A 72,089-nucleotide genomic window follows, 5' to 3' on the forward strand; every position below is an offset into this window, starting at 1 on the left:
GACTAGAAACATTCTAACCTTTTAAAATATGTTTCTCATTCTCATATACCCAAGCATGGGTATTTATAATTTCCCAAACCTCCATTTTCAACTTTTTGCAAAAATTGCAAAAGTTGCAAAAGTTGCTCAAGCAACTTTTGAGCAATTTTTACTCTTTACATCTTTTGGTCAAATGGGTCCATCTAAGACTATTGTAGGACCCTAGTTAATATTACTAGGACCTATTAGGTAACCAAATACCTTAGTTTCCGATCCCTAACAATGTTTAACTTATTGAGCAAATTTTGGTTCATTGAGCAACTTTTGACCAACTTAGGAACTACTGAGCAATTTTGGCTCTTTTGCAAACACCTTGGGACTATTTTCTTATTAAACAAAAAAAACCTATATTACTATGTAAATAATCCTTCTAATAATGTTTGGATAGGAATTTGCATGGTTGGAGGCCTCTAATGGTGTTTAGGTGGCTATAGGTGCATGAAATGCATGACTAAGGAGCAACAATAGGAAGTCTATCCATTAGAGAGGGGTATTTTATGAAAGATTATGTATACATATGCCTTGGAGATGATGAATCAACCTTTAGTTGATTGAATTTGGCTTGGGAAGTCATACATTGAGAAAGCCCTAGGTTTGAGAGTTTGTAAGAAACCAATTTGGGGATTTCTTACCTACAAAGGTTGTAGCATCAAATTGATCTAATATTCCTTTGATTGGGTCCATTTGAGGAGATTTTTGATAGTCTAGAGCATTCAAAGCAAGGTTAGCAGGTAGTTGTTTTGGAAAACCACCCTATTTTATGCTTAAAAGGGTGCCTAGTTAGAGGATTTGTTTGTTGTTCCAAAACAAACTACACTGAGGTTGAGACATGTTAAAGAAGGCTGAAATGGGTATCTAAAAACATATTTTATTTGAGAATTCCTTTGGAGATTACTTAATATCTAGCTTGTTAGCGACCTAGTTGGGGACAATTAGGCGTACTAGGCAATTTTGAGGAATTTGAGTGCTTCCCATGTTGAAAACCTTCTAACCTTCCAAAATATGCTTCCCTATGCTCAAATACCTAAACATGGGTAGTTGCAACTTCCCTAACTATCATTTGCAACTTTTTGCAAAAATTACAAAAGTTGCTCAAGAAACTTTTTAAGCAACTTTGCAACTTTTAAGAAATTTTCACCCTTTACATCTTTTGATCAAATGGATCCATTTAGGACCATTATAGGACCCTATTTAGGATTTCTAGGACCTAGTAGGTAACCAAATAGCTTAGTTTCCCAACCCTAACAATATTTTACCTATTGAGCAACTTTTGGCTCATTGCGCAACTTTTGACCAACTGAGGACCTAATGAGAAATTTTGGCTTTTCTACAAACACATTTGGACTAGTTGCATTAAAAGGACTCTTGGAACTTATTAGACTCACACCTCTTAACTAACTCTTTAAAAACTTCAAAAACCAAAAATAAGGGAGGTGCCTTGGACGAAAGATTGGGAAAGTCCATTTGAAGATACCTAGTTGTGCACTTTGCATCACAAAAAGTGGGAGAGGTTTATGTTTTTGTAATTATATTCAATCTAATAAACCAAGTAGATTTGTTCTACAGTTTAATGTCTCAAGTATTTCCTTTTGGTCTAACTCACAAACCTTCCAAAGAGTCTTATTATGTAGTTTTCCACCATATTTTATCAAGTGGACATTTGATGCAATAACAAGGTTTGAATAATGAAGAATCTCGCTCTTTGTTTGGCAATCCTCAAATAACCACAAGTTAGGGTTCTTCATAGAATATAATTTAATCCATGTGTTACAACCAATGCACCTATATGGTAATCTAAACCTTCACCATCTATAATTGAGTGATCCAAAATAAATTTGGCTTGGACACAGTGATAGAAATAATAATTTGTCCCTTCTTCATTATCTTCAGGTGCAATAACAAAAAAAGCATGGCCTACAGTGATAAATGTACAAAATACAGTCATTAATTCAAAAAATACTTGGGTAAAACCTATAAAGTTACATATTGAGTTTACATTCATACATACATACATATTACCAAGTTGCACTAGATTAGACAAGCAATCAAAGTCAATGGATGAATCCATCTCTACCATTTCTAGTGCTTGTGGGGGATGATAAGTATTAGTTGAGTCCAAAACTCATATATCCCATTTGTCCAACCATTTAGTCGACTCACACTCATCCCAATTTTCCTTTGTAAATGATGGACAAAAGCATGTCATTTTTTTGTGTGTGGATACTCCATGAACTTGCATTAGAGCTTCTAAAAGAGTGCAACTCACTTGATCCTATCAATGTAAAACAATCCTCATATTATGCGGTGTTAGTATTATCTATCAACTAAAAAAATCTATGAACCATAGACTCACCTTCTTTAGCTGGACCCAATGTAGTGTTACATCACTAGACAATCAATTTTGCATCTATCAATATTTATCCATCTTTAAAATTTAATTCTTCACAAGCTAAGGATATTTTGATGCATGCACCTACACCATTGTGATCTCCCTTTCCATGACCAAACTTTGTAAAATTCCACATATATTGAATTCTAGACAACCTGTGCATCCTGGTCAACCAATAGAACATCTATGCGTTCTTCAATTGAGATGCGTAATTGTCTAACCAAATAAAGTGTTGGCAATATTGTATGCCCCTGTTAGCCAAAACTCCATAAAATAGTTGAAAATAACCTTGTACAAACTCCATAGAATGTGATCGATCATCACTGATGTAAAAGTGATACTCCCTCAATATCTTCTTGTCATCCTCTATACTTGTAGGTGAATGTATGAATGTTATGTAAAAAAATATGAAAACTTATTGAGAAGTATAATAGTTTTCTTGCACCTCATTTTTTGGTTGTAGTGTGTAGTTCTCTGTGAAGTCTACAACCAAAACAACAGTATCCAATGAAAATGTATTCTTGCACAACTTGAATTTCAAATCTAACCATTGAGATCTATGTGTATGCCTTGCATACTTGTAAATAATCTTTTCATGAAAAATCTTCATGAACTCATACACTGGAATCTTTTCAATGACTAAATCACATCTTTTACCATGTTTCCTATCTTTTAGAGCATATGTCAATGTCTTATATTTTTTGTAATCTACTATTTTATTTCCAATTGCATGTGTACTATCCATATGTTCACAAGTTGATAAAAGATGCAAAGAACCACAAAATAAATATGTACCATCCAAGCATCACTTCTTGTAAAATTGTTGACTATCCCCTATTTTACATAAAATGTTGGATATGAGTTCCCTTGAAGATCTAGGTGGCTAATTCATGTCATAATCCTGCAAAAAAAAACTTAGAATGTAAAAACACAAATATATGCCTAAAAACATCAAAATGGTTAGAAAATTCAATATGTATCCTACAATAACAAGTTGTCCATGTGTGATTTATCTAAACATAAAAAGGTTTACCCATCTCAAAAAATCTTCAACTTATTCAAATTTGAGGATACATACCAATAAATTTTGAAATATTTTTTTTTTGTTTGAGTTGAGTCCAAAAACTGTTTCACATGTGGATCACAATTTTGGCTACCAATCCTCCTTCTTACAACATCTCATTGATAAATGGAAACATGCGTGTTATTTGTCCAAAAATATTCAATCAATGATTTCAAAGCCTCACTAATTTATTTATCCTTTCACGTTAGTCTACCGCTAAATGTCCATAACTCATTTTTTGTTGGATCTTCCACTCTCTCATGTCTTACCATGGCTCTCCTTAGACTACCTATACCGATTTTCAATACTTTTCTTGTCTTTTTCATGAGTCAAAATTTCTTAACTTAGGTACTTACTATTGTTGATGTAAACATGTGCCTTGTGATATTACTATCTTTGGTGTGTGATTTAGAACCCACTTTGTCATATGCACTTATTAGATTATTTACAACACTTTTTCATTTGAATCATCCATCATTCTTAGCCCAAGAATCTTCATGATGGGCCTAAATTTCAAATTTCTCATCATCTCAACAATTAATTGGCATTGACCTATAGTATTTGATTCCTCAAAGAATAATCTCTACATATGATTAACTTTTCTTTGACAAGTACGCTTGTTAATCTTATCAGGCATTAATTTCAAAATGTTAGTATCAATATCAATCAAATATTTTGGTCTTATAAAATGAGTTCTAGAAGGTTTTATAATCTTTTCCATTTCTTCAATATTTTGAACATCAACATAAGGTTGAGTGTTTTGTGTACCTTGAACCAAAGATAATGTGCCTTGGCAATAAGATGCTAAAGATGGAATATCACCTATTTGATGTGTTGATGTTGTACCTTCAACATGGCATGATGGAGTGTATACATTGTCAGATGTAGAAATTAATGTCTCTTTAACATGAGATGATGATATGACTCCAACATTGGAAGATGGTGTAACTTCACAATTCAATTCCCTTCTTGAGCGTAACAATGTTATTTGTTCTCTTTGTCTTTCCAATTCTTCCTCTTTGTTTCTTTGTATTTGTGATTCGTGTTCATCTTTGAAAGACAATTCTTCATTATTGCATTACAATTTTCTTTGTTCATGTAGTAATTTTATTTTATCTCTTTTAATTGCCAAATCTCTATCCCCCTTGTTTGTTGTTTGAGTTTTTGGTTTCTTCCTTGGCATGATGATGATTTCTATATGTTAAATTATTCAAACATCTTAATTACTTACAATTTGTAAATAACAAATCATTTACATGTATTGCAAATTACAACTATTTTAATGAATCCACAATATATATTAAACAACTTGTCAAATTATAATGAAATTTGTCTCTATAGAAAAGAATATTTAAAAAGGATTTCACTAACCTTTTCTATAGAAAGAGTGTTCACAAAGCCTTCAAATAGTGTATCCACTAATTGAATTTGGTGTTTGCTAGCTTCCAATAGCATGAAAGAATCACTAGTACATTTGGGCTCATTTTTTGACCATTATTGGTCAAAATTTTGACCTAGATTGGTCAAAATTTGGACCAACCAACTGGTCCAAATTTTTTTGGTCCAAATTTTGACCAACTTAATGGCTGGTCAAAATTTCAACTGATACATTGGTCAAAAACTTTCAAAATTGCTGGCACAATTTCTGCCAAGCATTGGTCAAAATTTCAACCAATGTTGGTAGAAAACTATGTAGCATTAGTCAAAATTTTGACCAATGCTTGGTAGAAAATCCCTAAGTATTAGTCAAAATTTTGACCAATTCTTGGTCAATTTTTTTATAGAGAAATCTACAGTTATGAGATGATCAATCAAGAGGAAACAGTTGAGAGCTTAGAGTGACACAATTTTTAGATGATCATATGAAATGAAATGGGCATGCGAGTAGAAAGAAACTAGAAAGACATTGTGTACAGATGAAGGCATGAAATGGATGGTTTTGGAGCACTCAGCACAAACACTCAACATTCAGTACATATCATCATTCAAGATCAAATGGGTGTGTGGGATTATACGCATAGTGAACAATAAAGGAGGGAATTGAACCCTTCCTAAGGCTCACACTTGTTGAGGTCCACTTTAGCAATGGTTCTTCCTGTGAAATTGTTGTCTAAAACCTTTCTAATGAGATAATGTGTTATGAGCTCTTCATCAGTGTGGTGGAACATGAATCCACGAGGCACAACAATTATGAAGAGCTCATAACACATTATCTCACTAGAAAGGTTTTATACAACAATTTCATAGGAAGGGCCATTGCTGAAGTGGACCTCAACAAGTGTGAGCCTCAAGAAGGCTTCAATTCCCTCCTCTATTGTTCACTGTGTGTATAATCCCACACACACATTTGATCTTGAATGATGATATGTACTAAATGTTGAGTGCTCGAAAACCATCCATTTCATGCCTTTACCTATACACAATGTCTTTCTAGTTTCTTTATACTCACACTCCCATTTCATTTCATATAATCATTTAAAAATTGTGTCACTCTAAGCTCTCAACTATTTCCTCTTGATTGATCATCTCATAACTATTGATTTCTCTACATGTCACCTACTAATATAGTGATGTAAATACTATGATTTATCTCGATCCTAGTTTCAATATTGGCTATGGTATTGTTATTATTTTGAGCCATTTTGTTAAAGATTATATATCTCAAAATAGTGGCATGTACTAGATAACCTATTCATCATGTATTTGAGAGACAATAGCCTTCACATAAATATAAGTTTCTTCTTATCATATCTAGAGAAAAATATAAGACAACTTGGGACTCAAAAAAACTAAGTGTAAGCTAGAACCATACCTAGTGTTCTCATCACGAACAAAATAGATCAAGTCACCATCATCCTCCTCCAGATCTAACCTAGCATCCCTAGGTATAAATATTGCCTCAGAACCAAATCTTCTAGGTCCAAAGTCAAAAACCCCTAACACATTGCCTCCAACTTCAATCTGAACTTTCCCACCTTAGGTTTTGCTTGAAGATCAAACTTTATGAGTCCCTTGACCTTAGCTACTGAATCTAGTGTAGTACCATACACATAACACTTTTTTTTGCATGCATTTTCAATCATAAAGTAGAATTAGATATTTCCCAATCAACCTTGTATCCAAGGTAACAAGATTGACCATAAATGGAGACAAAATCAGAGATGTAGTGTTCTGTAAAGAGGGTATATATTAGTATAATCACTCAAAATTGTCTTACCTACCAATATACTTTTCATTAATCCTTAGAAAATCTATTGCAGACTCCAACAATTTCTTTTGTGAAGCCTTCCCACTCTTTAAATTGAAATGCATCTCATATCTAATCACCAAAGTAAAATAGATAATACCTGATGACTCATCCTTTATTTATGCATGGGTTAGTGAGTGAAGCACAAAAGAACTAGTTAAGTTGAATGATTCACATACAATTCATTCTGAAAATTTTTGGTAGATGTAGCAGTTTGGTAGCAAAAACCATCTCATCTGAAGATCATTTTTGGCATATCGAGGCAGTATACCAAAACGTGTTTTCACTATAGTATCATAAGAAATAATGAATTTTCCATCCTTCACCATATCCTGCAATAGTAGCAAGTAAAATTAAGCAATTTGATTTATTCTGGAGAGATGTATAGACAACCTCTATCCTATATTTTCTTTATGAAGAACAAAAAGGATCTAAAGTTCTAAGGCTTTAAATACATTATTCATACAACTGAATTATTTGAGTTTAGATAGTTTCCAATAACTTCTCCATACTCTTCAAACAAAAAGGCAATAATATAAGACTACTCTAAAATAAAAATACCTTTGGGGCAAAATAGAGAGGAAGATCGATGAAAATTGCATAGTTATCAGTTATTGCAAAGTTATGCATCATGGTAGGCTTTGAAAGCATTATGGGAATTGGATCAAGCATTATTCCCTCCTTCATGACAACTCGATAAGTAGCATAGGTAGGAGTATGCTAGTAGCCAAATGTAAACATTTCTCATACACATAATGGAAAAAGTGATCAGGCACATAAATCTATATTTTAAAGAAATCTATAGCTTTCTCAAACATCCTTTACGAGTAATTACATTAACTATAAAATTTGAACGTGTTCTACTATTGTGATTGGATCAAACTTTGGTTGTGCATTACAATTATTTGATTCTTCTTTTTTGTTCTAAAATAGCCTATAGCTTACTTGAACATTCTTAACTGCATTAAGTTTTAACTATCAAAACAAAACTTGTTCTGGTACTTGTATTTGGATCAATCTTTGGGTTTGCAGTGAATGAATGAGTTAATTTCTCATCATAATCCATCAATCTAAGAGTCTGCAAATCTCCATCTTCAAAGACTCAAAGAGCATCTACAAAGGAGAAAATAAGAAATAAGTTCAATATAGGATTACTTTTCCTTCCCTAAAACACTAAATAGTTTCTTATCTATGGTATCCTATTGTAAAATGAGAAAATATTCAATCATCTCATGAAATGAAAGCTTGAAAATATGTCAAATATTCCTAGTTCAATAGTCAAAATAGAAAAATAATAATAAAGAGATTGAAAATTAAGTCTATGTTATTTTAGATATTAAGAGGATAGTTAAGTAAAAAATTTACCTATGCCAAAAACCCTCCAATTGCTAGATCAATAATCAAACCAATTCCCGATGTAGTTGTCACCTAATAAATGAAAATTAATCCAATCAGCCAACACAATGTTTTATTATTTTATAGGAAGCAAGTTTTTTGAACAATATTTATTTGCAGAGCTTGAATCGCCAGTACTGTCAATAATTGATTGTATATTGTCTATTCAACACTTTACTTTGAATGCAAGTGCATCGTATTTTGTACCTGAATCAAAATTCAATTTGACTACAAGACAATGAATAAATGACACTAATTTGCATTCATTTCATCGATTAAGAAATCTGAAAAATAAAAATAAATTACATCAAATGAATATACCATCTTACCTTAGTTGCATAAATAATTCTTGTAGCCATCAAATCTTCATAACCACCTATAGCAGCATTGTATCCATAATTGGGATTATCATTGGAAAGGACCTATAAAAAGACAAGGATATGGCTTTCATTTTACTACCATGAAGACTAGAAAGAGCTATTCGCATCTAGTACAACATCCAGTGAAATTGAATAAGATTGTACACCCAAGCATAATGTCAATTTACTTAAATTTAATAGGCTTCATAAGGACTAGAAAGAGTTTTCTACATTTAGGCTAATTTCCAATGAAATTAAACAAGACATACCCAAGGAAAAGAACTTAAATCAATGAGATTCTATTGAATAGCTGTGAAAGAATTGAGTTTAAATATACTTGATTCTATTCAACAATTTCTCAGGAGCTGTAATAACCTTTTCAACCACAACACTTCCATTTACTCCTGGATTCTTTGTAATTAATTTCACCAGGTACCTCAAAGCTCATTTAACAATACCTTCACCAATCTGTAGACACCAAAGAACTAGCAAATTTTAGAGCTAGATGTTAAAAACACATTGTAGAGCTAAGTCTTATATGACAAAGCATTATCTACATATCCATTAAGGATTATAAAGCCACTTCCATGCCAACCATACTTGCTCATGTAGCAAACACAAAATTAAGCTACCTTTTGTTCCTCATTTTCAAGTGTATCTCTCATAGCATCAACCTTTACAAAAAGCCTCAAAAGAGCACACCCTCTACCAACAACAATGCCCTCTTCAACAACTGTTTGTTTATAGAAATTAATTAGTGAATTGCTCCAATACAATTAATATAACTTCAATTAATTTGTCATTCTACAAGGGAGGATCAAAGGATAGTAGAAAAAATAATTAGTCCTCTTTACACCATTGGAGAATAGTAGACATAACACTTTGTCATTCCATACACAAATAGCTTAATAGTTAATTTTTGCTAGCACAGGAATTGGCATGGGAGTTTTACGCATTCATATTAAATGACAAAGTCATTTACAGAAAAGACTGTCATATCTTTGTAGCATTCAAAGCATCCTCCACTCACAACCTCTTTTCCTTCAACTTTGTCTCTGTTTGGGCTCCTACCTGTCAATCATACTTCTTATCATCCATCACCTAACTTGGATCATTCTTATTTATTATCATAATGATATAGGCACAATAAAGCCTATCTTAATGAATGATATACATTGAAAAAATTTATCTATTACTCAGAGAAATATTTAATAGTGAAACACTACAAAAGACTAGACACATTTCAATAATTTCATCTATATGACTGCAACTCCCCTAGATAGTTTAGCAATCCTTTCATTCAATTTTTCTTTCTCATACTCTTGTTCAAAAAATTGGAAATAAAGAAAATATTCAATTGTCAAATACATTCTATGGGCTAGGTTGACAATAGCACAATTCTCTAATGAGTTATTCTTTGCCAATATATTGATATGCTAAAAAAAAGACAGTGTTAACCATGATGAGATACTAGGTGCAGACATAGGAGAAATAACATAAAAAATAAAACTAAAGTGCTCTAATTACAAAGCATAAAACTGATAGTCCATGTTAAGGCCCGAAGAACACACACACAAAGACAAGAAGGCATACCTCAATCATGCTCCTAATTTGATTAACTCTTCTCTCAACAACCTCCTGAGTCATTCCATCACTAACTATTGTTGTTGAATCTTTTGTTAGCACTATCTTGGCAGTAGTTCCCAAAACCTCATTCCCAATAGTGTCAAGGGCTAGCCCCACTTCATCTCTAATGGTAGTGCCTACATTAGAATACATGGTTCATATGTTTATAGTTGTCTATATTAATGAATAACATGTTAGGAGAATGAACTCTGAAATGACATAATCATAAGTTGACAACTTACATTTTGCACTCAATTTAAACTCATGTTCAAAATATTAAAAAGACTACTTCATTATGGCATATGACAGACTGACCAACATAATTAACATTGGATAGAAAAGTGCCATGATAAATGATTAAGAGATAAAAATTCAGGGTTCACTTGATAATCATACTACTAAATAATACCTCCAGTCAACATGGCAATGTCATCCAAATACTGACTTTTCCTTTCTCCAAATCTAGGAGCTTTTAAAGAAGAAATCTTTAGTGCACCTCGAAGCCTGTTGACAACAAGGGTAGCTAGGGCTTCTTGCTCAATGTCTTCAACAATTATTAAGATAGGATAACCACCATGAATTGCATCTTCCAATATGCCAATCATATCTCTTGCGTTTGTTATTTTCTTATTAACCAACAAGAGCTACAGGTTGTAAAGAAAAATAAATTCAATTGTACATAAAGTTGCTTGATTTCTAATACATGTCCAACCACTCTCTTACAATAGCTAAATGATAAGTGTTCATTTTCAAAACAGGCTAAAAATGGCAAAAATGATTTCAATCCATATATTAGTTACCTTACAATTCTCATACTTTGCTGTCATCTTCTCACTATCTATCAAAAAAATGGGGAAATATATCCACGATCGAATTGCATTCCCTCTACAACATATAAATTATTTTCTACACTTTTTCCTTCTTCAAGGGTTAGTATACCCTTCCTACCAACTTTACTCAAGGCCTCTACAATCATATTTCCAACTTCATAATTGTTCCCAACACTTACTATGAAAATACAATTAAGGAAAGATCATTACTGACTAGGCATGCAACAATTAAAAAAAAAAAAACCATTAAAAATGGGAAAATCATTTTACTTTGGCAAGTTTCAAGAATGGCAAAAAATACAACTATATCTAAGAATATATCTCACACCTGGAAATACATATCTCACTTACAACCATTGCAACCACTAATAAGCAACAAGATCAAAATTATATCTAAGCCGAATAAAAAGGAATAACTAAGGAATTTTTTCTCCCATAAATGCATAAGATAAAACATATTGGAGCACTCAAACAACTCACTCTAATTTTGATGAAATTTATAACACAATTCAATAAAATTTACAAGAAAATAAACATAGGTTTTAAATTCTAACCTTGTTCATAATATGAAGAATCTCTTCATAAATTAACATAGATGTAAATGATCATAAGTAAAGGAAGGCATGTTCTTTTACCTTAATGCCTTTCTTTGCCTTTGGCTCCTCCTCACTTTCTTCTAAGCTCTCATCCTCCTTAGAGCTGCTCCCCTCAACATTTTTTGTCGGTTGTTGCATTTTAGTGACCTAAAAATATGAAACACCATAGTGATTATCAAGATTATGAAACATACAAGAATATATATAGAGAAAAAAACACAAGCTTTACCTTTCAAATATTTTCCATGTGAGATTATAGGCTATAAATCCAATGATAAAAAATGTGAAATATGCAGTGAGGTAATTACATGTAAGATAAAATACATAGTAATTAACACAAATAACAGAAGTCCAAATACACATGAATTTATATACATAGAAGAAAAAGCTTTACCTTTCAAATTTAATCCTTATGAACTTATTGTTGGAGAAGCTAGAGCAGTTAGAAATGCATGCGGTTCAAAACAAACAACTAATATTATAAATTTCAAATCAAATTTAAAGGTGATGCCTGTGTCTCATATGATATAAATTTAAATTTTTATGATATTGAGTATGTGAGATGAAATTTCAAGAAATATCAGTTTAGTGTTCAAAAAGATTAAAAATTGTAGGCACATGAATGTAGATTTCTGAGTGAACTTGTTACACAGTGTTGTGTGTAAAATATAGAAGATCAAAATTCTAAAGAGTGTTTGTGAAATATGATGCATATGTGTCGAGTGTAAGATCAAAAAACAAAAGAAGTTTCAAAGGAAAAACACAGCAATGTTATTATGTCACTGGAATGATTGAATTGAAGGAGGGAATGATCACAAGTTTTCACAACCTTTAACATAGCTAACAACAATAGACAGGTCCAATGACATCAGTGGTATCAGTCACAATAATTCTTTCTTTGTTATGTTTTATGAAACAATTTGATAATTCTACAATCAAGTTTATTGATTATACAGTTCTTTAAATCTTCTAATTTCTCTAAAGATATGTTGCATGACTAATTAATCTTATAAAAGATAGTCATTTAATAGTGATGTTATCAAAGGATTGAGTTTGGTTTACAAGGATTAAAATATAAGTTTAAAGTAAGTTATATTTGCTGATGATTCAAAGGCAGATTTAATGATGAGATAGAAGACTTATATGAGATGGAAGTTGAGTAGTCATACCATTATATAAGATAGGTGGAATATCACTTGGTTCTAGCATTGCACTTAAAAGAGAATACATGGTATTAGCTTGGATAGATGACTCAAACTAGAGGTTGATTTTGGATACAATTGTTAATTGAATATTGTCCTTGATGTTACACAAATGTCATATTAGTCATCAGTTAGCTTTTATCGAGCTCACAAGCCTAGCAAAGGAAAGTTAGCTTCTACCAAGCTCACTTAGTCAGCAAAGGAAAGTTAGCTTCTACCGAGTTCACTCGGTTAGCAAAGGAAAGCTAGTGTCTACTGAGCTCACTCGGTCATCGAAGGAAATATGGTGGGAAGTTAACTTCCACCGAGTTCACTAGGATAGCAAAGGAAAGTCAGTGCTCACCGAGTTCACTCGGTCTCCAAAGGACTTTTGCAAGATTTTGCAGTGTTTACCGAGCTTCACTTGGTTAACACTAGAAAACATTCTGAAGTAGTGTTTACTGAGATTCACTTGGTTAACACTAGATTATCGAGCCAAGTCAGCCAGCGAAGGATTTTATTATTTTGATTGTTTCATGGAATTAATGTAGCCAACTAATGTTTTTAGTTATTGTAACTTATATTTGAGCTGACTTGATAAATCTGAAAGGTATATATATAGATATTCAAGTTGTGGAATAGAGTGTGTGAGTGTGAAAAAGTGAATGGAAGAGCGAATTTTGATGAAGGATTAGATATCCTAGAGGTGTTGCAAAGTCGTATTTGATCAGTAAGGATTTAGAAAAGAAGAACATGGATCTGTAATCAACAAAAGATACATTGTATATCATTCAAGTCATTTTATTGTTGCTTTCTTGTCATTGTAATAGTGAATTTAGAATCTCTTTACAGAGTTGGTTTAACAACCATTTTTGTAAATCCTCTAACAAGGTGACAGTTCAGTTGAATTGTTCTAAAGACCTCTAACCAAGCCACTCCTAATAGGGTGATTAAATCCTCTAACAAGGTCACACCTAACAGTGTGTATTGTAACCTTTAACAGGGTTGGCTCCTAACAGGGCTCACTTCAGAAGAGTGAAAATTGGTGACTAGTTACTTGGTGGTTTTTCCCATATTGGTTTTCCACGTTAAATTTGGTATCTCTTGTGTTTATTTAGTTAATCTTTGCATGCATATTAATAACTTTGAATGCTAGATGAACAGTAACTAGTTAACTTACCGAGTTAAAGTATTTCTGCACTATTTAGCAAGTATTAGCAGTAAATAAGCATTTTAGACATCTAAGGGATTTTTGGACTTGTTTTTGTAGTAACTGATTCACCCCTCCCCTCTCAGTTACTTCATCTATATTTCCAACAATTGTTGGTGCTTTCAGAAAAAGATTTCAAGGATCTAAGCTAAAGATCAGGATGTCTTACAAAAGGGAAATTCCTAGACTCAACAAGAACAACTTCTCTGCATGGCAAGGACTAATGAGACTTCACCTAGCATCCATTGGTGATACAAGACTAAAGTACCTTGATGAAAAATATGAAGAACCTGCTGGTACACTGTCTATCAATGATATTGCTGAAAAGAAGACTTACAACATTATGATGATAGATATAGCATCTGCTCTGAGTTATGAAGAATTTGATGACATCAAGGATTGTAAAACTACCTTTGAAATGTGGGACAAGCTGAAAGAAATCTATGGAAGAGATGATAATGTGAGAAGAGCCAAAGCAGAAAGTCTGAGAGGACAATTTGACCAAATGAAAATGAGAGAGGATGACAACATTGCCAAATATGTTGAAAGAGTTAAAGCATGTGTCAATGCAATCAAAGCTTCTAGAGGAGATATCAGTGAAGAGACAGTTATAAGTAAAGTTCACAGAACATTACTACCAATCTATGCAATTAGAGTCTCTGCAATTCAAGAAAGAAGATGTGAAGCAAATCATAAGATAAATCTAGAGGCCATAGTTGGAAGATTAACTGCATTTGAACTAGACAACTTTGACAACTATGTTCCAGCTTCCAAAAATATTGAATTTGCATTTGAAGCCAAGCTTTCACTCAAGGAGAAAATAAAAAAGAAAAAAAAATCCCAATCAAAAAGTGAAGATGAATCAGACCAAAGTTCAGATAGTGATCTTGAAGTAATTGAAGCTCTACTAGTAAGGAAATATTCTAGAGGTAGAGAAAAATATAAAGGTAAAGTTCCTCTAATTTGTTTTTCATGTGAAGAAATTGGTCATATTGCTGCTAAGTGCCCAAACAAACAGAACAAAGATGAGAAGAAAAAATACAAGTACAATGGCAAGAAAGACTTCAAATCTTTCAGAGAGAAAGGTAAGAAAATATGTTTTATGGCTAAAATTTTTAATGATTCTAATGATGAAGAAGAAGATGAAATTGTCTACATTTCTGTGAAAGATGAGTCTAATAATGATGAGGAAATGACACTCATTTCTCATATGAGAAAAAATGATACATGGATCATTGATAGTGGTTGTTCTCATCACATGACTGGTGATAAAACTAAGTTTGAATATTTTGAAGAATATGATGGTGGCAGTGTAAGATTTGGTAACAATGAACCTTATTGTATAAAAGGAAGAGGAAGAATCTCTCTAACCAAAGAAATTATATGTGATAATAGCTATTGGGTAAAAGGACTAAAGCATAATTTGTTGAGTGTGGCATAGCTACTCAATAATGGACTCAAAGTGGAATTAATGCATGGAAAAGAAAGACTACTGGATGACAAAGGAAAACTGATTGGATTAGGCACTCAAACAAAAGGTAACTTTTTTATCTTGAACTTGGTGAAGGTTCATGTTTTATTGCTCAAGATGAAGAAAGTTGGTTATGGCATAAAAGGTTGTGTCATGTCAATTTTGATAATTTGGTAAAGATAAGCAAATTCAAGAAAGTAAGAGGCATTCCTAATCTTTCAGAGAGAAAGGTAAGAAAGACTTCAAATACAAGTACAATGGCAAGAAAGACTTCAAATCTTTCAGAGAGAAAGGTAAGAAAATATGTTTTATGGCTAAAATTTTTAATGATTCTAATGATGAAGAAGAAGATGAAATTGTCTACATTTCTGTGAAAGATGAGTCTAATAATGATGAGGAAATGACACTCATTTCTCATATGAGAAAAAATGATACATGGATCATTGATAGTGGTTGTTCTCATCACATGACTGGTGATAAAACTAAGTTTGAATATTTTGAAGAATATGATGGTGGCAGTGTAAGATTTGGTAACAATGAACCTTATTGTATAAAAGGAAGAGGAAGAATCTCTCTAACCAAAGAAATTATATGTGATAATAGCTATTGGGTAAAAGGACTAAAGCATAATTTGTTGAGTGTGGCATAGCTACTCAATAATGGACTCAAAGTGGAATTAATGCATGGAAAAGAAAGACTACTGGATGACAAAGGAAAACTGATTGGATTAGGCACTCAAACAAAAGGTAACTTTTTTATCTTGAACTTGGTGAAGGTTCATGTTTTATTGCTCAAGATGAAGAAAGTTGGTTATGGCATAAAAGGTTGTGTCATGTCAATTTTGATAATTTGGTAAAGATAAGCAAATTCAAGAAAGTAAGAGGCATTCCTAATATAAATAAACCTGAGGTCGGTCTATGCAAGAATCGTCAGATTGGTAAAATGGGAAAGACTTCCTTTAAAAGTAGAAACTGTCAGTTTGAAGATATATTAGAAATTGTGCATACTGATTTATGTGGACCCATTGGAATTGAAAGCTATACTAGAGAAAAGTTCTTCATTCTTTTTGTTGATGACTACTCAAGAATGATGACTGTCATGTATCTAAGGAACAAATCAAAAGCATTTGAGAAATTCAAATGGTATTTGGCCAGAGTAGAAAAGGAAACAAGGAAAAGATTGAAATGCTTGAGGTCAAACAAAGGTGGAGAATTCATTTCACATGATTTCAATAAATTTTGTATTGAAAGAGGAATCAAAAGATAGGTGTCAGCTCCTAGAACTCCTAAGAAAAATGGAATAGCTGAAAGAAGGAACAGATCTATCATGGATTGTGCAAGAACCTTAATGATTGAAAAAGGCATTACTATCAAATACTGGAAGAAAGCTATTAGCACTACAGTTCATACCCTAAACCGAGTACAGCTAAGAAGGGACTCATTCAAAAATTCCTATGAGCTATGGTATGGCTATAAACCTAATGTAAGTTATCTAAAAGTATTTAGAAGTAAATGCTACATTTTGAAAGAATCTAGAAAAGGCAAATTTGATGTGAAAAGTGATGAAGGAATATTTTTGCGATATTCTTGCAAAAGTAAAGCATATAGATGTTTGAACTTGACTACTAACAAAGTCATAGAAAGTGCACATGTGAAAGTTGATGAGTTTGTAGAAAAGATTGAAGAAGAAAGCAAAAGAGAACCAGAAGATTATAGAAGGTTTTTTTTCATTGAACCTTGTACAGTACCAATCAATTAGGAATCTTCTACTCCCGAGTCATCAGTAACCAAGTTATAGGAAGTTCAAATTGAGCTACAACAACACGAGTTACACTTAGATGCTACCGAGCAAGTGTCTACCAAGTCTGAAGGACTCGAGCCAATACCTACCGAGCCCAAACAGCCAAAACTTGAAGTTGAAATGCAAAAGGATAAAAATGAAATTCATTCAAAAGGCAAAAAACTTGTTTTAGCAAAATATGTTAGGAGACATCATTCAATAGATCAGATCATTGGAGACAAATCTGAAGGAACCATGACAAGAAATAAGTTGAAAGGTACTTGTTTACTTGCTGATTTTGAACCTAGAAATATCAAAGATTCTTTAGAAAATGATAGTTGGATTGAGGCTATGAATGAAGAAATAGAGAAAATAGAGAAAAACAATACATGGACTCTTGTACCTAGGCCTAAAGATAAAAATATGATTGGAACTAAATGGGTATTTAGAAACAAGTTGACTAAAGATGGTAAGGTATCAAGAAACAAAGCTAGATCAGTATGCAAAGGATATGCTCAAGAAGAAGGAATAGACTATAGAGAAAATTTTGCTCCTATTGCAAGACTGGAAAGAGTCAGAACCTTACTTGCATATGCTACTCACAAAGGATTCCAAGTTTATCAGATGGATGTCAAGTCAACATTTCTCAATGGTATACTGGATGAAGAGGTTTACATTGAACAACCTGAAGGTTTTGTTGATCTAGATAAAAGAAACATGGTCTGCAAATTACACAAGGCTCTATATGGTTTGAAACAAGCCCCTAGAGCATGGTATGAAAGATTACATAACTATCTTATTCAAATTGGTTTTCAAAGAACTAATGATAATAGTAGCTTGTATATAAAGGATGGACCAGATGATAAAATTGTTTTGGTAGAAATATTTGTAGATGATACTATTTTCACAGGAAAGGATGATCTTTGCAAAGAATTTTTAGAACAAATGAACAAAGAATTTGAAATGTCTATGTTTGGTGAGATAAAATTATTTGTTGGTCTTCAAATTCAGAAGAATAAAAATGGTATCTACATCACTCAATTAAAATATATCAAGGAGATATTGAAAATTTTTGGTATGGAAGATTGTAAACCAGTTGGGACTCCTATGTGTACTAGATTAAAACTTACAAAGGAAGATGAATCAAAAGAAGTAGATCAAACACTGTATAGATCTATGATTGGAGAGTTGCAGTATGTAGTTCATACTAGGCTAGATGTTGCCCTTGCAGTTGGTATTGTAGCAAGATTTTCAGCAAAACCAAGAGAAAATCACATAATGGCAATCAAAAGAATAATGAGATATTTGAAAGGAACTGAAGATTATGGTTTATGATACAAATTTGGAGGTAATCTGGATTTGAAAGTGTTTACTGATGTTGATTGGGCAGGAAACCTTGATGAGAAAAAAAGTACAAGTGAATTAGCATTCTTTCTTGGACAAGCAAAAAGCAGAATTGCACATCCCAATCTACAACAGAGACAGAATATGTTGCTGCTACAGTAAACTATTCTAATATTGTTTGGTTTAAATAGTTGTTGGAAGGCATGAAGGTGGAAATCAAAGAACTAGTTGTTATGTTCTGTGATAATACAAGTGCAATAAACATATCTAAGAATCTAGTGATGCATTCCAAAACCAAGCATATTGCAATAAAATATCATTTTGTCAGAGAATTGGTGCAAGACAAAGAGATCAGATTGGAATATGTTCATACAAAGGAACAAATTGCTGACATATTCACAAAGCCATTACCTAAGGATGTATTCTTGTATCTAAGAGGTAAGTTAGGGGTCACTTCCCTATCCAAAGTTCACTAAAATGAAGTTTTAGTAATGCATCAACGCATACCAAGTTGAAGATCTATCAGTTGATGCAGCATAGACAGGAAACATTGCATATGAATCAGTACTAAAGGTACATTAGAATTCATGTGAATTATGTTGTCTTTGGCATGTGTTGTCAAAGAGGGAGAGTTTTACTATCATATCTTTCTGAAATTTTTTTGAAAGAAAGGTTTGCTAAGTAATTCCTTCATAGAGGGAGATTACTGAAAGAGAGAGTTTGCTAAAGAAAAGATTTGCTAGACTTTTTTTCAAATTGTATTCTGCTATGAAATGTTGTGTTGCCATCAATGCCAAAGAGGGAGATTGTTGGATACAATTGTTAATTGAATATTGTCCTTGATGTTACACAAATGTCATATTAGTCATCAGTTAGCTTCTACCGAGCTCACAAGCCTAGCAAAGGAAAGTTAGCTTCTACCGAGCTCACTCGGTCAGCAAAGGAAAGTTAGCTTCTACTAAGTTCACTCGGTTAGCAAAGGAAAGTTAGTGTCTACTGAGCTCACTCGGTCATCGAAAGAAATATGGCGGGAAGTTAACTTCCACCGAGTTCACTAGGATAAAAAAGGAAAGTCAGTGCTCACCAAGTTCACTCAGTCTCCAAAGGACTTTTGAAGGATTTTGCAGTGTTTACCGAGCTTCACTTGGTTAACACTAGAAAACATTCTAAAGCAGTGTTTACCGAGCTTCACTTATTTAACACTAGTTTACCGAGCTAAGTCAGCCAGCAAAGGATTTTATTATTTTGATTGTTTCATGGAATTAATGTAGCCGACTGATGTTTTTAGTTATTGTAACTTATATTTGAGCCGACTTGATAAATCTGAAAGGTATATATATAGATATTCAAGTTGTGGAATTGTGTGTGTGAGTGTGAAAAAGTGAATGGAAGAGAAAATTTTGATGAAGGATTAGATATCCTAGAGGTGCTGCAAAGTCATATTGATCAATAAGGATTCATAAAAGTAGAACATGGATCTGTAAGCAGCAAAAGATAAGTTGTATATCATTCAAGTCATTTCATTGTTGCTTTCTTATTATTGTAATACTGAATTTAGAATCTCTTTACAGAGTTGGTTTAACAACCATTTTTGTAAATCCTCTAACAAGGTGATAGTTCAATTGAATTGTTCCAAAGATCTCTAACCAAGCCACTCCTAACAAGGTGATTAAATCCTCGAACAAGGTCACACCTAACAGTGTGTATTGTAACCTTTAACAAATTTGGCTCCTAACAGGGCTCACTTCAAAAGAGTGAAAATTGGTGACTAGTTACTTGGTGGTTTTTGCCATATTGGGTTTCCACGTTAAATCTAGTGTCTCTTGTGTTCATTTAGTTAATCTTTGCATGCATATTAATAACTTTGAATGCTAGATGAATAGTAACTAGTTAACTTACCAAGTTAAAGCATTTCTGCACTATTTACCAAGTATTAGCAGTAAATAAGCATTTTAGACATCTAAGGGACTTTTGGACTTGTTTTTGTAGTAACTGATTCACCCCTCCCCTCTTAGTTACTTCATCTATATTTCCAACAGTTGAAACATAATTGCAAACTTAAGGGTGATACCATTTCACATCATGGGATGATTAGTTACTCTCCAAGGACACTGCCACTTGTGATATATGCAAATCAAGAGGTAGACTAAGAGTACATTGTGCTTGGTATGGTGCTTGGGAATGTAGTTTCTTCATATGATGCATTGGTCTTGGGTTGATCAATCTTAGTTAGGTGTCAATGTTGGGATTTCTCAACAAGAAGTAATGGAACTAGTTGGGATTCATTGGAGTGACCTTGCAAGATATAAGGATGAAAGTTTCAAATGTTTAGGTGTTATTCACCATTTTACTAGTCACTTTGTGTCCTTGTTTCATCTAGAGATAAATTGGGATAGGATTCTCAATAAGGATTGGAGTATTGATCAAATTGGTACACTTGAGTTTGGTGCTTGGCAATCCTTGGCAAAGGAAGGCTACTTATTGGTTAGTTGTAGACCAGCCGCACCACTCTATGGTTTTCCCTGATACTAGAGAGTTGGTAAGTTCTTCTTGGCCAAGGCAGGGAGAGTTCATAGTCTCAGACTTGTGCAGGCTTCTTCTAGCCACTTTTGAGGCAATTTGGACTGAAGCATTACTCAAAATTCATGCTAAGACTATAGGCCACTCCTATGCTTCGAATAGAGTGTTAAAATTGGTGATATCAAAATGTATTTCACAAATTCATGTTATGGACAACACTAGTCCTAGATCATTTTAGACCGACCACATGCAAAGTGTCCATTTTATGTTAGTTTGAGCTTCACTTGGTTTCAAGAATACTATAATATTCTCTACTTAACAAGGCCAACCACATGAATGTGGAAGCTCATCTAGCCTCACCCCCTTCCCCCTAACATCAATCTAAATTACCCATTATCATCTAATTACATATTTCACTCATTCATTCATCCATTTATGAACTATAACATTCAATCAATATAATCACATACCATTCATTAATATGATATAAAATTCATTAATACACAATAATAATCAAGACTTAATTAACACATAATAATATTCATTAACATAAAATAAAAATCAGTATTAATACACATCATTCATAGATAATTACTTAAAACAAAGTTCTTTCATTATCCAACAAGGTTTATCAAAGAGCATTTTTATAACATTATTTCTTCTTTTTGTTTTTCTTAGCTCTCTTAAGAAAGTGCTCATAGGAGCATCCATATCTGTGTCATTCTCCTCCTCTTTTAGCACATGTAATGTCAAATTATGATGGCTCCTTCTCATTGGAGGAGCAAGAGGCTACTACACTAAAGGGGGCTCTATTGCAAGAACAAGTAAACGAGATAAATTGGCATACTCTTTTTCTTTTTTTAACTATTACAAGTCTATAATTAAGTACTAGTACAACATAACATGCATTTTTCTTACCTAACAATGCATATCATGTACATTAACATTTTGATACGTCGCCATGCCAACATGTTGAACACTTGGAACATGCTCCACTCCTTCAGCATGATGTTCAACATGCTCTGAAATATTCAAAAAAAGGATACACATCAAATTGCAATTGAAGATGTTAAATTGTATTCATAATTGCATAATTAATTTCTAATAAAAAATTAATACCTCCACCACTATAATGCACATCATGGCCTTCATCATGAGTAGGTTCTATGGTAGGATATGAAGGTTGTAGTAAAATGTTATGCACATTGTTATGCAGTCAGTTTATGTTCAAAACTAATACCAAAAAAGAATCTTCTCAACTATTCAATTTCATTTACTTTTCATCTAACCAATTTACCTGTGAGATATCATTTGGTGCACTGTATTCTTGGGCAAGGCTTTCAGATTCTTTGCATAGGTGTGCAGTCATGACTTTGTAGCCTTCCTTCAAGGCAATTTTTCTATCTTCATCTGTGAGCTCCTCATTGAATTTTGTGCCTTGTATTTTTTTCTTACTATCATCAGTTTTCCATGTATGGTTTCATTAAAGATTTTTTTTTGCAACATTATATAAAAAAATAAATATGAAATTTCATTGCTCCTACTTACAAGTTGAGACTAGAGATTCATATAGCCACTAGAGCCAAGTTTGTGTTGGCCAAACTTTTCTAGTCTTGCTTTTGTAGCCATGGATATGTCCTGCAATCTATGAATAATTTCAAACATCTTAGATTATATATTTACAAATATCAATAATTAGCATATCATTAAAATGTACTTAATACTATCTTGACATACCTTTTTTTGGCCTATGCTGCTTCATTTACTCTATTTTCACATAACCTTTTCTCCTTTGCATCTTCTATTATTTCATTCCACTCCATTTGTGGAATCATAGTAGGATGGTCACACTTTGAGTTATCCTTAAGAGCCCTTCTATATTGATCCCTCACAATCTTTATACGCTTTGATGCTCTTTTGAGAAGTAGGCCAGTGTCAAAAATGTCTTTTTCGAATTTCTCCTCAAAAGATGCAATCAGCTTATTTTTTAATTCCACAACTTGTAAATTATACCTTTAAGAAAAAAAAATATTTTAGATCAATAACTTTAATATATCATGATAAATGGAAGAAAAGAAAAGTTATGTAGTAATGATATGCAACTACATACCTTTTACGTATGGTGGGTCCAAATAGTCTCAATGTCATATGAAAAAGATGATCAAAGAAAGCATTATTACCTACAAAAACATAAGGGTTTATCAATCCAAAATGAGCAATGCAAAAGTAAACCAAATTTACACTTTAAATAATAACAATTTTAAAGCACCTGGAAGCTTTTGTTCTTTTAACAAAAACATAGTTTTCTTGTTCAGCAACAATGTCCCTTCATATGAACTAGTACTAATCACATAGACTGCTCCAAGAAATGGATCAACTTCAGAAGTACTGCTCTCTATTGCTCTATCAACTAAAACATCATGAAAATTAAAGTAGACACCAAATGAAATGAAAGATAGAGAGATGCCACCAGTCACACTTTGTTAATATGACCAATTAATTTGCTGCCTAGAAACAAATGTAAATTATAATGCTAACCAAGTAGAATAATGTTTCAAATTGGTCATGGCCAACTTAATCTAATATGGTCAACTTTATAAAAGACTTTAATTTAGTGACATACTTGACAGTTGGATTATATATCTATAAGCTAGCAAAAGTATCTCAGTACTGGATATTCAAATTGAGTTTATTTCGAATGAACAACAATCACATTGCATCCGTAAGACTATTAGTCAACAAATTGAAACAAATGATTAGAGTGTGTTGTAGAAAAGTTGTTAAGAGAAAATATACAATAATTATAGAGTTTTTTTGAGGACAATGATTCATAGAAAGGAGAAATCTTTTATTATTTCAAAGAGGACAATAATGATTATTATTTCAAAAGGTGTGATTCATAACTAAAGAAGCATAATTAAATGTGTTTTGAGATATATTAATATGTGTTTAAGAAATAAGTGTGATTAAAGGAAAGGAGACAAAACTAAAAGGCTATGTTGATTTCAAATAGAAATTTTTCTACATGAAGACATGGAGGTATACAAGATAATTGAAAATCATTAAGAGAGGAAAATAGTGTAAGTTCTACAATATATCATCATACAAAATGGGGTAGATATAGAATAGAAGTACATGTGTGGTGTATGCAATGAGAAATATCTGAGTAAAGAGCAGACATAATGAGGGTAGGTGAAATGGAACATGTGTGTGTCATGTGTATGATAAAGATATATCATATAAACTAACAAGAGATATTATTTGTAGATTTATAATGTCTATGGCAGACTTATAAGAGGAATAAGTGCACATTTGAAAGGATAATAAGGGTAGACATTGAAGGATAAAAAATGTTGATTTGGGAAAAGGATAAATGCAAACAAGGCATATTTATATGAAGCAAATATAAAAAGGCACGTATATTAAAAGATATTATAAAAGGTAGATTTGAGAAGATCATTGAAGAAGCAAAATGAAAGAAGAAAGGCATAAGATTTAACGAGATTATAATGTCCATCATCTGCTAAAGATAGCAACATTGTCAAGGTGAAATTTCAGACTTAAGTGAAGTTGGTTCTTTGCTTTGAGGGGTTGGTGCCTACAAATTGTTGGAGTTGCTACTTCTAGTGAGTTAGCACACATACACTTAGGAGTTGGTGCTTCTAATAGGTTGGGGCCTACAAAAATTGTAAAATAACAAGATATATAGCAATTATTTGTCACAGTTGCTTGCAACAACTCTTCAAAAATTTAGATTTGGGAATGGTTATGGACTTGCCATGATGTTTTTGATGAAAATTGTAGATAGGTAGTATTAGCATTTCTAAGAGAGTTAATTACTTTATTCACATGAGAAGAATTGTAAAAAAATACTACATTATTGTGGAATTGCTGAAAAATAATAGTAGGCTCAGAGAAATTTCTTGACTATATCATGACAGCATTGTTACAATAGTATAACATGATGGTATAATAAAAGAAACAATAAATATATTACAATAGGCAATAGCAATGCATCAGCAATAACATCAATCATTATGGTGGTGACATCAAAAAACTGTAGTAAAACATAAGTAAAAATTGTGATTTAGATTCACAGTTGATGATATAACAATTAACATGACAATAATTTGGATTTATGATCTTACTTTTCAAAAAGGTTTCAGACTTCAAAATTCTTGATATCATTGGAGGCCATCATTATTCAGTTGCAAAAGAAAGTAAAGGTGCATTAGCCATACTTTAGTACAGTATGGTATTGGATGTGAAGTGCAAACAAAAAATGTCTTTTTGGAATGTGGTTGGCATGCGTGCTTCTATAGACATCATTTAAGCACTGATATGCTAGTTCATTGTTCATCAACTTGTAGAAATACTTCTCTGCCTATCTCCATGTCTCTCTATGTGTGGGTATATATGTATGTATTTATGTATGCATGTATGCATGGTGTGCGTATGCATGTGTTTATGTGTATGCAAGCTTCTGTAGACATCATTTAAGCACTGATATGCCACTTTTCTAGTCATCAACTTGTAGAAATACATTGCAAAACATAGCAAAATAGGGTTTTACCAATTCTAGTGGGCATAGATGAGGATGTTTTCATGGTCCTTGTTGCTGACAATGCACCAAGAAATATTGGACCACCAACTGAAGGAGGAGTCCACACTTCATCATGAGCTAAAGAATACAATATTGTTAGCAAAGAAATTTTCAATGGATAAAGATAAAATGGGATACTATCTAGATGCATCCACAAAAAAAAGGTAAGTGTTATAATGTTGATGAAAACAAACAAAGAAAGTGTTACTTACATGAAGGTTGTGAGCGACAACCCTCATCATGTTCACCATGTGATGTCGCAACTGGCACATATGTCTATAAAAGAACACATAAAATTAGAGATCATGATCCACAATATACTATAAAATATTAACATCTATTGAACTTCTATGATTGCTTTAGTCGAAATACTGCTTACCTTCAAAGATTGGATTCTATAGTCCAATTCTTTTCTCAGTGCCTCTTTCTCCTCACTTCTATCACCCTTGATGATAATGTTAACAAGTTCATCAGTGTATCTTTGTTTAATTTGTTAGGTAATGAGCATAGGGTCAGCATTAAGGGTTATGTCATGTAGAAATGATGCCTTTATTTCAGATCTCATTTGATCAACAATCAATTCCAGCCTTTTCCTATCATTTGTGACATCAAATATCAGTAAAATTTCATCAAAATAACTCCAAATCCATAAAGAAAAGAACATAATAATATGACATTTGTTTCTATATTAACATTAAAATTTACAATAATTAATGTTTACCTCCGCTGAAAGTGTCAAAGATGGTGCATCCATGTCGCCCTATGAAAAAAATTAGCATCTTAGAAATCAGTAGCAAAAATAAAGTAATAGACTTACCAAAAAAATATATTAATAATAAAGTAGATTGAATATGTAAATAATTTGTCTTAAGTTAGCCAAAAATTTGGTGTGACTAATGTGTATATCTAATTTTTTTTTGACATGTTCTACTTAATGTTTATATCTGCACATATGGTTTGGAAAGAAAAATTTGGTCGTACATGACCCCATTATAGTTGACATTGATCCTACCTAAAAATTTCATTGATCATCATGATCTTCATCCATGTCATCATCATCATCATTATCATCATCATCATCATCATCATCACCATCATCATACTTGTCACTTTGATCATCGTCGTCACCACCACCATCTTCATCACCATCATCATCATGGCCATCATTTCCATGATCATCACCATCTTCATCACCATGATCATGATCATCATCAACATCATCATCATCATTATCACCATTATCGTCAGCATGACCAAAATCAACACCATCTTGTTCTTCTTCATCACTAGGTAACTGTCATTCCTAATAATCATTTACTTCATCTTTTGCTTCTTCAATATCTTCTTCTTCCATCAAATTATACTTTACCATCCTTCCTCTTGGGTCATGTCTAACAACAAATGACCAACCTAGTTTGTGTGGAACACCAAAGTAAAACACTTGCTCACATTGTCTTGGAAGAACATAAGGCTCATCTTCGACTGGCTCAAATGACCTTGTATTAATCATAGTAAATCCACTATCATGTTAAATAATAGTCCTATCAAGATTATTTCGATTCAGTCATAACCTGAACTATTTAATGAAAAATAGAACTATTTTGAATTAATTAAAGTTGCACTCAAGTATATCATCCAAAATACCATAGTATTGATTTTCAGATTATTGAGGATGTATGTCAGTTCTAGATGAAATATTGGTGACTGCGAAGACATCACTTATCCCAAAATTACACGTTTTATTCATTTTGTCTAACTTTTTTGTGCAAAATTTATAGCCATGGTATTACATAGCTTTGTGGTGTTTGACTTGCAATTATTCAAACATGTCAAGATTATTTGCATCGATCTTTGAGTTGATATTAAAATTTTGTCTCATGATTAGTAATCTTATGCGTACCTTTGAATCTCTTAAGCCATAAATTAGATGAAGTACCATTGGCATAACATTGGGATCTTCATTATGATGAACTTTTTAAACCAATGCTGCAACACCATCCCATGTTAATGAGAGACCATTTTTTTGAGACTGTTCAATTTATATCATCATCTAATCAAGATTGTTTGCAATATATAAATGTAGTGCATCTCACTCACGACCAACTATAAAGAAGACAATTACGCCAATTAGAAAAAACTTATATATATTGATAATGAATAAGAATTATTAAACTAAAAAAAGAAGAAGCTTATAATTACCTCTCACCCTCCTCAATCTACCTTTCCCCTTCAAGTACTCCCCTTTGAATTTGTTTTTAGAGTTGGGATCCCAAACGTGATCTAAATAGATATTTGCTACAAACTTTGGAAGACATTCACTAATGTACACCATGGTCTGGTATACCATATATCCCTCTATCACAAAACCCTCAGGACATGCTCTTTGTCAAACCAAGCCTTTCATAAATTTCAAGTGCCTCTCGACCATCCACATTGACCTAGTTTGTACAGGTCCACACAATTCAATCTCCTCAATTTGATGTATGAGGTAGTGCTCTTAAGCATTGAAAAAGGTTGGAGGTAAACACTTTTGCATTTCACACACAACCTATGGCATTTTTCTCTTCCAATATTTTATATCTTTTTTATCAATTTCTTTAGATGATAACCACCTAAAAGAGAATCAGCACACTAAAACACATAAACAAGATTTCAAATAAAATTATACAATAGATTTCAAATAAAGAACTACAAATCTAAGAAAAAACACTTCTAAACTTATGTATTTTTCAAGATTATATATAACTTGTTTAATACTATTCTCAAACTGGTGTGGAAGGGATAGAGGTAGGATGGACTACAATCATTTCAATCTATTATTAAATAATGCAATAGGTAGTACATTCAATTTTACAAATATACTATAAATAGAGAACATGACTTACCTTGATGAAGGTATGCTAATCATGTGTTTTCAACCCTGACCCAAAATCACCTTTCTTTGATAGAAGAGTGCTTATATTTGCAACAAATCTTGTTGGAAATTTTTCTTTTTTTATGACTTCTTTTAATGCATCACTTTGTTGCTCCATTAATAACCAAGGAAGGGCACTTGTATTTATGCGGTCTCCATTGCTATTTGATTCAATGAAATATTTTAGTGCATGATTGGATTCATGAATGTCAATACAAATATTGGCAATTTTTTCTCTATCATGCCTTCCATCCAACATTTTCCATAGTGTCTCTTTTACATTCTTTCCAATATGCATAGAATCAAACAAATGCACGACTGGAAGATCCTTGTAGTACGATAACCTACTAAATTGAGTAGGATAACTTTTTATTCCTCTAAAAATTTGGTCATTAATGCCTTGGTGACCTTCACAAGCATCAATTATAGCATTAGTAAATATAAGAGAATATCAAAATACAAATTTTAAACTTTGGACAACAAATTGGATATTACCTTGATGATTTAGTCGATCATATTCTAACTTCCATAAATGAGGTGTCATTCTTCATGGCCTTGATGATATCTCTTCTTTCTCATTGAAAAGATGTTTTTTGGCAATTTGATACCTATGATTATTGTGGAGAAAGTGCCTAAACTCATTGAACACTTACTTTCCTAAACTTCTCAAATGATGAGATTTCATCTTTGGACCACAAATTGGACATGAAAACTTTCACTTTGTCTGAAGACCTAAAAGATCATGTACAATTATCATGCACAACTTAAGCATACGATAGTAATGTGTAAGCGCTATAAGAGACCAAAAATATGTGATCTTAACAATATAACATACTGCAAAAATGAGTTAGCCCAGGGGCATCATGTATTGTCTATACAAACATTGCATGAAATTGAAATTGTTAATGTCCTATCAGTCTAGAGATGTCATACATAGTGACGCCATTCTATAACATCAACAACTTGTCAATTAGGGGCTCAATATACATGTTCATATCTTTAACTTGGTATTTACCTAGTAATTAAATGAACATAAACATTACATAATTATTATGACCATATTCATACACTATTTATAAATTAATTTAGATAACTATAAAATAAAAAAATACGTGGTACAATAATTGACAACATTATGTGCTCCCTCTTTATGGACATCCAAAGAGGAATTTTATTGTTAATAACAAAAATAGGCCACACTGAGTAAACAGATCTCATATCTCCATATGGATTGACACCGTTCGCTGCCAATGAAAGCTATAGATTACAAGGTTCTTCTTTAAAGTGTGACCATGTTTCTTCTATCTCTTTAAATGTAGAACCATCTATAGGCATTCACATAATGTCATCTTGACTTCTATTGCATGCATGGTAATCTATAAATTGTGCCAAGCTAGTGCACCTAAATAATCATTGAAGACGTAGAATAATGAGAATGTACCGAAGAACCTTGTGACACACCTTTTTTTATATTTGATCTGACTAATATCTACTAATATGACAATTAGGTCATTCTATTGCAAATTCATGTTGTTTATGATATAGAATATGATCATTGGGACATGCATGTATTGTCTAATACTTCATTCCAATCTAATTCATAATGTTAGATAATTCTTAGTATGAATGAGGAAAAATGTTTGATGGTTGTAAGAAAAACTCACTAATCAACCTACAACAACAAATATGCATTGTTAATATAATGAATAGTAATTGTATGCTAACATTGAAGATGACAAAAATGACATACCTTAGCATATGTGACATTGCTACATTGGATATACCATTAATAACCTTGAAGTTCACTGACAACACTATAGCCAAGAGTAGAGTTGTTTGAGAGCCTTCATATAAGGGCTCTTGTTCCTTCTCAAGTAAAGGTATATCAAGACCATCTTCATCATCATTATCAGATTCACTAGTACCATCATTGTGAGCCTCTTCATCACCTACCCCAATATCATCTTCTTCAATCATGTCCTCTAGCACATTATCATCCTCTTCCATGGGAATGTAATCCTTAGCTTGGATATTCACACCTCCATGTTCCTCCATTAGGAAATTCACATTTAGTAATGGATGAAAATCGTGGCCCCCTTCAACGTGACCATGTTACCTACAATGACTCTGGGCTATTGTGATTAGAATTCTTCAATTCTTTAAGCCCTTACACTTTTTGAAAGGACAAGAACATTTATTAGGTTTTCTTTGGAACTGAGCCCACAATGCAGCCATTGTCTCATTATCTTGTTCTAGGTTCATATTGTCAGGTGTGGTTTTTTTTCACAAGAAGGTATATCTACAAATAAATTGGACATGTTGTAGTTAATGTTTATATTTGCACATATGAAAATTGTTGATTAATGTTTTCAAATGTAACTAAAATGATCCTATAATTTTTAGAAGACCTAGATGTTTGCAAAATGTGGATTTATATACAATGTATCTTAATTATTTGCAAAATGCCTCAAAGAGATGTCACAAGGTGAAAGTTACTTAGGTGCTATCAACAACATGCCTTGACCAATCCTGATAGCAATTACTAATGTGATTAATGCATCAACTAATGAAGATGACTAAAAGGTCAAAACATATTAATATATAGCAATATTTTTCTCGAGGAAATATATGTTCTTTAGTAACATATAAAAGGAAATATGAATTAGATGTGATCTATGTGTGCTCTAGGCAGATGGGCATTACCTTTTGAAAATCATTCAATAGGGGCAAGCGTGTTCTTAATAGGTATATTTATTCTTTATATAGCTCTACTCTCTAATTATAAATAATATACTTCTTTTCTCAAGCAATACATCAAATTTACAAGGACTGATATATTACATAATAGTAGTCAACATTGCATGGTGGTCATATTGGTGGAATACTTTTTGTAAATATTAGAAATTCAAAGCTACAATACAAAAATTGTTTGTTATTTAGTTTTAGAGTTACTCCATGCTTTATTTTAAAATAATCAAATGCTTTTCACAAAGAACCTGTGCAAGTAATCGGCCTAGTATGACTCCTACCTCTCATGTAGTAAAGGATAGAGCTTGTGCAAACTATAGAAGCTAATCCTTAGATTTTATTTGAAGGAAAAATTAGTTGGGTTTTCATAGCGGTAAAATAAAGCAAACTGTTAGACAAAATTTCTCAAAGTTCAAGTTACAAAAATTTCAATATGAAAAAACACAACATCCTATAGTGGTATCAAAGCACAAAACATCCTACTAGCCTATGTGTAGTGATTCAGTACTAGAGATGGCTAATGTGGGAATAAGTCTTTTAAACATTTAAGTGCAATAAATTTTTTAGAGACGTTAAATTTGTACCTTCAAATGAGGTTCTTAAAGTGAGTATTATTCTCTTCTATTTGGGAACCTAAACGCCCTCTACAAAAATAGCTAGTGGTTTTGATCATCCCATAGGAATAGAGGACCCAAAATGTCAGTATGCAGAAAAAGTCTGAAATAATCCCAATTGCATTGCTTTAGTTTGAAGAAAATTAAATTAGGGTTGAGAAATCTACCTAGCCCTTGTGTCAATAAGACAAAACCTTGAGAACTTTTGTGTAGCCATCCTTTGAGAGGCCTTGTGAGGACAAATACTTTTAGTTATCATTCATATGTAAGTGGTAAAATATGTGCTCCTCATAGCTGCAAGATTGAGGCCTCTTCAAAACACAATATCGACAGCCCTCCTAAAAAAAGATGCTTCAAATCATTGTGTAAGAAACACTTCTAAATCATTAAAATTTAATTTATTTTCTTGGGCATCATACTTGCATCAAAGAGACCATGTTCCTAACAATGTAGGAAGGAATTTGTAACTTACACTGAAGTCCGCTTTCAAGAGTTTGGAGATAGAGTGAAACACTGGATCACTTTAAATGAAGCTTATGCCTATGAGGCTATGGAACCATTGAAACCATGAACCACAAAGAAAAATATTCATTGATTCCTTTCACTCTTGTACTCTATAGGAACCATTGAAACCATTAAAGTTTGACAGTGAGTTATACTATTTAAACCATACTAAGCCACTATACAAGCATAAATCAATCCAAAGTCACATTCAACAAACATTATCAGTAATAAGTATTAACTCTTGGGAAGGTAAAAGCTAATTTACATAATATAGCTTCTATTTAAAAAAAAAGATAGGAGCACATTTAATGATCCCTAGAGAGGTGTAATAAAAAAGGATTAGGTTTAACTAACTCACTAAAGATAGGCACAGTTCAAGAGGTAGTTACAATATTTCTCTAGTTTGATTCTTCCTAATTTCAAATGCATTGCATGGGATGAATTTTAGAGACTTTCATTTATATGTTTCAGTTTCTTTTCTATCTAACAGCATACCTGTGTAGATTACTAGTATCAATAGGTCGAGAAATTTGGCAGGTTGTAATGATAAAATAAAGAACATATGGTAGGCTGTAACAATAAAATATATCCATCCCACAACAATTCATGTCAAATGGGATCAATTAAATCACATGTTAAGCTTTGAGTTGACTATATAATAATGTAGCACTCAAATCTGAAAGAAGAATCTCAATATTGGACTAGCCTACATCAAAACTCCACAAATCCACTACCACTATTCCTTGAACAATACAATTATACAAATATGATTCCATGAAAGTTGTGAAACTTAATTGAATAGTATCATAAGTGTACATCCACAAGCCACAACTAAGCCAAGTAGGCATATATACCTTAGATGTCTCAGCACAAGAAAATCCCCTTGTATCCCACCCACCCTTTGGTTGCACAAATTCCTCCTAAATTTTGTTTTATCCATAACCCAAAAAGATCAAAAGGATGATTCACAATCCACAATCTTAACAAAACTAAGATCTTGGGAGAAATAGCCCATATTATCTACATGAATGGCAGTTTTCTTTATCATCCCTATATCCTATGTGAACCCATAACTAACTTAATAACTACAATCTAAATCAGTCAAGGATAAACTCCATCAAGAAAACTATAAAAATTTCTTCAGTCAAAGCCATACCTTTTGATGTATCAATGGAAAAATTTCTCCAATCATCCACCTTCATTGAATTGGTTCCATAAATAGTTGTGTTCCTACATATTATTCTTTTGAAAGATTAGAGCACTCAAATATAGCAATTTAAAGCCATACATACATCACATAGACCAATTTTGATCAATCAAGGGTAACTCTCATAATCAAACACATCAAAATTTCATCAAGAGATCCTCCATCTATTTGTTCAACTCATCTTTGTCTAAGTTTCTTGACATTCACTTTATCTTGGGAGCTTAATTTCCTTTACAGGAAACCTTGCAGAGAGTGTTACATTAACCTTTAAAAAAATATGTGTAGTGTAGCCTTTATATTCCCATTTTAATCACTAAATTAATTGATATCCTAATTTATGAAAAAATAAATAATCTTCAAAGCAATGGGTTAAGGATTTTATTGATGATATTCTAAACGTAACAAAAATTAGTCTAGATTAAAAAACTTAAGTTCCATAGCAATATGGACATTACAATAGAGGATCTGACATGCTTTTCCCTCAAATCTAAAACCAATAATTATTTCATGATCACATATTTGTGTGCCATAGAGATGTGTTAAGGAGACATCATACTAAGATAGCTTTGTAGCCTATTACTCATACCCCAGTAAGCTCTCACAAACAAAAGATTAGACTTCACTGTCAGAGACTAAAATTTTATAGTAGAAAATCTGACAATTATACTTACAGTTTAATAATAGGATGAGCCACTACCACCTAAGTATCCACCACCCATGCCATGACTCGAATAGAAAGATGAGTAAGAACCTCCACCAATCTGAATACAATAGGAACTAGTTAATATTGTTACAAAATTAAACAAATCAAAACATAAAGATATTAAGTTACATACATCATCATTGCTAGATGAAAAATAGTCTAAAAACCAATAATTATCTCATAATGGAAACATTTATGCCAACTTGGTTTGTATCTCAATTACAAGAAAACCATCCAACATTCTTTCTAATGGTAGGCTTTGACAGTATCAAGGGCATAATTAAACACTTTGTAGTGATCACAAAGGAAATCTTCCAATTTTCCATATACTAGTACAAAATTAGATATATCTTGCTGATCTAACAACATCCCATCATTAAAAGTGCCAGAAAGGTAAGAATATACAAACATTTTTAGATCAGCATAAGATCCATAATACCAAAATGTACTTATAATATGCACTTGAAGATGATAAAACCTCTATCCACAAGAGCCATTGTATGAAAAATTCCTACAAAAATAACAAAGCCCCAGATACAAGCAAACAATAATGTGCTACTCATCTTGCATCCTATGCCTTCCCACACTTGAGATATTAATATCTTTAATTTATGAAACAATAAATGCTGCCACTAGAATCTCTTCAAATTCTCAAGCTACAAACTAGCAGCTTGTATAATATTTCTGTACTTTGATTCTCATTCACCCACCTCAAGCTACAAGAGCCTCTTCTCATATAAAAAGAACACCGCCTTTAAAAAATTAATTTATGCCTCTCAGAGCCTGATTCTATTCCAGCCTATGGTAGCCTCATGGTCACATATCTGTATTCCATAGAGATGTGTTAAGGAGACATCTTACTAAGACAACTTTGTAGTCTACTACTCAAACCTAGTAAGCTCTCACAAAAAAAAAATTGGACTTCACTGTTAGAGACTAAAATTTAACACTAGAAAATTTGACAATTATACTTATAGTTTAATAATAAGGATGAGCCACTACCACCTAAGTATCCACCACCCATGCCACAACTCGATACAAAGATGAGTAAGAAGCTCCACCAATTTGAATACAATAGGAACTAGTTAATATTGTTACAAAATTAAACAAAAAAAAAAAAAAAGATATCAAGTTACATACATCAGCATCGCTAGATGACAAATAGTCATTGCCAGAAACCCCTCGAGCTTGAGGGATAAAACCCAGCCACACCAAAAAATATCTCATTTATTAAATAGAAAAAGTTTAAGTACAATGTTTTCAACTGAATACATGATTATCACACATGAGTACAATGTTATCAAATAAATACATGAATACCATTTGCTTAGAAAGCTTATTTTAGAGCCAAACTATTTCCTTACCTAACAATTTGATCTTCATGTTTTCATATTTTTCCTATTCTTGGAATTATGAAGCCAATATTCCAAATACATTTGTGTTGTGAGACTCTTATGCTTGTATTTGTATGCATTCAAATTATTTGAAATGGTGTAGAATTGGCAACATTAAGCCAACTTTGTAAAAAGCATATAGAAGGATGGCAATACAGAGTCTCCCCATATTACTACATCTATTGCAACATTTGAAGGATTATATAAAGCTACTCATAAATTTAGTGTATTTTTTAGCTAGTAAACCAAAAAAACCTTACTTGTGCAATAGTTTTGGTGACAAAAAAGATATTCTAAATGATAAGCCAATAGTGAGCTATATTTTGCAGTAAAGTGTCAATGGAATCCTACACACTCCATTTAGAAACTTAGTAGATTAGTGGAAAGGTTATAATATCATATTACAAACTCAATAATTTGGTCCTTGAAGCATCAATTGATCATCTATTCCATCACTGTGCATAATATAAACTGGAAGATATTGAGAAGTGCCTCGAAAAGTATCACACGATGGGATGATGTTTCATTTTCTTGGAACTATAAAAAAAATTAGAATATCTTAAAATTATAGGCAATGTCCAATAGATCAATGGCAAGCTCCATCCAAATGAGCATAAGTCATTTTCCTTATGTTTCCAAAATATTTGCCCCTGATTTTGTTATGGACAATGATTTTTAATGTGGTCATGTGCATTGTTCCATGAAGTACTATTTCCAGGAATCCATAAGGCATATATCCTACTTTATGACAACAAATGCTTCCCTAGGTGTATCATCTCTTATGTTGCAGTTCTTCGTGTGATAATGCAAAAAAGGCATTAGCATGACTAGGCTCCAGGATCTCTTAGCTCCCCTTTAGAAGACCTCCACAAGCTTTCCCTTTCACACATACCACTTGATACTTCCTAGTATACTTCACTTTCCCTCCTACCTTGCCATCTACATGTTTGACCATGGTCAAACACATCACAACCTCTATTTTCACGCTGAGAAGATGTTGCATAGGAGATGAAAAAATAAAGGAATTAAGTCAGTATTTATCTTCATCAAGCAATAGGCATACACATGATAGTTCCTAAATTGTAAATTATATTTTCTTCAATCAGAGGTTGATGTGGATTTTGTTTATGGATGCATAAAAATCATTATGACTGCCAACAAGAGGAAAGGAGGAGCTCAAGTAGTTCATATATAGGCTTTCATAGCAAAAGTTTAGCATTAGATCCTTAGAGAGAAATATTAATTGAAAACAAATGGTAAATGATTGAGCTTTTTAAGAAAGAATCCAACTTTGAAACCAAGATCCAATCCTAGACATAACGAAGCCAAAAAAATAGGGACCAAATGAATTTGGTGCAAAAGACAACCCTTAATTATGGCAATGAAGCCAAGGGTGTGCTGCTTTCATGGTCAAAAGAAGATCAATTAAAATTTAAAAAACAAAAACACATCTTCAAAATATCAATCTCTCGAGCATGATTTTAGGGTTCAAATCCTCAAGTTAATATGGTAGCATCCTCCATGAATAAAGGTTGATTGCATCGTGTGATCAAAAGATAAGTACATTTCCAGCTAGTTCATTTTAGCTCTTACAAAATGATTATGTTGCTTTTGCTATCTATTCTAAAAACCTCACATTTTAGTTCTCTAGAGGCAATTAGATTGATCCTCCTTATTCTAAAATAGTTCACTTTCCATTTCCACTCATTGCTCTGTATCATCTTCTATTGTAATACTTTGTTTCTTGTTGAAATTATATGAATACAAGCTAGGAAAAACTGCCACATCTTCATTCTTGTAATTTTTTATTTCTTTGAAATGAGTAGCTAAGAGTTACAAGTTTCTTCACACACATTTGTTATGTTTATATTATTATTCTGCATTATTTCCTAATGAACAATACTAATCATTGGTGGATAAAAATGGGAAATATAGGTGTTTCAAGTGGATTGTTTAGTAGGATGAAATTTATGTATGCCATTTATCGGCTGTGTCATTGTAAGTCAACAAAACAAAACCAAAGGCTTAAGACCAATTGAAATATTTATTTATTATATGAATACTCACCAATCCATCTCTAAAACATTCCCCTCAACCCATACACAACTTCTATGGAAAATCCCAATGTTGTAATTTATACTTAATTATTGTACCTTTTCTCCACACATATAAAAGTCACAAGGGGAACTTGTCATGCTTGTAATTTCACAAGCCTCATCATAGCATATGAATATTTCTATCTACTTTATTCTCTGATTTAATTGCAAAAGCACTATGACCAACGTATCACAATGTTTACCTACTTTGGGCTTGCAAAGTTTGTGATGTCCCCATACTTAAACCAATAATACTATTTAGCAATTGTGCACTTTGTGATCAAGGGGTGGTAGTCCTTGAACAATAATAGCAGTAGAAGTTAGAATAATTCAAAGTATATGCACATATATGTTAGTAGAAAAATAAGATGTGGAAAGCCGTGAAGTCTTAAAAATTAGAAGGTTTCCCTAATTGCATTAGGAAGAACAAGGGTTAGTTCCATTTGATCATCCCCTTCAGGAAGAATGGTGAACATTCTATACATCTTCATTTTCATCAGTATCAAACACTCTATGTTGTATGGGTAAACCATTGAAAAGGATAGTCAACATGACATCTTCAAACTAGTCATCATGTAAACTATAAAGCAATAACCATCACAAGATTATCCATGATCAAATGGCGAAGGATCCTTAGCCTAACATCTAGTATTGAGTAATCATTCCTAGATGAAGGAAAGTACTCATATTAGAGAATCACAACTATGGATAAATCGTCATTTAGAACTATTTTCACTAGTAGCTAATTTATCAATCTACATCATACATGGAAGAAGTTGAAGAGCAGTCAATACACATCAACATCATGAGAAGAAGTGATTTGGTTAATGAACCAATTACTAAATTAGTATGAAGTGATAAAGAATAGCAAATGAGGAATCTGTAATGGGTATTCTAGTTCCCAAGTGCTGATAACTATAATAGCTACTATGAAGAGCAAAAACCAAGTGATAATTGATCAATGATCATATGTATATCCAATGATGGTCCATGATTACTATGTAACAAGATGATAAAAAAATTAGGAGAAGCTATATCAATAAACATAAATAATCAAGAGGACATCAATCAACATATGACTGAGAAATAATAAGCATACAACACTCATAACCGATACCGATATGGAGGAACAATAATTATGTTATGATAATGATTAAGTGAAAAAATGACAAAATTTAAGATCTATTGAACCAATGAACCATATTATTATACTAGTTCATGCACACTGGCTAGTGAGATTATTACTATTAGCACCCAATAAGGAGAATATTATACTCAATAACTAAAGGCTGATTAATTATTGAATGAAAGGATGCAAATCTAACAAGGAAAAGGTGTGTCTAGAAATGATCATGAAGGGATACAATCTTCATTATTAAAAAATGTTATACTAACTGATCTTATTGTTAGAAGACTTGTAATGGAAATGTGTGATTAGCAAAGGAAATGAAGGCACACGAGACATGTCCCATATAATGGCACTCCTCACTCAGGGATGCAGCTATGAGAAAGCTTTTCCATTGATCATTCAAAAATGCAATACAAATTAGACAAAACACAAAAATTTAACATAAATGTCTTATATTCATTTAAAAGAGGTTCTTCTAAATCTATTTCTTCTTTTAGTCATTTTATCTTTATTATTCCTAGCTAAAAGATATGAATATTTCTAAGTTTTGAATCTACATGAATAGTACACAAGTTTTTTTTAGTAGAGGTATGAAGAATACTTGTGATAGATAGTCATCGTCAATACAGTCTAGAATACTGTTAGCTAGCTTGTTCTTGTATGTTTTGATTGTCTCCAAGTAATAGGCACACTCTTCCACACTGCAATCTCCAAGCAACATTCCTAATTAAAGACAAAATAATTCTCCCATTTAAAAGAATTATTTTTGCACAGGTTATTTACAACAGGAATAAGGGGCAATATATCTTCAAAAGGTTTGATTAAAAAAAGAACACATAATGAAATCAGTAACTTAGATAAATTGTAGTGAGATATTTCCTCAAGTGGCATGTGCATAAAATCAAACATTAAAATCAATAGAAGATTTATATTTTCTACAAGAATATTAGTAATAAGCTTATTTACATGTATTTCAACTTTAACTGTCTCTGATTCATACATAACATCTTGGTGCTGATATCTAACCAACGCATTATTGAAAATAAGTCCAAATAAATGATTTTTACTTGATTATAGTAGCATAGAGAAGGCAGAGGTGCCCTCATCAGGAATTCACTCTATTTTAGCATATGCAAAAAGAAGTCCTCTAGCTTGATCAATTTACATCTATTACTGTACTTATAGCCTATAAACAAATTTGGAGCTCTATAATAGGCTATGGATATCCATGAAAGAAAAGACATCTTGTGAGATGTTGTACTTGCAACTACCCTCGTATGGGGAAGGGTAGATAAGGCATTTGAACTATTTGATAGAATGCCTACCCAAAATGTGGTTCTATGAAATGTTATGATTTTAAGCTATGCACAGAATGGGTTTCATGAAAAAGCTTTAAATAATGAAATGCAATAAGAAGGTGTAAAGATAGATTTGGTGACCTTTGCCAGAATCCTTCATGCCTAAGTAAATTCAGAGATTTGAAACTGGGTATGAAAAATCCATCAAAGCATGAAGAATACAAAGATGTTGTCAAATATTGTAATTATAACTGCTCGAGTAGACATATATGTAAAATTTGGAAGCATAAAAAAGGCACGTGAGCTATTTGATAGAATGCTAGATGCATTCTTGTTGACTACAATATTTGTAGATTATGAACAAAATATATTTATTGAAAAGACTTTAGAAACATTCAAGGAAATTTTGATTGTATGGATATATTTACTTAGTTCTTGCAGATTTCAAATGAATGTAGGCTTAGGAGTATTCATAGTGAATCTACCTTTTAACCCAATTCTTATAACATATTGAAGTAGACTGCATGCTTTGCCCATAAAAGAAATTGACTAGGAAAAGCTTCCAGCCTAGATTATTGGTGAATTGATTAATATATAACATAGAAATATAATGAAATGTCGAAGACATGATACATTAATAATCTTTTAAGGTTGTCAATGTTTCTTGGGCTTCAAACCCTTTTGATATGCCAGCAACAGGTAGAGGAAGGGGGTGAGGTCAACTAGATTTGCTATCCCTTTGTCATAAGAAAATCATAAACACTCAAAGAAAATTCAAGTTAGGGTAGAGGATATGGTAGGTCTTGGACACAAAGTCCCAATTATTGATGTAAACAATGCAGATAAAATACAATAGGATGCAAGGAAACCACAGGATCTAGTAGAAAGTGATCATAAAGTGAGTTGTAGAAGTACCATTAAGTCTCAATAATCTAATAGTGATAATATAGAAAAAAGTGGACAACAATCTACTTTACCAAATCAACTATTGATCGTCGGTCCCAATTCTTCCATGACCCAACAACTAAGGTATCAACTAAGGTGGTAAAAGTACATGTGCATTAAGATCCAACCCACAATCAACATCTTTCGTGTATGCAAAGGTAGCATTAGAGGAAGTAGTAGATTTGATCATCACATGAAACAACATCTAGCAGACATCTAGCAATCCCAAATTTGATAAGTTTGGTATCCAATCTCATTCTCTTCAAAACCCTTGTGAAAACACTAAAAACCCATGCGCGTGAAACACAAAGTGAAAGTGAGGAATGTTTCTATTTTTTTTAATGTATAGGCCATGTGTTGGTCAAAATTTTGACCAACAGGAGGTTTACATATAAAAAAAATATTTTTTTTGCCTTAACATTCCAACCAACCTAAACTTATTTAGTTAATGGTCAAAATTTTTGGTAGAAAAATGATGTTAAATGTAGTAGTGAATATTCAAAAAGCCTTCAAATAGTGTATCCAATGATTGAATTTGGTGTTTGCTAATTTTCAACATCACAAAACTTGTATTTTCTATCAGAATAGGAGAACAAACAATAGACAAAAAAAAGAATATAGGTCAATAGGGACCCAAACTTTCATTATAACCATTTTTGGTGTTTTCATACAATACATATGCATTATAGTGCGTACACACTATAGTGCATACACACTATGTGAAATCTCTCTCTCTCTCTCTCTCTCTCTCTCTCTATATATATATATATATATATATATATATATATATATATATATATATATATATATATATATATATATATATATATATATATATATCCCACCCTCTCCTATCCTCTCTCTCTCTATATATATATATATATAAATATAAATATATATATATATATATATATAAATATATATATATATATATAAATATAAATATATATATATATCCCACCCACTCTCTCTCTAGCTCTCTCTCTCCCTCCCTTCCTCCATCCCTCCCTCCCTCCCACCCTCTCTCACTCTCTCTATATATCCCAACCTCTCCCATCCCCTACTCTCTCTCTCTCTCTCTCTCTCTCTCTCTCTCTCTCTCTCTCATCCTCTCCCATCCTCTACTCTATCTCTCTCTCTCCCACCCTCTCCCACCCCACCCTCTCTCTCTCTCCCACCCTCTCCCATCCCTCTCTCTCTCATCCCCTACTCTCTCTCTCTCTCTCTCTCTCTCTCTCTCTCCCCTTCTCCCACCCTCTTCCATCTCCTACTCTCTCCCCATCCTCTACCCTCTCTCACTCTCTACCCTCTCTCCTTCCCTCTTTATTGAAATTCAAACTCACAAAGTGCATGTATACTATAGCACGTACGTGCTATGTAAGCCTAAATTAAAAAAATCTTCAAGTAGCACACGGTGCACACACACTATTTACAGATTTGGATTCTACCAAGCCTAAGGCTTGGATTTGCCTTGGGGATCTAACTCAAAGGGTTGGAGTCTCTAAACTAATTTGAGATGTGTTTTCTAGTAAGAAAACAAAAAATTATAGATTTTTCTTGTGTGCTCTCCTTCAAGTTTCCTCATGGTTGAACATAGATAAAATCAGGTTACATGACATTGTAAATCTTTATGTTAGCTATATAACCATATAATTTATTTCAAATTTGAACTATTTCAAGCCTTTCAACTATAATATCTTTTGAATGCATGTCCATTTTTTGTCAAAAACCAATTTGTACTAACTGGGGTGTAGATTTTAGCTCATTCATCAAATTTCATAACTTAGCTTTTTAAAAACTAGACTCCATTGTACACACTTTAAAAAAAAGAAGTTTTGATTTTAGATTAGTTTTCAATCATTTCTAGGGGAACACATAGATATTTCACATTTTTGGGATGTGTTCAATTACAAAATTCATTAAAGAAATACACATTATAAAATTACGTAAAAAATCTAGGATAAACTACATGGTGTTAGGTAACTTTTCACTAGAGCAATTAAATAATTTCAAAAAAAATGTTAAAATTTTAGGGGGGACACACTTTGCACTATGTCATCATTTATTTGAAAAAAATAGTACCACATTTTGTGGCCCCATTTTTTGAGTACCTAAAACTAAACCATTTTGAAAAAAAATAGTAGCTTAGAAACTAGGTTCAAAGGACTACTAAATTTTTTTTCATATCTTAAAATTTTGAGCATAACTATCTTCAAATTCTTGTCAAAGTTCAAAAATTTTTGATTTCAATTTTTTAATATTTTTTTTAAGTGGCCACTTATACCCTACTTTTGGCACCACAACTTGGGGCACTTACCCTTTACCAACCTTTTCTTTTCTCAACACCACATCCTTTAGATGATTTGGCAACTTACATAAATCAATAAGCCAATAATCTTGGCATCAATGATAGAATAAAAACTAATCCAATTATCCTACATTCCTTTCAATATTTGGTTAACTAATCTTGTTTAGTGTCAACAATAGCTTGGATATTAATATCAATTATAGTTACATAACCAAGGTCCAATAAAGAGGTTAACATTAATGACAACTATTTTGACATCAATGCCAACCTACAATAATGAACATTGATGCTACTTCCAACATTTTTAATGTGTCATTGATGTCATAGAAAGTTGATTGAACAAATCTATATGTCCATATTGTACTAGGAAAAGACCACATGACTTGTATAGATGGGTATTGATATGGCTCCAAAAAAATATGATTCATAGATCAAGATGATGATTATTCTTCTATAGTAATGAAAAGTACTCATTTTCCACATAGTAGGATCTACATATAGAACTCTAGGGTTGACTTGATGCCCTAATGATGTAGATGATATATAGGTTTTTTTGTGAATAAAGTTTCACATATTGAATAGTGAACACCACATTAACCAAAGAACATACATTGTAAAGCTTGACTTAGCTAGAGCTTGGGCTTGTCGATCTCAAAGATCTACTAGGTTGGAGCTTATCAATAAGCTTAAAAAAATAACACCAAAAGAATCTAACACTTTTTTCGGATAGGTAATACCACACAATTTATATAAAATGTGTCGCAAAGTATACACAAAGAATAATCACTCAGTAGATGTTGATCTTAGTGTGCATCTAGGTGATTGATGTGCCCAATCAACTTGATGCGGTCATAGGATTGAATGCAGTGGATGGTGGGTGACTACCTAGTTTAACTATATGGATCTAACTTTGATGTGACCAATGATTTGCAACTCTAATGATTGACATAATATAGAGATGTATCTAATCCAAAAAACCAATAATTTTGCACCAAAAATGTAGAAAATTGAAAAAAATTAATACATAAGGGTAAAAGCACAAACCTGTGTCACCCTTTTGAAAAGGAAAAGGTTGACAAAAGTATAATTGTTCACCTTCAATGACATAAAATTGGTATTATTATTTTCAAATTAGAAATGAAGTAAACTAATGAAATGTGTAGAAATGGATGAATTTTAGGATTAAATTTTTTTATAATTATTTAGAATAAGAATTTGATATATTTTCCTAATTTTTATAGATAACTTTTTAGGTGCTGAAAAACATTGAAAATTAGGGGTTTAGTTCCCACCACAAAACTATATGCAAATAAACTTATTTCCCTTTGATCTTAGACTATGTTATGGATAACATATATATATATATATATATATATATATATATATATATATATATATATATATATAGAACAATCAAAAATAAAAATTGGCTTTAGAACTATATTTTCTCTTTTATAAGGATTGAAATTTCAACTCACCTGAAATCGATAGTTTTCATCTCCCACCACAATTTTCAAAACAAATCTATTCTAACTAGGAGAAAAATTATGCATTCTAGAAGAGGACTCTCTCCTATAGAATTTCATATAACTTTTAAATTTTTTTGATATAATTTAATATTTTTTCTTTCTCAAAATTGACATCTTTCCAAGTCTTAAAATATGTGGTTGTGGAATTTTTTAATTTCAATATACTATATCTAATTAAAAAATTATAAAAACTACATGAGAATATTCTTGTCTCTGAGCTTTGTAAAATGTTTTTTATATGTTATTAAAAAAATTCGTAAAAAATAGTAAGAGTTATAGAAATGCCACTTTTCTGAAATAATTTTATTTCTTTAGTAATTGGATACAAACTACTATAAAACATGCATTTAATAGACATTTTCAATTGGAAAACTCTAAGACCATATATAACTTATCTATAATAAATTTATCTAGATCATATGTTTAAAAAAATTAAATTTTAGATAGAAATACTCAAATTCAGTCATTCTAATAAGTTAGCCTAAAAGGTGACATAACTTTGTACTTTTACCCCTAACGAATTGGGAAAAATGCATATCCATAAAAATAATTATGAAAATTTATACCAAATTTGTATATCAGACCTTGTAAGCCTAATTTGCAAAAAAATTAACCTAAAATTTGATTTTTACCCAAGATAGGTAAATTTATAATGAAAATTCACCAAAACAACCACTTGAATGCAGTGACAAGGACAAATATGTTTCTAGATGCTCCCAAAAACTATTGGTACCACTAATCTAAATCATAGCCTTCCTAAAGTTGAAGCAAAAAAATCTCTAATGGTGATATGATGAACACTCTTAAGGCTTTAATACCATGTTATATTTTTTGTAAATTATTTAAGAATTGGGATGAAGATTTGATACCGAATAAGACTTTTCGTAAAATAATGATTGTATATGTTAAGATCTAGAAGCTTAATAAATAACACAAGAGAGACATGTAAATGACATGAACACGAATTGATATGATTCAATGATAACCAATAATACATAGAAAACCCTATTGGTTACAATCTAGATGGTCTTAAGTATATAGGTAATGCATGATAACTAAAAAATATGAAAATAATAAGTTATCAACCAAAAAAGGTGGAATTGAATTCCCACCATTGTATAACAAAGTTTGTGCAAACATGTACAATAATGAGATGATGATAATGTGATAAGAGCACTTAAGGTGGATCTAACTCATGAAGTAAAATAAGATAACAACTAGCTCCACCTAAAGTGGGATTGTCCTAGGTTGTGTGCCACGATAAGATGCAAGTTCCTAGGTGTCTACAATGCAAACCACTATCTAATCCATTATTCTAAATAAGATTAAGTAAAGTGTAATTACAGAATATTTAATTATATTAACAAATAGTGTAGTCTTAATAGATTGTTTTCTTGAAATTTAAAAATATAATGTCAAAAATATATTATAACATAATAATATAATCATATCTTTAAAAAATTAATATTAATTACATTATAATACAAGGTAGTCATTTAATATTGATTACAATATGATAATATAATGAATAAAGGCAAATGGTATAATTTGGAATATTTAAAACTTTCTAAAGTAAACAACAAAAAATTTATTTTTGGTTTTTATGGGACCTAAAATCCTAAAATCATTCACCTAAATAGATAACACCTCTACGAGCCCACACGTGCCTAAAACCTCTTCAGCTAAGAGCCAAGGAGCATCCATGCCAAGGTGGGCTCTTTGTGAGCCATTCAACTTCACCAATAGACCAAGTGGATGACCTCCATCAAAAAAAGATCACCCCTCTTAATAGACCCCATATTTTTTGTTAGAATGAATGCTAATGCTATGGGGGAGCATTGCAGAACATTGATAGATGTATTTATAACTATGTTTTTCATTCATGACAACATAGTAATAAGTTTGTAAAAGATTAATAGAGCAGGAGACTGTGATTTCTATATTGAGAACATTATATTACTTAGTTTTTGATGTACAGTTACTAGTGCATACTACATTGTGTATTTGTTACAAGGGAAAGTGTGCAGAACCTAATGTGACAATGTAGGGAAGATATGGTTGATCTACAGAGAACTAAATGGAAACTGAGTATTAGGAAAGGAGTTCCTATTGTATGATTGCTACAGTTTATTACAATTGTAGTGAAGGGTTGCACATTGAACTGGAGATAGTATATTGACCATTGATGATGTTAGAGAGAGTGCATATGTATGGCATTTGCACATCATGTATAACTATGAGCCGACAACATTAATTAAATGTGTATTTTGTTGGAATGTTCAAATGGGAAGAGCACTTCTGAGAGGGGGGGGGGGGGGGGGGGGTGAATCAGAAGTAACCAATTTCTCTTTTTAACCCCTTAACAAAATTTAACTGAAATAAACATGCATGCAAGTAAATAAACATAAAATGAGAACATGCATCAACACATAATACAAGAGATTTTGGTGACCTAGAAACCCTCTAGGAATAAGAAGGTAAAATTGGGGTGGGGATGACACCCACAAAAATTTACTGTAGCAATGAGTTCAACCACTTTTGATGGTTTTCCTTGTTAAAGGCTTGCCTTGTAAAAAGCTCTACACTGTGTTAATAGTGACCTGTTGAAAGGATTTACAAACACTTTACAAGAAGTGTCATCCTGTTAAAGGATTTACATAAAGGCCATTAAACCCACCTAATACATAGGATTTTCTTGACCTTCTCCAAAGGATCTCCTACCTAGATGTTAAGCTAACCTATCAAGATAAGATTTTATCCTCTAATACAATTGTGAAAGAGTATTAAAACATTTAACCTAATTAAATGCAATCTCAAATTGCTAGTTTCAGGCACTTGATCTGCTCTTTCTCTTTTGATCTCTACTAGATCTGATCTCTAAATATGTCCCCTGTTCTATTCTAATTAACTAGATATATAAATGCTATCCCTTTCATTAAGTTTTTTCTCTTCACACTGAAATTCCACTATATTCTCCCCTTTTTTGCTACTTTTTATTATTTTTTGTTTTACAATGGTACATTCATTCTCCTTATAAATAATGCGAAGACTTAGAATTAGGTATGGATCTATGATCCAAATTGAATCTCAAATTAACACTCATACTTTGAATTTTTTCTTATTGGATGCATGCCTTCACCATATTTCTTATTGGTTGCATGCAGATTTCATAGGGAATGCAAAAGACTCGTCCTTATTCTTTTTCTCCTACAAAATTTCTCTAAGTCAGCTCCAAAAATGGTTTAAATCTTAGTTTGTGCAAGTACAAACTCTTATGTTGATTCTATGTTGCTCGGCACATGGAGTATTACTGATGCTCGAAACACATTCTTTCTGGATTGCTAGGCATCAACTACGTTTCCTGGTTTGCTTGGCACTTGAATGATTCTATTACTCAACATATGAATAATTCCTAGATCACTTGGCACATACTATACTATAATCTGCTCAGCACTAAATTTGACTCGACACCTATTAAAATTTTGGCTTGGCATCTATTGTGTACTCGGCATGTATGATGAAAATGGTTAAGTGTGTTGACAATCATTTGTCAATACTTTTTGTTCGACCAAAAATCTCCCCCTTTGACATGAGTGTCAAAAAAACTTAACTAACCATTTATGAACTTAGTCTAATTGAGTACATTCTTTACTTTTTCGGCTTACATGAAAAAATTCAAAAATTGTGAGTAGCAATATACCTTATAATTCCCCTATTTTGATTATGCCTTTGAAATTAAAATTATGTGCCAATGTGCCTAATCCTCTTTTTCCTTTGACCTATTTCCACATTCTGACCCTATGTACTATATCTGATCTATGTGATGTGCCTCTATTCCATGTGATCACGACAAGTTTACATCTTTTCTTCACTTCTTTATTCCTTGTCTCCCCTCTTTGGCTATTTACAATCATTCCACTTTATTCTCAAAATGAATGAAAGAATGGAGTGAAAGAATGTAATCATAATGAAAAAATTTGTCAAAATTTGGTAATCACCCATAGTATCTACATATTTCCTCCTTTGCTCATTAGTCCCCCTATAATATATCTCCCCCTTTGTTCATTCTCCCCCTTTTCGACACTAATGTCAAAGGGTTTTATGGAGTAATACCATGTCTGGCCAAAAATGAGCTATTGACTTCAAGGAGTATCTTTAGAGCTGCATCCTAGTTGTTTAATGCAATATCCAATGACTTGTGTTGGATTGCAAGCTCTGCTGCTAGGCCTACAAGTCTTTCATGTGTAGAAAGATTGGGATCTTTCTTCAAGACTATCTTTGCATACATTTTCTCCTTGTGAAGTACTTCTAAGTGAGAGGTGATGGAGGATTGAATTTGCAATAAATTATCTTTTATATTAGTCTCCTCTACTGATCATATATCTAGTTCCCTTTGAGTATGAAGTGTTTGGGCAAAATGCTTCTCACTCTGAGCTAGATTGATTTCGAATTACGTACTGGAAATCTTTAGATTTCTCTCCAAGCTCATTGTTTTTTGGCTAGTCTCATGTGTGAATTTTGAAAAATCACATAGTTTATTTTAAAGCAAGAATATATTCCCTAATACAATTTTAACCCTATCTATTTTCTTATCCATATCAACTTGTTCGAGTATGATAGTATTTGCTATCTTCTCATTGAACTTTCCTTGGAATTTCTTTTCTAACCATTCAATTAGTTTGGCATTGGTGTCATGGTCCTCATTTGTTACCTAATCAACCATATTTGATAGTTTCTCTATAATTGGTCTTGATTCATCTATAGACTCTAGACTAAAGGCATCCATGAATATGTCCTTGATTTTAGTTAATGCTTGCCTGTATTTGTAATCCTTTCTAAGTGCCTCTTGTCTCCTTCTTCTATCCAATGCACTTTGAATTTCATTCATCTTTTCCTCAGTGAGAGTACTAGATTCATTATAGAGTATCTTTATTTCTTCATCAAGCTCAAGAATTTCATAATGAATTATCCTGGCTACCCTAGTGGAGCTTGAGTCTGGTGTTTTAATTTATAGTTCTAGTGTTCCAGTGTTCAACTGTTGAAGAGTTTTTGTTGGAGTACCTATTTTTAGGAGTTCAACCAAAGTTTGCATTGCACATTCCTCCTTATCTCTTGTCTCTTATTTCTCTTTAGTTTGTTTCTCTTCTACCATTCTGGTTGGGGGTGTACCTGTTGACTATACTAATTTGTCTTTATCATCCCCTGCTATTGCACTCAGCTCCTAAAGTGCAACTATGACTTCTTTTGGTGGAGATGGTGGTGGAAGAAGTAAAAGTCCAGTAGATTGTGTGGTCACATGTGGTTCTTGTGTTTGCACCTTGTTTTCTTTTAATTTAGCTACTACTTTTTTGAGTTCATCAACATTGATCAATATTGGGCTTGAACATAGCCTAGCCGCTTGTGTTGATTGGTCAAGGATATTTTCTAGATCTTCTATAGTTAATGGATTGATGTTTTGACTAGAAGTGTCAATGACATCTTTTATCTTGATTGTCTTTGTAGGTGTGATGGTAGAATGAGGATGGATAGGAGGTGGTAGTTGTGTGTCCTTTACACTCTGTTCCTATTGCTCATATGTTCCCTTTTCTTCTTCTTTACCAATTTCCTCCTTCTTTTCTTCTCCATCCTTCTTTTCTTCCTCTACTTCCTTCTCCTCTACCTTCTTTCTTCTTGCTTCTTTTATTTCCTTTTCTTTGGCACTTGCTTCTACCTTGTATTCTATATCAAACATGTCATCAATTTTCTTGTAAATAATTTTCCATACTTTTTTGGTTTTGTTCACAACCTCTTCAATTTTATTTTGTAAAATACTAAATGTCTTATATTTGGGAGTAAATCTACTATTGTACCTTTTGACTACATTTTTTATTTGAATTTTAGTCAAATCAGGAAACATCCTTGCTAAGGTAAACTCCCTTATTTCTTTCTTAGTTTGTAGACAAAAATATCATTTTTCCTGTACAATCTTACATAATTCCTTTGGCAATGAACTATCCTGTTCAAGAGGTGTATGTTTATATTCTGCCATCATATTATAGACATATATCTCTATTTTATTTTTCTCATCTTCTATGAGCTTATTAAAATTTACATGCTTCAAAACATTTAAGTCTCCATTCCTAATCTTAGCACATAATTTATCAATGGAAGACTTTGGGGAATGACTTACCACTTTAAATTGATTGTGGTCTTCTAATTCTATCTTTTCTTCCTCTAAATCAGGTTGTGCCACACATTTTCTTCTTTTCTTTGGATGTTCTTTAGTATTCTTGATGAATTCCTTCCTCTTAGTTGCCTCTTCCTTTGCCTTTTGTGTAGTAGCCCTTGTAGTAGCTCTAGTTGTAGGATTTTTGGGTGTAGGCTTTGTCACCTTCTTTGGCTTGGGTTGAGGAGCAAGTGGTGCTTTTGCTTTTCTCTTGGTGGCCTTGATTTTGATGGATGTTTCCTTAGCTTCTTCTTTCTCTGCATCTTCTCCTAATCCTTGAGTCAATTTTAGAGACTCTTGTTCAGGCTTGTCTCCTTTATTGTCATCTTCGTCTTTGTCATCACTTATTTCTTTTGCTTCTTCTGCAGTACCTGTCTCTCCAATCTCTACCCCAATTTTTGTTTTGATCTTCTAAACCATTTTATCTTTCTTCTTTACTGTTGTGGCTATTTTGAGGTCTTTTATCACCCTTGATCTGACAAAATCATGGGTTCCAAAGTGCTTTGTAGTTTTATCAATTTCTTCTACAAGCAATGTTGTAATAGCTGTTGATGCCTGATCCACATCAAGTTCATAGCCCAATGGTCTAAGCCATTTGACTCTAGGGATGACTACTTGTATGTAGGTATAGTCAATATCCACTAGAAAAAAAATGTCTTTTTCATGTTGCTCCACTAATGAGACTGGAATTCTCACTCTCTATTTCATGGATTGTTTGAAATCCTCAAAATAACTAGTCATTTGGGCATTAAAATTTTCACCCATTTGATCGATGAAACCATTTATCTAATCAACAATTATCTTATTTGGATCCCATCTCACTTTCCCTATTGAGGGGAATTCTTTCATAATGTAGAAAAACATGCAAACCAATACTTCACACCAAATTTGCATTGAGCCCCTTTGGATTTCCTTATGGCTCCCACATTCTCATTTATTTGTCACATCATCAATTCTGCAAGATCATAAGTGTGATCCTTTTTTACTAGCTTGTAGGCAACATCTATAGCTTTGCAGGGTACACTGTTTAACCTGTTGGATTGATAAAATTTGTGAGATATAATCCTCATAGAAAAATCTAGTAGGGGGTCTTTGATGGTGTCAATTGTCATACCCCTATTGTTCCACTTGGCACTAGTTTTTTTCTCAATTGCCTCCCTCTTATCACTCCTTAGGGTTTTGGGCTAATCTAGGGTTGGAATACTAGTAACCCAATGTACAATCTTCTTTGTGAACTTTACTAGCCTAGTTTCTAACCAAAAAGCTCCATCATGGATTCTGCTTAGCACAATGCGTATCCATTCTATTTTAAAGAAAATGGGGATCAAAACTAGGGTTTTGGTTAGACCCTTCTTCTCAACTATGGAAAATTTGTCTTTAAGTATCCCATTTTCATAGAGTTTATCAAATGCATTAAAAATCTCCAAATCTCCTATTGCACCTATCTTACAGTTATAGCATTTGCATACATCATGAACCATTACTACTTTATCATAAATCATGGATAGGGCACCAACGAGATCATTTTTGTAAGCAACTTCAGGGATGGGTCTGAACTCTAGTTGTTTAACTTCAATACTAACTAGTTGGATTTCCAATCCTTCCTTTTCCTTTGCAGATTTATACCAAATGCCATCTTTAACCAAACTAGGGTTTACTATTTAAACTAACTTTTCAAACTATGTAACTTGACTCTTGAATGAAATACTTGGTAAATCGATGAAACTGAGTTGGGTTGCTATTGAATTGCTGTAAATTTCCTTTTGATTGCTAGGAAATTGCTTAATCGCTCTTCTCATCTTTGCTCTTTGTTCGTATGATCAAAAATAAATGATTTTTACCTTTTATTAGGCTTAAAACCTAGCATTTATTGCTTTTGTCCTTACAATTATCACTTGGCATCAACTATATTTCATTCATTTAGCAGCTACTATCTCATTTCACTCAGCATCTACTGATCTTGTTAATTGCTCGACAGCCACTAGCAAGTCTTGCTCAATAGCTACTAGACTGTTTAGCTTAGCATGTAATGTAGTTTTACTAGGCAACCAAAGGTAACTCAACATCATCTTTCAAATTTTATCCTGACATCTTTACTTATACAAATTTATTCTTTGTAGTGTTCCTATGTTCTTTTTGGGCTGATTTATGATACTTCTTTTTATGTATCAACCCCATATGCCTTTCTAGTGCTTAGTTTGTTGAGGTGTGATCACTTGACCTCTTGGGTGTAGTGATCTCTCCATTTCATGTGTTGCATTCACCTTTCTTCTACCATGTCTTCTTCATATCTTTCCTGATGTGTTGCACATCAACTTTTTCTTTGCCCTTGTTAACTTTAGTCTTGGGTGCCTTGGCCTTTGTTGGACAGTTCCTGTTAACATGTCCATTCTTTAAGCAAATAAAACAAGTAATTTGACTCAACCCTCTACTGTAGTTTTCCTTGAAGTGTGTTCTTATGCAATTTTGAGGTACATGACCATATTCTTGATAGTAGTGACAACTTTGCCTTGTATTATAGTCCCAATTGTAGTGATGTGCATAGTTTTTTTTCCTTGTAGGTTGATTAGGTGTCCACATAGGCTTTGATCTACATTCATATGCTCTATGTCCATATCTTTTGTAGTTGTAGTAGTAACCCTCAAATCTTGGTGTTTTCATGGTCTTCGTTCTGCAGTCTTGTGCTAAGTGTCTTTTTTTTTTGCACTTGTGATAGAAATTTGCATCTGTAGGCTTATCATGCTGATGACTACTCTTAATTCTACACACATTAGAGGTATGTCCCTTTTTTACATAGAAATGACAAGTAGGTTTAGTGTTCTTACCTTTTTTGCTTCTTTCTTCTACAACCTTGGATGATTCTCCTTGTTCAATGCTGGTGTAGCCAAGTCCTGTAGTGTCATTACTAGCCCTTGGTGATTTCAGCAATTGCTCAAAGTACTTGATGGCCTCATTGGATTTGTTGTAACTTTATGTTATTTCCTTTTCTTTGTTCAATTCATTCTACAATTTTTCATTCTATATCTTCAAGGTGGAGATCTCAATATCTTTCATGTTTAGCTCATGATGAGCATTCATCATCTGGCTTAAGGTGTCTAACTGCATGTTTGAAATCTTTTCAAATTCAATTGTCTTCTCTTCTAGCTTATTGATGAGATTTTTCTTGTCATCTTCTACCATGGCCTTATCTTCAATAGCTCTTTTCTTTTGTTCAGTCACTTCACAAAGCAATATAGCTTGTGATTCTTGTTCAAGCTTGAGTAATCTTATTTCTTCAGCTTGTGCTCTATTTTTCTCCATTAATTTGGATATTGCTGCATCAAATTCCTTGAAATATCCCTTGGAAAATACATGTGTGGTGTCAATCTCCTTGTAGTGTATGTCATTTTCAGCTATGGCTATCTCCTTTCTTCTTTTCAAAGATTTTCTTAGTTCCTCCCTGGCTTCCTCTACTTTGTGTAGAGCTAGTTGCACATCAATCACCTGATTGTCAATGATCTTCCCAAGTTTGAAAACTTCCATCTTCTGACCTTTTTCTCCAAGCTATTAGGCTTCTCCTTCTGAGAACCAAATGCTTTGATACCAATTGTTGGAATATTCAAATGGGAAGAGTAATTCTGAGAGAGAGCGGGGGGGGGGGGGGGGTGTGTGAATCAGAAGTAACCAATTTCTCTTTTCAACCCCTTAACAAAATTTAATTGAAATAAACATGCATTCAAGTAAATAAACATAAAATGAGAACATGCAGAAACACATATTACAAGAGATTTTGGTGACCCAGAAACCCTCCAGGAATAAGAAGGTAAAACTGGGGTGGGGATGATACCCACAAAAATTTACTACAGCAATGAGTTCAACCACTTCTGATGGTTTGCCCTGTTAAATGCCTACCCTATAAAAGGCTTTACACTGTGTTAATAGTGACCTATTGAAAGGATTTACAAACACTTTACAAGAAGTGTCACCTTGTTAAAGGATTTACATAAAGGCTATTAAACCCACCTAATACATAGGATTTTCTTGACCTTCTCCAAAGGCTCTCCTACCTACCAGTTAAGCTAACCTATCACCATAAGATTTTATCCTCTAATACAATTGTGAAAGAATATTAGAACATTTAACCTGATTGAATGCAATCTCGAATTGTTGGTTTCAGGCACTTGATCTGCTCTTTCTCTTCTGATCTCTACTAGATCTAATCTCTGAATATGTCCCCTATTTTTTTCTGATTAACTAGATATATAAATGCTATCCCTTTCACTAAGTCTTTTCTCTTCACACTGAAATTCCACTATATTCTCTCCATTTTTGTTGCTTTTTTTTTTTTTTTTTAACAATGGTACATTCATTCTCCTTATAAAGAATGCGAAGACTTAGGATTAGGTATGGATCTACGATCCAAATTGAATCTCAAATTCTCGCTCATAATTTGCATTTTTTCTTATTGGCTACATGCCTTCACCATTTTTCTAATTGGTCGCATGCAAATTTCATAGGGAATGCAAATGACTCATCCTTATCCTTTTTTCCTATGAAATTTCTCTAAGTTGGCTCCAAAAATGGTTTACATCTTAGTTTGTGCAAGTACAAACTCTTATGTTGATTTTGCATTGCTCGGCACATGGAGTATTTCTAATGCTCGGCACACGCTATTTTTGGATTTCTCGGCATCAACTATGTTTCTTGGTTTTCTCAACACTTGAATGATTTTGTTACTCGTAATATGAATAATTCTTGGATCACTCGGCACATACTATAATATAATTTTCTTGGCACTAACTATGACTTGGCACCTATTAAAATTCTGGCTCGGCATCTATTGTGTACTCAGCATGTATGATGAAAATGGTTAAGTGTGTTGAAACTCATTTGTCAATACTTTTTATTTGACCAACATATTTCATTTAATTAACATGTGGAAAGTCGACTCAAGGATTATTATTGAGCATGGTATAAAGGAAAGATGTTTTTCATTTTTTACAGAGAGTGAGAAAAGAAGACTTGTGAATTATTGGGTAGGAAAGTGATAGAAAATAAGAGTGACCTACCTATGCATGTAAGTGACCTTAAGGGTTATTGTTATTGAGTTTAGAGTTCTAGATTTGATTGCATGATCTGAAGGTGAAGGAGTATGATGTATTAGATAGAGAAAGAAGTGAAAGCTTGTTACACATCTATTATTCTGAAAGGAATAGTACCAAAGTCAATTGGATAATGGGTTCATTGATCTGTTTCTAAAGCTATTTGGATAGTGGGTTCAACTGCCTTCCACAACTCCTAACAGGGTTGGAATCTCCTAATAGGGACTCTTTGTACTAAATTTTGTAATAGACTCCTAACAAGGTCTATCCTCTAACAAGTAATATTCCTATTAGTACATCATTTTGTGGGCATCATTCCCATCAGGGTTTCCCTAGTCAACATATTTGGTGTAATTGTTTATGTGCATCTCTTTATGGTTGTTGTTTACTTTGGTTGAATGGTCAAGATTGTTTAAGAGGATAAATGTTTTAAATTGTCATATTGGTGGACTATTGTTTCTAACAATTGGTATGAGAGCCTCAGGTCCTTGAAGAAAAAGTTTAACAACTTTGGGAGTTCCATGTTGAACATATTCTGAAAGGAAAGTTCAGGATTTGATGGCACAAATTATGATAGTTGGAAGGATAAAATGAAGACTCATCTTTTGTGCATGGGTCCATGATATTGTCTTATAACCAAGGCATCTAAAAACATTGTGGAAGAAGACAATCTTGAAAGTTGTACCAAGGAACAAAGAGAAGTATTTAGGTGCAACATAAGGGAAAGAGAAGCAATATTGTCAGCTCTACCTAAAAGTGAGTATAGCTAGTTAAAACAACTCAAAACATCTCATGAAATTTGGAAAACCTTAGAAGCTAATTATGAGGGTGATACATAAGCAAAAAGAGATAGATTACAAAATCTGCATTTCACATTCCAAGATGCTAGAATGATGGAAGATGGGTTTGTAACAAGCTATATTGGAAGAATATCTGAGATTGTTGCTGGAATCACATCTCTTTGTGGAAAGAAATATGATGATGAAGTAATATGGAAGATCTTGAAAGTTTGACACCACCTTTCAAGACAATAACACAGATGATTTAGGTGATGATACCCTATACTACTAATTTTACCAAAAAAACATTGCTTGGTAGATTGGAAGCTGAAGAATTTGATCTAAAAAAATTTGAAGAATTAGAAAAAGATGAGAAAACATTTAGTGCATTAAATACTAAACTTGGTCTAGCAAGGAACACAAAAGCATAGGGAGACATTGCTAGCAGTAGCAAGTCTATTGAGGAAAAGATCTAGGAAGGAGTGGCTCTTCTTGTGGAAAGAGAAAAAGATGGTAAGAATTGCTTTAAATGTTGGACATGTAATGAATATGGTCATTATGCATGTAAGTTTCCCAAAAGAGAAAGGAAGTATAAGGGAAGATTCAAATCTAGAAGACCTAGAAATTGTTTATATGCTAATGAAGAAGAAGAAGAAGAATCTAATCAAAACAAAAGTGAAGATGAATTAAGATTCATAGCTATAAAGGAGGATGGTCTTGAAAGAGAGATTAGAGAAGAAAGCATGCTGATTTCACAAGTTGAAAGGAAAGATTGGATCATTAATAGTGGTTGTTCACATCACATGATTGGGTATATGAGCAAGTTTGTCAAATTCAAGAGCAATAATGGAGGAATTTTTAGAGTAGGGAACAGTGCAACCTGTCACATTATAGGAATTGGATCTATCAAACTTGATGGTAAAACAAATATTGATGATGTTTATTTTGTAGATGGACTAAAACATAACTTGTTAAGTGTTGCACAACTTATGGACAAAGGTTACCAATTATAGTTTGGTAATGACACATGCATCATCAAGGACAAGACATGAAAATTGAGCTTGGTACTAGCACAAGAACCAGAGGTAATGTATTTTAGTTAAACACCACTGAAATAACTTGTTTAGTAGCTAAAGTTGACAACAGTTGGTTATGGCATAGAAGATTTTGTCACATAAACTTTGATAACATTGTGAAAGCTAATAATACACTTGCTGTGAGAGATTTACCTAAGATCACTAAGCCCACTGACATTATTTGTAAGGAATGTATCTTGGCTAAGTAGAAGAAAGTTTCATTTCCTAGCAAGTAGTTCGGTACTACACAAAAGCTAGAATTGGTCCATATAGATTTGAGTGGTCCTGCAAGAACAAGAGGATTCTATGGAGAGAGGTATTTTATAATTTTTGTTGATGATTTTACCAGGATGATGTGGGTAGCTTTTCTTAAAGAAGAATCAGAGGCATTTAAGAAATTCAAGATATTCAAGAAAAAAGTAAAGAATGTATCTGGAGTTAAAGTCAAGAGCTTAAGATCTAATAGAGGAGGAGAATTCACTTCTAAAGATTTCAATATCTATTGTGAAGAACATGGAATTAGGAGATAGCTATCTCCACCTCATTCATTTGAGTAGAACGGGATTGCTAAAAGAAGAAATAGATCAATTGTTGAAGCAACAAGAGCTATGTTATTCGAGAATGATGTAAAAAAGACTTTTTGGAGAGAAGCAGTGAATACAACAGTGTACACACTAAATAGAGTATAGATTAGAAAAGGTATGGAGAAAACACCTTATGAGTTATGGTTTTGTTACTCACCATCAATCAAATATTTCAGAATATTTGGAACCAAATGCTACATCAAAAGAGATGATGATATTGGTAAATTTGATCCAAGGAGTGATGAAGGTGTGTTTCTTGGCTATTCATTAAAAAGAAAAGCTTATAGATGTTTCAACTATGGAACAAAAACTATAGTAGAGTGTGCAAATGTGAGAATAGATGAAAAGTTTGGCACTAAAGAGAAGATGATGGATTATAACTTTGATGAAGTTAATTATTTTGGGATGACCAATAGATATAATGAATTATTTGTCAAGACTAACAATGACTTGCAGAATAATGTGCAAACTGAAGAAGTAAGAGAAGAACAAAGCATAGTACTTGAAGTAAGAGTACTTGAAAAGGAGTAATGATAAGACGTAGAATCAATGAAGAACTATGCCTAATATCTCAAGTAGAACCAAAAAGTGTAGATGAAGCAATAAAGGATGATCATTGGATAAAAGCAATGGAGGAATAACTTCAATAGATAATAAAAAATGACACATGAAAATTAGTTCCTAGACCCAAGGACAAAAATGTGATTGGCTAAAAGTGGGTATTCAAAAATAAAATGAATAAACAAGGAGAAGTAATACTTGAAACAAAGCAAGACTAGTATGCAAAGGCTACTCTTAGCAAGACGGAATTGACTATGAGGAAACATGTGCACCTGTAGCAAGAATTGAAGCAGTCAAAATGTTCTTGGCAATTATGGACAGCAAATAAAATTTTCAAGGTATATCAGATGGATGTTAAGTTAGCATTCTTGAATGAATAACTTGAAGAAGAAGTTTACATTGAGCAACCAGAAGGTTTTCCTTTGACAGTAGAGAAGGATGTGTTTTTTAGATTAAAGAATGCCTTGCATGGATTAAAGCAAGTACCTAGAACTTGGTATGCAAGCTTGGATAAATACCTAGCAAAGCTTGGATTTCCTAAAGGAATAGTAGATAGAAACTTATAATTGAAAGAAATAGTTAATGGTTTTTTCATAATCATTATATTTGTTGATGATATCATTTTTGGAGGAAATGATGAAGCCAGTAACAAATTCTCAGAAGATATGAAGAATGAATTTGAGATGAACATGATAGGAGAAATGAAATTTTTCTTAGGATTGGAAATTGTTCAAAATAAAGAAGGAATCTTTATTTCTCAAACCAAGTATTTGAAAGATTTGTTGAAAAGATTTGGACTAGAAAATTGTAAACCTATTGGAACTCCTCTAGTAATTGGTCACAAGTTATCAAGCAAGGATGAGACACCTACTGTTGAACAAAAGAAGTATAGATCTATGAGTGGAGGATTGCAGTATCTAACTCATAGTAGACCAGATATAGCTAATGCAATAGGAATTGTAGCAAGGTTTCAGGCTGATCCTAAAGAATATCACTATGCAACTGTAAAAAGGATATTCAGATATTTGAAAGGGACATTTGATTATGGCATTTGGTATGAAAAAAGTAATGATTTTACCCTTTGCGTTTAAAATGATGCTAATTGGGCTAGAGATATGGATGATAGAAAAAGCACCAATGGAGGAGCATTCTTTTTTGGTGGAAGACTAGTTTCTTGGCTAAGCAAGAAACAAGATTGCAATTCACAAAGTACTGTAGAGGCAGAATATGTTGCAGTAGCAAACAACTGCAATCAAGTTATATGGATGAAGTAGATGATGAAGGACATTGTAATTACACTCAAAGAACCTGTTATTATTTGTTGTGATAACACATGTACAGTAAGCATGTCTAAGAATAATGTTTTGTATTCTAAGACTAAGCACATCTCTATAAAAGTATCACATGTTGAGAGAGAAAGTTTTAGAGAAAGAAATCAAACTGGACTATATTAATACTAAGGAACATATTATAGACATTTTCAAAGAGGCCTTACTAAAGGACACATATGAGTAGCTAAGAGATATGTTTGGGGTTATGCCCTTGCGTACTTCTGAATAGAAGATGTAAAAGTGCATCTATCTAGGGTACATAGCACCATTATTAGATTAGACCGAATGTTGATACTTCCTCAATGGGGGAGTATCTGTGATGAACAAAGTTAGCAAATGACTCTTGGTAATTAGTATGCAACAATGTCTTTAGACACTTGAGTTGTTTATGGATTTATATACAAAATTTGTAAAGCAATAGACCGGCTTGTGGTCGTGCTAATAAATTATTGTATGTTTAAGAAATTGAATCATTTTTGTATTATCTTTGACAATGATGTCAATGGGGGAGAAAGTGACATGAAAAACATTCTATGTAGTTTAATTGAGAAGAAAGTAGAACATGATGGTAGTTTTGGAACTTAGAAGCTTTTCATCTATGTTGCCATCAATGCCAAAGGGGGAGATTGTTAGCATGAATACTAATGCTATGGGGGATGATGCAGGAGCATCTTGCATCTAAAATAAAGGGGAGACATGTTGAATGTAAAAATAAATAAATAAATAAATAAATAAATAAAATTAAAAATTAAAAATTAAAAAAAAATCTAGAGGAGAGAGAAAGTGACAAAAATTAGAGGAAAAATAATTAATAAAAAGGAGAAAAGAAAGGAAAAGGATATTTCTATTTTCGAGGTGCATAGGTGGCATAATAGGAAAAATAAAATAAAATGGTTGTCATTTCATTTATCAAGGTGTGTGGGTATAATTCTAGAAAGTTATGGATATTGTAGAAGGTTATGGAAGTTTTAGAAGATTGTGGATATTGTGTAGGTGGAATTCTAGAAGGTTGTGGATAAGTCATGCATTGGGTGGTAAGTGCCTATTTAAGCAAGGCATATGAGCATTTCTAATCAAGTTTGAGAAGTAGAAGCTAGAAAGTGTGAAGACTTCAAGGTGTGAAAGCTCTAAAGGTGTAGCTCTTAAAGTAGAATTCTTGGTGAAGCTCTTGGTGTGAAGACTTTTATTTAGGATTTCTCTTATGTTGAAGAAGTCATATCATCTTGTGGGTGTTGTAAGGATTTTTCAAGTATAATAAAATTATTTGTGAAGCATTTTTTTTTTTTGGTCTCTATATTGTTGCATTCTTGGTTGTGAGTTGTTAGAGTGGTGTGGCCCTCTATCAAGTGGTATTAGAGCAGGAGTTTCTGAGTGTGTGGATAGATCACCGAACGTGAGGTAGTTTACACCAGGATTTGCAAAGGAGGTTGATCTTGTGGCTGATTGATCTTTTAGATTGGTGGATTTGTTCTGCTTAGGGTTTGCTAAATTTTTGGAAGATGCCTCCAAGAAGATTGGACCCCAAGGAAAATGATGACCTTAGTGAAGCTATGGAAGAAAGAATCTTAGAGAAGATAAGAGCAGAGGTCAAATTAGAGATTGCATTGATGAAGAGTGACATGATTGCTGAAATTGTGAGTGCTTTGGGTGGTGTACCTAGGCATGTGGATACTGAAGACAGATATGACAAAGTTGCCGAAGACTTTGAAGTTGCTAGTGAGGATAGAAGTGATCATGAGGAGAGACCTATTGGAATTAGGGCTAGTCAGTTTGCTCGACCTGGATCTCAGTTGAAGCTAAAGCATAAGATGGAGGTTTCTAATTTTTTAGGTACTTTGAATCCTGAAGACCTGATTGATTGGATTGGTGAATTAGAGGACTACTTTGAGCCTGAGGGTATTGAAGATCCATTGAGAGTAAGGTTGGCACAAACTAAGTTGAAGGGACATGCTTCTCTTTGGTGGAAGGAACTACAAAGAGACAGAGAAGAGGAAGGTGAAATGAAGATCACTAGATGGAAATTGATGGTGATTAAGTTAAAGGAAAAGTTCATTCCTGCTGATTATGAACTTGAATTGTTTAAGAGGTTGCAGAATCTGAAACAGAAGGATATGACTGTGAAGGATTACACTGAGGAGTTCTACAAGTTGACTATTCAGTCTGGGCATAGAGAATTGTCAAAGGAGAAGGTAGCATGGTACATTAATGGTTTGAGATTCAATATTCAGGATGAGGTTGGTATGCTGAATATTTCCACAATTGAGGATGCTTATCAGTATGCTTTGAGAGCAGAGGAGAAGCTAAAGAGGAAGAATCAAGGTAGTTCCCAAGGGAAGGAAAAGTAAGATAGTTCGGTACAAGCTAAACCAAAAGCAGAAGGTGAACCAAAACCTATGGAACAAAGAAGAAGGACAGGTGGAGGTGTATTTAGAGGTAATTGTTTCAAGTGTGGTCAAGAAGGGCATAGATCTTTTGAATATTCTATTGGTAGGACAACTACTATTGTGAATGAGGTTGAAGTCCAGAAAAATCAGCCCGAGGAAGGAGAAAGTTTGTTGGCTCGACGAGTACTAATGGGTAAGAAGACATTGGATTCTTGTCAGAGGACTAGTTTGTTCAAAACTTGTTGTAAGTCTGGTGGGAAAGTTTGCAAGGTGATTATAGATAGTGGTAGTACTGATAACCTTGTTGCTGAGGAGATGGTTAAAAAACTTGGTTTGAAGAGATTGAGACATCCTTGTCCTTATAGGATTGGCTGGTTGCAAGGTGAGCATGCTTTGGAAGTGAGAGAGCAATGCCTTGTTGATTTTTAGATTGGGCAGTATAAGGATCAAGTATTGTGTGATATTGTGGATATGAACAGTTGTCATGTGTTACTTGGTAGACCTTGGCAGTATGATTGCAGGGCTATGCATGATTGTGTTAGGAATGTGTTTACTATTGAGAAAGGTGGTAGGAAGTTTTCTTTGATTCCTTTGCAGAATGAAGTGCTTGGTAGGAGAAACCTGAGTGTTGGCAGTCGAGTTGAGTTGGCAAATTTTGAGAAGATTAAAAATCAGCATGGGAAGTAGACCTATGGAACACCTATGGTGGATGTAAAGGAGAAGAAGAAAAACAAGGGAAAGAGTGTGCAAGTTGAAGATTTGGAGGAGATATATGTGAAGAACCAATTTGGGATTTATGTACTGAATCCCGAAAGATGTTCTTCTAGCTATTAGAACATCTTTTTGGACCCGAGGAGTCTGATGCAGGAGCATCTTGCATCTAAAATAAAGGGGAGACATGTTGAATGTAATTTAAAAATAAATAAATAAAATTAAAAATTAAAAATAAAAATCTGGAGGAGAAAGAAAGTGACGAAAATTAGAAAAAAAATAATTAATATAAAGGAGAAAAGAAAGGAAAAAGAGATTTCTATTTTCGAGGTGCATAGGTGGCATAATAGGAAAAAAATAAATAAATGGTTGTCATTTCATTTATCAAGGTGTGTGGGTAGAATTCTAGAAAGTTATGGAAGTTTTAGAAGATTGTAGATATTGTGTAGGTGGAATTCTAGAAGGTTGTGGATAAGTCATGCATTGGGTGGTAAGTGCCTATTTAAGCAAGGCATATGAGCATTTCTAATCAAGTTTGAGAAGTAGAAGCTAGAAAGTGTGAAGACTTCAAGGTGTGAAAGCTCTAAAGGTGTAACTCTTAAAGTAGAATTCTTGGTGAAGCTCTTGGTGTGAAGACATTTATTTAGGATTTCTCTTATGTTGAAGAAGTCATATCATCTTGTGGGTGTTGTAAGGATTTTTCAAGTATAATAAAATTATTTGTGAAGCATTTTTTTTTTTGGTCTCTATATTGTTGCATTCTTGGTTGTGAGTTGTTAGAGTGGTGTGGCCCTCTATCAAGGGAGCATTGTAGAACATTGATATGATGTATTTATAAATGTGCTTGATGACAACATAGCAGTAAGTTTGTAAAAGACAGACATAGCAATAGACTGTGATTTTTGTATTGAGAATATTATATTACTTATTTGATGATGCGTAGTTACTAGCACATACTACATTGTATATTTGTTACAAGGGAAAGTGTGCAAAACCTAATGTGACAATGTATGGAAGATATGGTTGATCTACAAAGAACCATATGGAAACAAAGTATTAGGAAAGTAGTTCCTATTGTATGAGTGCTACAGTTCATTACAATTATAGTGAAGGGTTGCACAGTGAACTAGAGATAGTATACTGAACATTGATGACATTAGAGAGTGTGCATGTATTGAAGTCACACATCTAAAAGTTTGTGTATAACTGTGAGTCGACAACATTAATTAAATGTGTATTTTATTTAATTAACATATGGAAAGCCAACTCAAGGATTTACTATTGAACATGGTATGGAAAGATGTTTTCGTGTTTTATAGATAGTGAGAAGAGAAGACTTGCAAATTACTGAGTAGCAAAGTGATACAAAAGCAGAGTGACCTACCTATGTGTGTAAGTGACCTTAAGGGTTATTGTTACCAAGTTCAGAGTTCTAGATCTGATTGCATGATCTGAAGGTGAAGGAGTTCGACATACTGGACAGAGGAAGAAATGAAAGCTTGTTACACATCTATTATTCTGAAAGGAATAGTACCAAGGTCAATTGGATAGTGGGTTCATTGATCTAATCCTGAAGCTATTTGGACAATGGGTTCAGCTGCCTTCCACAACTCCTAACAGGGTTGGAATCTCCTAACATGGATTCAAAGTCTCCTAACAGGGACTCTTTGTACTAAATGTTGTAATAGACTCCTAACAAGGTCCATCCTCTAACAAGGAATATTCATATTAGTACATCATTTTGTGGGCATCATTCCCACCGGGGTTTTCCCTCTAATCAAGGGTTTCCCTAGTCAACATATCTGGTGTAATTGTTTATGTGCATCTCTTTATGGTTGTTGTTTACTTTGGTTGAATCGTCAAGATTGTTTAAGAGGATAAATGTTTTAAATTGTCATATAACTTATTCACGCCACCCCCTCCCCCCCAATTATAGTGGTGGACTATTGTTTCTAACATTTTTATCAACAATTTTATCATTTTTCATATTTAATATTAAAATTTAAACAATAAAAGAGTATTATTCAAAAATATAAAATTTTACATTTGAAATTTCCAAAAACTTTATATGAAATAAATGAATAGTTCTAAGAGAATCTAATGAAGTTGAATGGTTCTACAAGACACCACAAAAAGTATTTGACCAAAGACCTCACAAATATTAAAACATACAAATCTTACATTGATATTGAAGAGAACTAAAAGTTTCAATATATTTTGTTATTAAATTTGCATAGATACTTTCACAAAGGTCATTTTTTAATAGAAAACAATATCATGATTTATTAAAAATATTATTTTTAACTAGTTAAAATGGCCTTTTGTTTATAATTCTTTTTATCTAAACTAAGAGAAACATTGATGTCAAAAAAATATACGCAAACAAAAATTCTAATTTAAAATAGATTGTGAAAATCTGATAATGTTAAGAGTTTATCTTTTAGATATATATTTTTAATAATATTCTTCTAAAAAAAACATGATAAATTTAGCAACCGCTATCTTAACATCTTACATTTTGGAAAAATACTTTTCAAAGTCTTGAATTCAAATCTTGTAACTTGAGATTTAAGATATTCTAGAAAAACTTCAAACTATTATAAAAACCAAAAAAATCCTTCTCTCACACGTCTACCTATTCCATATCCAAATAACCCAGTCAAGGACAAATTTAGTATTAATAGTTTGTGTTTTATCTCTAGAAAATACCTGAAGCGAATGACACCTCAAATTTACTATCAATATGTTGTGTTTTATCTCTAGAAAATACCTGAAACGAATGGCACGCCACGCAAACAAATGGAAGGTGCGGTTTGGGGTAAGGCCCTATTATCCTCCTAAGGCCAAGCGTATTCATTTTAGGAAGATGTATTTTAAAGCTCTCACATGAAAAACTAGCCTAGAAATAGCACTAAAAAGAAAGAAATGTCAACCCCAAAAAGCTTCGAAAAAACTTATCGAATTAGTAGGGTGGAAAAGGTCTTTAAGAAGCCTGCAAACTGCCCTCGAGAAGTTCGAAGACTTTCTTTTTCTTAATGTAGAGAAAATCATAAACAAGGCAAATCAATTCATTCCTTTGATAATAGCTGCCCAGGCAACATGTTTATTTATATATTTAAATAGGATACAAATCTATAACCGTCATGTACATTACGACCCCAATGTCACTGAATCGTATTTCAGTTCACCACCTTTTCCTCCGAAGTTATATAACGAAAGTGACAGTTATATTAATGGCGGTTCCAATACTTATCATTATCAAATGCTGATGCGTATTTGTTAGATTGACTAGAATTTTGAAAAATCTGAGAAGAGAAGTCCATAAATTTTGAAACTTTGAGAAAAAAATCCTGAATTTTTGAAAAACATGAGAAACGAAGGGATGAAATTTATATGAATTATAGATAGGCTTGAATTGGAAGAGCTCTGGTTAGATTCAGTTTATCATTTGAGAATTATGATGGTTGAGAACATGCTTGAATATAGGGAGATTATTATTGTGGGGATTTGAATTTTTTTGTTGCGGAATGTGACTTTTTTGGGGGGGTTCTGAGAAGAGGGTTAGTGGTTGTTTACGCTCAAATTTTCTAGGACTCCACAATTTTGTTCTTGGGCAAAAGTTAAGATTAGGATTGGAGAATATATACATGATGGTAGATAGAGAATCTTATAGTTGTAAGAAGACGGATAAAACTCTCCACGGCATCTGCAAGGTACGGTTTCACTTGCTATTCTTGAATTCCATTTGCTTGCTTAAAGAGATTTGAAATTAGGTTTCTTCATGGCAGTGTTTTTGCAGCAGTGAATGCGAACTGTGAATTTGGGTTCCTAAATATTTTAGGGATGTGATTCAAATGAGATAAGATGAAATGCATTTTCTTTTAAGTTGTTCAGAATCTTCAGATATTTGCAATCAGGGCACCATAAAATCTCACTAAAAAATGGACATCAGTATCTATACACTAAATATTTCTTCAGAGGTCCTACTACAGTTTTGGCCTAGTCAAGATTTAAACTCATCCCATTTCGTTATCAGTTTTCTTCGAAAAATGTGACTTTTGAAGTCAATAAACTTCCACAATTCATTTAGTTGTATGTAGTTGTTAATTTATGTTTTTGAATTCAATTGGGTCTGAAATTTATAATATTAATGTTCCAGATCACACTATGGGAACCATCAATTTTTGGAATTTGTCAAAAGTTTGGGTCGCACTATATGAACTGTAAAATTTTGTAATCTGAGTGACGGTTCATGTAGTTTGACCCAAAAGATTAATGTCAAAATTTTTAGACACAATTGAAGTGTGACTCAAATATTAATGTTAAATTTTTTAGATACAATCGAATTCAGAAATATAATACTGAAAACTAGTACTCTCTCAATTGTTAGTTGTCGATTTGAACAACATATGAGAAGTGGGCAATAGATATAATTGTTTTATTTTGTATATGAGATTTTTCAGTTGATGTGAATTTTGGAAAAAGGTAGTTATTATTCATGGTTTCAGTTAAAGACTGTGATCTCTGGCTTTGAATTAGGAGTAACAGCTTATTTTAAGATAATTAGTGGAACTTGATGTTTTTGTTCATTGACCATATTGGTGTTACAGTATTTGAGTTATTGCGATTATGGTGATCTCTGGCTTCTTAGTGGAGATCCCAGATAAATTTGACTAGAATATTATTTCCATTTTTCAATGCCTTTGGATTTGCACTGCCTTTTGTTAAACTCTTTTTCATTGAATGCATTAAATTCACTTTTTTTCGAGCTCAATTCTCCAAAGTTGTAGATGGCCAATTTATCCTTCTTATTGCCACTTTAATTAAGGGATTTTGCCCAAGTCAATTGCATGCAACTATTTAGATCTTTCTTTCCTCTATGAATCTTTATTTTGCTAATACGGTGTGGCTTCTCTATTTTGCTATTTGGCAATCCCCTTTTAGGTTTTTTGTGCATATGCTAGAACTGGGCCTTTTGATAATGGACGTTGTGCAACTTTTCTGCTTGTCTTTTCCTTCACCAGGATCAGCATATTCATGGTAATGACCCTATATTCAATTGGAAAAAGTTCTATCTTATGAAAGGAAACAAAATGTAGGGAGGATACCAAAAAAAAATGTAATTCCTGATGTAACAATCATTGATCTCTTCTGGTTTTAAGTCGGACCTAGAAATATCTGTTCTGACACATTTATTGAAAACTTAAACCAAGACTTATATTTCACCTGGGTCATTTCAATCATTTATTTTCATCCAGAATTATATAATATATTGGGTAGAACTTGCTTGTGTTTAAGATGAATTTTGGAGTTTGTTTCTAGGATTCTTTCACTCTCTTGGGATGCAATAACTTGGAATGATGTGTTAGTGACCTTGTGTCAAAACCTAAGGGGTTCGTATTGCATGTTATTCACATTCAGAAAGAACTTACAACTAGGACTAGTAAGTCTCTATCATAAATTCATAAATTCTAGTGTTTTACTGAAGAGGAAGTTGAACCGTCCTCTGGAATGCAAAGGAGTAAATGCTTTTTATCTATAGTTATGAAACAGCTAGGTCACAAATGGATGACCTCATCTCCATTCAAACATTTAATAATACCACTTGATGACAAGAACACCACCACCACAATGTAGCCTCTACATTTCAATAATAGCACTTCAACAGAATTTGATCCTTGATGACAAGATGACCACCACTACAATATCACCTACAACTTGCCATGCCAGCTTTTCAACCTTGAACTTAGGGCGTGTAAGTTATTGGTATTGTTTTGAGCATTTGATTTGGTTGTGATGATCTTGACACCTTTTGGTGTCCTTTTTATTGGTCTACTTTCTTTTGGTTTGGCTCTGTATAAATGGGACAGGCTAATCTCTAGACAAAATGCACTAAAGACAAAACAAAGTCAAACTTTTTTTTTTTCAGATTGTGATTTTTTCCAAAATTTTTGTTGTTTTCTACTACAAACTATGCAAATCATGAAAAAATTTATGATGTTTTCAATTTTTTGAAAATTAGTCAACTGTACAGTTTGTAGGGAGGATAGCCACATCTTGTACAACCCTTGTGCACCGTCTTTTCTATATGTATATATTTCAGTTTCTCTGACCACTTTTGGCTACTAGTAGAGACTGATATTTGAATTAAGTATAAACTATGCTGTTCTATAATGACTTTGTTCATTTATTATATCTTTCACATATCACGTATCATTTATTGCATCTTTCACAGTTTACATATCATTTATTTCATCTTTTACTTTTTCCCACAGATCAGTAATGTTTCTTTAGATTCCTATTTTCGAAGTTTCTAAATCTCACATCCAACATTTGTTGATGACAGAATACAGGTATAGACTGTATGGACATGTCTACCACTCGTGCTATTTCAAAAAGTCTACACGTCAAGGCCTTACTCCTTTGGCTGATTATTGTACCAACTTGTGTCTTGGGAATTTTCTTCTATGGACAAAAGGTCTCCTCCTTCTTTCGGCCTCTTTGGGACACTCCTCCAAAGTCCTTTAATGTCATCCCTCATTATTATGCTGAAAATGTGTCCATGGAGCACCTATGCAACATTCATGGCTGGAAGATCAGGGAAACCCCAAGAAGGGTTTTTGATGCCATATTATTCAGCAATGAAGTAGACATTCTCACAATAAGATGGAAGGAGCTCAATCCTGTAGTGACAAAGTTTGTGATACTTGAGTCCAATACAACCTTCACGGGTCTACCAAAACCCTTAAACTTTGCCATCAACAGGAAAAACTATAAGTTTGCTGAACCCAAGCTGATGTATGGAATTTATGCTCCTAGATGGCCAACTTCTCTTGGGCGGCATAACCCCTTTTATGAGGAGGCAATACAAAGAGTAGAATTGGATAAGCTCATAAGAGAGGCAGGGATTCTTGAAGATGATCTTCTGATAATGTCAGATTTAGATGAAATCCCAAGTGCACATACCATAAACCTTCTAAGGTGGTGTGACAACATACCTCCTGTTTTGCACTTGCAATTAAGGGAATACATGTATTCCTTTGAGTTCCCTATCAGTTTTGACAGTTGGAGACCACAAGCCCACATCTACAAACCAGGGAAAACTCGTTATGGCCATTTTCGCCAAGCAGATGTACTCCTTTCAGAGGCAGGGTGGCATTGCAGCTTCTGTTTTCGCCATATACGTGACTTTGTGTTCAAGATGAAGGCTTATAGCCATGTAGATAGAGTGAGGTTCTCTTATTTGTTGGACCATTCAAGAATACAGGACATTATCTGCAAGGGAGCAGATCTTTTCGACATGTTGCCAGAGGAATATACATTTCAAGCAATCATTGCAAAGATGGGTCCAATACCTCACTCTCTTTCTGCAGTGCATCTTCCATCTTATCTAATTGACAATGCTGAGAAGTTCAGGTACCTTCTTCCAGGTGGTTGTGTTAGGGAAAACTGAAGAACCGGGCAGTGGCAATGCAGTCATGAAAGTTGTTAATCATATCAAGCGGAACACTTAGCTTTTTTTCAAAAAGTTATAAAAAGTTATGAAGCAAAAATCAAATTTGTGACTGAATAACCAGTGCGGAATACCCTTTTCCCATTGTTTTTTTGGGAATGCTAAGACTGATACCTCATCAACTAACCCAGTATTTAGTTTCTCAAACAGATTGATATGGATTCCTTCTGTAAAATACATCCTGATCTTTATTACACTTTGATTATGCCTCATCAAAGGCTGAGCAGGGTTAACCAATAATATCTGAAAATGAGGATTAATTGTCTTTCACTAATAAATCTTTATTACGCTTTGATCATGCCTCATAATGGCTGAGCAGGGTTAACCAATAACATCTGAAATTGAGGATTAATTGTCTTTCACTAATAATCTTCAAGTTAAATGATCTATCATTATCTCTATTTTCCATCCTTGGGAAATCAAAGCAGGCAAAGAGTGCAAAGGATTACTCAGCTAATTCAGCTTTCCCATTGCTTGACCTCCCTGAGCTTGTGCTTGAAAGCATTTTTAGGTGGCTTTAGCCATATCATCTATCGCAATTAGCACAAACATCCAAACATCTCAGAAAAAGGTTCCGAAAGTATGAAACATGGGAGCCTCTGTGTAATGAACGTTGGGGGAAATTTGCTGGTATGAAAGCATTTGACCTTTGGAGACACATGCTTATTCAAGGAAATTCATGGATTTCGGAAAGCAAGTTGATTAAAGCTGTGCCACTGATTAGACCCAATGAAGTCTTCGTAAATTTGTATTGGCAATTGGAACGTGGTGACTTTTGGTTTCCTGGACAGGTTTTCAACCGTGAGGTGATGGAAATATTCCC

The 72,089-nt window shown here is 32.9% G+C and overlaps 1 protein-coding gene and 1 pseudogene across 1 annotated transcript; one reads left to right on the forward strand and one right to left on the reverse strand.

Moving 5' to 3' along the window:
- Positions 1-3,316: 3,316 nt before the first annotated feature.
- On the reverse strand, positions 3,317-11,682 carry LOC149528647 (ruBisCO large subunit-binding protein subunit beta, chloroplastic-like; annotated as a pseudogene).
- Positions 11,683-70,103: 58,421 nt separating this feature from the next.
- LOC149528648 (uncharacterized) lies at positions 70,104-71,479 on the forward strand. The gene has a single exon (XM_089809414.1). It carries the CDS (start codon positions 70,118-70,120, stop codon positions 71,204-71,206), a length of 1,089 nt encoding a protein of 362 aa, XP_089665540.1. The 5' UTR covers positions 70,104-70,117; the 3' UTR covers positions 71,207-71,479.
- Positions 71,480-72,089: the final 610 nt, after the last annotated feature.

This window comes from Cupressus sempervirens, chromosome 11, assembly GCF_028749045.1.
Source record: "Cupressus sempervirens isolate cs-2001-9-10 chromosome 11, ASM2874904v1, whole genome shotgun sequence".
NCBI lineage: Eukaryota > Viridiplantae > Streptophyta > Pinopsida > Cupressales > Cupressaceae > Cupressus > Cupressus sempervirens.

Excerpts from the sequence above, each read along its gene's own strand:
- LOC149528648 (XM_089809414.1), top strand. The coding sequence starts at position 70,118 with ATGGACATGTCTACCACTCGTGCTATTTCAAAAAGTCTACACGTCAAG.